This window comes from Mya arenaria, chromosome 4, assembly GCF_026914265.1.
Source record: "Mya arenaria isolate MELC-2E11 chromosome 4, ASM2691426v1".
In the NCBI taxonomy this organism is placed as follows: domain Eukaryota; kingdom Metazoa; phylum Mollusca; class Bivalvia; order Myida; family Myidae; genus Mya; species Mya arenaria.
Window position 1 is genome coordinate 11,214,371 of NC_069125.1, and position 72,089 is coordinate 11,286,459.

A 72,089-nucleotide genomic window follows, 5' to 3' on the forward strand; every position below is an offset into this window, starting at 1 on the left:
GACTTTAGACCCAAAATTGCAACTTTGTAACTTTCTCTTTAGCGTTAACGGCTGAAGTTATTAGCACAAGAAATATAACAGTATCATATAAGCTAATGACAATGGTGACTATTGGCCAGGTTAATGACATGTTTATTTTGCCTTCTTCAATCGGTCAAAAAATTCAAAACAAAGTGTGATCAATATTCATCACATTTTCCAAATTTTAATATAGTTATTTATTTCAAAAACTTATATCGTCCAGGTTATATGTTAAAAGCTCTCAACAGGCTCGCGCAATAATATATTTCGTGAACTCATTGAACTGAACTACCTTTTTGGTAGGTTAATACAGAAAAATCACGGACCTCAAATCCTTTTGTATTCACAGTTTAGCATGTGTATAACAACAAATCTATTAATATTTTGTTTTATTATCATATGTAGAACAGAAAATTAATGTGGGTGACCACTGGTTGCTTTTTACGAACAGAGGGAAGCCTCACCCTTAACTCTGCAATAAATATATGAGTAATTAGTGATTATTCAGTTCCGTTCTGTAATGTAAAACAAGACAAGTTTGCATCAAATGTAGGAAAAGAAGCTGCGCTGTTGACGTTGCAAATTCTAACACTCATTAACACAACATGTGTACGACAACGACAGGTTTGTTTCCAAAACTTTAGGAAAACATAATATTTATCCAACTCAATGTGAATATAAACAGTAATCTCACACGATCTAGGTGCACAAACATGGAGTATACATGATCGTATTGTTTTTATTTTGTGCGTGTCATGACCCTTAAACAACATGTAACAGGGAATGTTGTTAATAAAAGTTTATAAATATTAGCTCAGTGAGAGACTAGGTTTAAATAAAATCATGTGACTTACTCAGCACATGCCCAAGGACAAAAGTAAGTCATCCCAGGGAGGGTGCTGGTCACAATGCTCACATGCCCACAAGCCTCTTCACATGTCATCACCCCACCGTCCAGAACACTCTTGATCTGCTCAAGAATTCCGCTTGTGCATAAACGATGGACTATGTCAGCCCCTGAAGCCGTTGGCAAAAAATTTAGAAATATACAAATCGTGAAGGCAATATTATAACAGCAAAATGTGTTCTACATACTATATGATTCTGACACTGTTTCACATCAGCTCCTTTCTACGACTTTAAATAAAATGGATTTTATCTCTACGCGTGCCCCATGAAGCACTTTTTTTTTTTACTTAAATAACTTGAAAGTCTTAACATTTTCGACGTTTTCAGTGCCGTGATTGGCTGTGTTATTATTCTATCGAAGCCTATGAATGCCACATTGTACTGAGTTGGATAGGTCAGGACGTTTACCTTCATTCATAAAGCTTCCTTCAACGTAGAAGGCCAGAGACAACAGGACGAGAAGGCACAGCACGAACTTCATGGTGACTGCAAAAAAGTTATTGTTTTTGCAGTGTGAGCAGAAAAGATGTTCGTGAGCAGAAAAGATGTTCGAAGGAAAATCAAGAGCACAAATGAGAAATAAATGTATATTAAGTTTATTGCAAATAATCATTGCAAAATCTATCCAATTCTTGTCTAAATTCTTATAGCATTTCCCTATTTTCATTTTTATATTAGTTAGTTAATCAATTTATGCGAAGCCCTATAAATTATTGGTTCTTTTTTCATTGAAGGGTTTCTATTGGTTTACCATTGAATGATATGAATGTGTCAGCGGCATATTTAAGTCTTAAACTAAATTTTGGATGGAATTTGTCCTATTTTAATGGTTTATTAAACTTCATGAACGTTATTTTGTTTTTACCATTTTACGATTTCCTTTTTCCAAAACTGTGATCGATAGTCATCCACAGTTTCTGATTTGTATGTTATTTATTTATAAAAAAAACATTCATTTGTCAACAGTTAAGTTATATTTTTGCTGAATGTTTGGTACAAGCGCATAATTGAATTTCTATAAAAACCCTAAAAAGCTGTTAAGCACAAATCATCATATAAACATAATAAAATACAAATAAGTAAAAAACTTTTAACATGACAACAATAAAAAACATTTTCAAAAGTTTAAATCCATATGAAATTACCAGTTCCTGTTTAAGGGTGGAAATACTACATCAACTGTATGCACTAGTACCAAATATATCTAAAACTATATAAATTCGATTTAAGCCATAAAAGGAAAACCTCCATATATTGACTTGTTATATGGTTAAAGTTTTGCATTTGGAATTTGATGTTTATATTTTGTTCATACTATATAAATCCCGTCGTATCCGTATATTTTTTAACATTTTTTACAGCTAACGTGTATGCGTTTAAATTATAAATAATACAACTATTATCATTTTATCTTCTTCTGATTATTATTAAAATATTATTTCCCTGGAGTTATTCAACAAAGAACAACTCCTTTTCCTAACTTCTCTTCACTAAAATCCTTTATTTAATTTTTTTATTTAACTCTTCATTTGTGGGAAACAAAGGAGGAATATTTTTTCACTTACATGATCTGGGTCGGTCGCAGTTGATTAATCCTCTTGAGAACAATGATGCCTTTAACAACGACTGTACGTTGTGATAGTGCTATTAAAAGAAGGTCAGTATGGACACGATCTGTAGATATCTTCAGTCAAGAAATGAGACCATATTCATGAACTTATATATCTTGATAAGATTTTACACGTTAAGTTTCCCAGGTTGTACGAGTTAACATATAAGATATACACACTTTGTATAAAACAAAAATATAAGTGTGTTAATCATGCATGATCATTGCACAGATATAATAATCATACTAAAATCATCCTTTGAAATTTATGAAAACATTTAAGTTTCAGTGACACTTAAATTAAATAATTAAAGAAAGAAGTATATGTGAGTATATAACTATGCTAGAGTCGCATTTACTTCTCCAGGTCCACACGATGCTTAAGTAAAAAGAAATGTATGGGAAATATCAATGAAATTTCAAACTGGATAACTGACTCTCTATATGTTAATGTGGTAGATGAGTGGACGGAGCGCTTTGCAATAAGAACCTGATTAGTTGCCGGAATAGAAGTCAGAAATGACTTGAGCAACACTGAACATTTTCTAATTTTCTTTATTTTCAACTTGAGGGTCCATTCCGACATTTGTTCATTTCGTGTTTTTGAGAGTATCTTCCCTACCCAAGGAATACCGTTAAATATTTGGACCGGTTTGCGGAAAACCAATTAGTTTTGAACTGGAGCTATTGTGGTTTCTCTAGTCATTTCTTACAATTAACAGTTATAACACACAGGTGCCAGACTAACATTAATGTATAGGCCCGTAATAGCAGAGGTGATGCATGAAGGGGTGCATTTAGAGCTTTTTATGGAAAATTAATGCAAGAAGAAACATATTTTCTGGTATTGTACGCCAACGTGGTATTACGCCTTCAAAAGACGTCTGTGAAGTCAAGTTGCCGAAAGCTTTAACATAAACCTCGTTGGGCGTTTGTTTTTATTGTAATATTGTTGCTGAGGATATATATCATTTTGTTATCAAATTGTTTTCTATGAATAGTTATAAAAATAAAGAAGTTTTTGAAAAAGAGTGTACGAGTGTTTTCATTATGCAGACAAAATTAAAAAAACATTTTATCAATAGTTGATTAAAATTTATGATGCCACAATAACAACTCATATTTTGTGTTTTCTATGCTTGGTCAACTCCACGTTGTCTATATGATTTTATGTGTTCATATACGTATATGGGTCGGAGGCCTTCATACAATAAATATTTAAACTTAAATACTGTATTTTTATCTAATATTTGGGATACCAATTGTGCCAAGACATGTACAAGGATGCCAAAGAATAAACTAATGCGTTAGAATTTGTTTAAATTAAGGGGTCCAATTGTTTTATTAATAGATATAACATTATGTTTTTGAAAACATAAAATTGGGAAATTTATTTTCATATTAAGGCTAAGTACATGTTTTAAGATGTGAATGAAGCCAAAGTCTAGCACAAAATAAGTAAAAAAGAAACACACTGTAATTTCTGAAAAAAATGAATTGGTTTCACATTAACAGGAAAATTAGTTTGTGGCTTTAAGCTACGCGCATAAGAACGAAAGGTGATAAAGGAAGCTATTTGTAGTGCCAAAAACAATTTGTTCAAGGTACAAACTGACCGTCTCGTTGATGAATAATGACAATGCGAACGAGCTTTGATTTACTGCTTAAAGCGCATATTTGCTAGGTTTGTTTGCGAACAGTAGTACATTTAAAAGTAAGAATCAGCTTAGCGCCTACTAAATGTGTTCATAGCCTTTTGTTGGTCGGAATAAATTGTCCTATTTTTTGGCTTATTCACACGATTTGAATTGAGGCCTAGCTATTTCTGGTCCTTTGTTGTAGGTTGTTGGTCAGAGGTGGTCGAAGTAATTCATTGAATTAAACTTTATTGACGAAATGGTGTACATTCTTTATTCAAGTTAGCAAAACAATATGGTTTATTACATCAAAGCAGCAGCTAATTGTCCTAAGCAATTTTTCATGCGTGAATTCGTCTGCTTGTAGCGCGCCATATACGTATGATCATTCAAACAATATATCACGTTTCATATATTCATTGCTCTAAATTTTGTCCAATGAGATGGCAGCATTTTTCAAAACATTTATTTCGGTAAACCAGGAGTTAGTTGTTATTGAGCAAATCAGGCGAAACGGTACTGAGTCAGTAAAGCAATAAATTATCGCTTACCGAGCTAGTTCAAGGGCGATTGTTAATATGCACTTACCAAAATAATCAACATGCTACTACCATTACATGAATTTTTAATGTATTTTAATTATACATGTCCAAATGCTTCTCGACAGTTTTATTTTCGGTATCCTAACTGTTGTAACTTTACTCTTGGACTAAATTTTGTCACAGTCTGTATGAAATAAAGCTATGCTCTGACTTGATAGCATTTATTATATTTCCACTTTAATTTTCTGTCTTCTATTTTTTATACTTAGTTGACCCTGTCATGTTACATGTATTTAACTAACGCACTTGTTTTAGAACTTTATTTGTTATTATGTTATGCAAAACAGAACGAGATATAATTATCAAAATAAAAATAAAATATATAAAATGTTTTCTATTTAAAACACGTTTAAAATCAATAGTAGGAAAAAGTAAAAACAAAACCGCTCGATGAATTACCCCCCCCCCCACACACACACCAAAAAAACTGTAGTTTTGACGTTGCAAATTATTGTATATAAAAATGCATACGACTATCACATGTCTGTTTAAAACAGTTAAAATTGCAATATACTTTTCCAACCTATGAAATCGCATATCAGCCTTCAAAGAATATCACGCTTCATTAAAGTTTAACATATTAGTTGGCTTGACGTCAAACTCTGGTTCCCTGCCTGATAAAATGTCATAATTACTTAATTAATTAACTATAACTTAGAAACATTTTCATTTTTCTACCATATCCTAAATTATGTTTTAATGTGTAATACCAAATGCACATATTAATCTTTCCTCCACTATGTCGTCGTTTCCAAAACCATTTGAGATTTTTTTTACACTGTTTATGGAAAGAATGATCCACGAACATTAAAGTAAAACAAGACAGCATATAATAAAAAGTAAGCTTCTGACGATAGTATTCTTTCATCTGTATTTCATTTTGATACTATTTGCTATAATTAAGTGTAAGATTACCCTTTTAAAATGCTTATTGTGACTCTCATATCAAATTTTACCGGGTAATGCTGGTTGCATGGTGTTTTAATTTATTTATTTGTATAAGTTTTACAACCCTGATGAACATACAAACTTGTAGTAACAATAGAACGATTAAATGTTTGAGCTCACAAAATATCACGCGACTTACTCTCTACATGCCAAAGGACATACGATAGAAGCCCCAGTGATGGTGGCCACGGCCTTATTGCAGACTTCCTCACAGGTCAGACTCCCACTGGCCTGTTCACTACTGATCAACTGAAGAAGTCCGCTTGAGCACAGCATCTCGAAAGGGTCGTACACTGAAGCCGTGCGCGAAGGACACATTATCAGTATAATATGTGGTGTACAAAGCTGATTCAGACACAGTTGTGCACTATTTGCATATAAACAAAACCGTTTTACAAAATGAAGAAGACATTTTAACTCCTTTAGATTTAAATTTAACAAACTTTTTTCTACCCTTTATATTAAACTGGACTTTTCTTTGACGTAACCTCGTGACTTATAACAGAATATTTCCTTTAACTTTGCTATCGTTGAGCCGTTTCGGGCGTTTCGAGTTCCATAACTGATCTGTATTTGATTCTATGGAAGCCTACAATTGCTATAATGTACGAGGTTGAATGCATCGAGAAGACGCGTACCTTCATGCATAAAGCTTCCTTCCACACAGAATGCCAGGGGCAACAGAACGAGGAGGTACAGCACGAACTTCATGGTGACTACAAGAAAGTGAAAGCAATGCAGTTAATGATAGATATAACAGTCGTAGGTAAAAAAGGACACAAATTAAAAACAAATGGATATTTATTTTAAAAAAAGAAATCATATTTATTGTAAAAAAAGAAAAGCTAGACTGAGAAATAGATGGACAACTTTTATTTATTATATAAGTTCAGTGTTTATATGTAATCTACAATTGTGAGATATGATAATTAAAATCCTCAAAAATGATGCCGTAGCTATGAATGTGCTTTTTTTTTTATATCAGCGTCATGTTAATATTGCCAGTGCCGTTAAGCATTCTATGCCTGCACTGTAACTGTTAAATATGTATTTGCTTGGTATTTTCTAATGTCTTAGTCGAACTACGTATGCTATTAACGCTTAAGGACGGAAAGTAATGTGAAGGCATGTGTGTCCGCTTAGGCTTGACACCACTGCCAATATATCAAAAACACATGACACTCATAATACATACCACATATGAAAACATGATTTAAGTATGCTTTTCAGCACTTTCTGTTCAATTAAGCGTGGTCCAATGGCTAACGAGGACTATTAAACTATTCAGTTCATTAATTTTACGTATTTTGATTCTGACGAATTATTAAACTTCGAGAATGTTTTTTTGGGCAGTGTGTGTTGATAACAAATTTTTAATCGAATTATTTGTGGTTAAGTCATTCATATTCACTTTGTCTTAAATGTTATGCTATTTTGTTTAAATAGTTTGCATTTTGAACTTTATAGTTATACATTTGTGTTGATTTTATGGTATAAGCTTATGCTATCACACAAGTACATTCTAATATAACACACGCTCAAATGCTTCTAATAAACCACAAATTGGTGATACACTTCTTATAATGTAATATGCTAACACACTCAGTGCTAATGTTCAAAGGATATAGTGAAATACAGAGGCAAAAATGAAACACATATTTTTTATTGAGAAGTTATATTCTATATAAAATGCCCACTTTCATATTAAGGATTGTTTAAATGAATATATCAAAAATATATAATTTTGAACTAAGCCAGAAAAGAAAATAAAAAACCATCTTTACTTGTTATATTGTTGAAATTTGTCTGATTTTGAATTTCATAAATATTATTATTATTTGTATTATTAAAATGTATATCCTTTCTTTTTTCCCTCTTTCATTATAATTAAAATTATGTAATAGTTTACTCACATGATCTTGAGCGGTCGCAGTTGTACTGTCCGATTAAATACATTCAGGTCTTTTATAGCCGATTGTAACGGTAGTGGTCTAACAATGAGGTCAGCATTATTACCATCGGTAGAGATGTCTTTGGTCTTCAAATGAGAATAAAAGTTGTTTAGTCGGAGGCCAAGATTTGACCTAATTCACAATGTTTAAAGATATCAGTATCTTTCACATGTATGTGGAACGGATGGAAAACATCTACCTGCATCTGGACATGTTTCATACATCTAAATTTAATTGTTATATCTGTCAATATGCTTAACAGTAGTTTTATATCCGGTATATTTACCGTTATAACTCTACACGTGGATTAAAGGCGCACAATATTGGATGATGAAAACAAAATACTTTTAATTTTAATGCTATATTATGTATAACTCATTTGGCTTTCATGATCAAAACAAATGAAATTCATATTATTTGGCTTTAATGATCTTAAAAAAGCATATAGTTTGTGTACAAATGAGATATAATAGAGATATAGTATCGCTTTTTAATTGGGTGTATGTTTGGCCATCTAGCCCTTAATGAATATAAACCATTTTTAAAGGTTAATATATTTTATATGTGCACAAAACATATGCTTTGATAAAAATCGACTTTTTTCTTTATACATACATTCAGCACAGATACAAAAAAAGTAATCGTTATTTCTGATTCCTGTCAAAAAAGAGCATTATTTCGGAGTCCAGGTTTAAGTGCGTGACACCCTCACAACGACGAAATCCCTCCCTCCTTAAGCTGAAAACAAACTATGAGAGTAACAGTGTGTGTATACCACGTCATAAATTACGTCATATATGCTACGTCGGAAGGCAACATTGTGCTTAAAATGAAGATTTAAAACAAAGATAACTTTTCCTTTACTACACCATTTCAAAATTTAAAAACAAAAGACAGTCTATGCCGCTTTAGGAGCCCACCTTCGTTTTATTACCGGGGTTTGATATGATGATTAGTTTTATCAAACACTCCGACAAGCCTGTTTCAAAAACAATGTTTTGACAGTGCTCCGTCAGATGGTCGTATTGAGAAAATGTTTATCGAAGTATTTTAAGAAACTAAACTCCAAATCAAACTCTGGAAAAGGACCGAAGGCGACTCATTTAAAATGGTGAAGAAATAGTGAATTTATCATTGTTAAAAATCTTCATTCGAAACATTTACCATTTATGACGCAATTTATCACGTGGTATACACACACTGAGTAAGCCATGCCGAAAAATAAAAACAAAACAAATAACAGTTCCTTACAATTTCGCGTAAATAGCACTGTTACTGTAAGCATGTATGGAGGCTATTCGTTGCCAAAAGTCTAGACGTGTAATTCCCACACTGTGCTTTTTAATCGTACTAAATATCTCTTACATTTGTCAATGTCGACGTGCTATTTGTTGTTTCTATTCGTCAGTTTTTCCGTATTGATTTGTCATTTGTCATTATAGTTGTCAAAATGTATATTTGTCAGATCGACCCTGTATAAACTCACTAAAACATAGATCGTATAACTTGCCTTTAACAATATGATGATGTAATTTAGAAAGCCGAATCATGCCTATGTAAAACTGCAATCCTACAGTCGACACTCGCATTCGTAAAATGAACATTTGCAGTCCAACAAGTCCAGGTTTACAAAAGTCAATAGACAAGTTCAGAATTACAAGGATAGACGATTTCGCCTTTACCTTATATGGTAAATGTCACCGGAAGAAACGAAGGTGAATGGGCGGAGCTAACGAATCAGATTTTCTTTCGTTTATTTCCGTCGAATCAAGCAAGGGAGTTAACATCTTCGCCTACCGCCTGTAAATTCCCTGTTGTAAGTCCGAGTACTCTCTCTTTATTTCACAATAAAAACTAAAATTAACTTCATCTTTTATTTTATTTTGACGATCAATGTTCCTAAATGGGTTATAAATCACCATGCCCCAATTTCCCGAAACTTCTTAAGTCCCTTATAACAGGATTAAGCTTATCTCACTATTTTTGTTGTTCTATAAAATGTGTTATATCTACTTATTCAAGATTTTTTAGAAATTATTTAGTAATAACCTGTATGATTATCAGAATAAATCATTTTTCATTTGTCAAAATCCATTTTCAGTATGTATTTTGGCTGATTGAAATAAGCGACTTAAGCCTGTTAAGCTTAAGAAGTTTCGAGAAATTGGGGCCATATTATTAAGTCAATTGCAGTTGGGTGTATCTGAGCTGGGCTCACGGACCTAGATTTATAATGCCACTGTCAGTTGTTTTTTTTTACTTATATACCCAAGCAAGCAAAAATTGTCCATTTATTTTATTTACAAGTGGACCATGGGCGTGTCGTTCAGTGTGTGTGTGGGGGAGCTGTAGGGCCTGTGTCCCCCCCCCCCCAGCTGGCCCGCAAGTAAACTTAAACGGTAATTTTTTTGTCAATATTTCTCAGAAAAAATACTTAATTACGCCATAATGCACCAATTCAGACTAAAAATATTTAAAATATTCTAGGGGGAGTACCCCTAAACCCCACTTCCCACATTTTAAACATATTAATGTCATGCCCACTCGAGGGATCATGTCCAAAAAGTTGTGCCCCTAAGGAATGACCCTCTAACGCAAGTCCCTGTTCAAAACCTGCTCCAGCAAACCCACAACACTTTTGAAGGACATCATAATGATATCTACCTAGTTTTGTCTGATGTTATACATTTACTATCTTAATAAGCATGTTTGGTGTAAACGTGTAATTTCAATACATCATTAAACAAAATATCCATGTGGATGGAAGAACAGCCCTCCAACCCACTTGTGTCCCCCAGTTATGAATTACGGGATCTGCCACTGTGAACCATAACAATCAAGTGGGGGATTTCAAGAACATGAAAGAATAGATATCGTGAGTCTTAGATTAGAAAAACAAACGCGCGATTTTTCCCCTCCAAAAGGGCTAGGTCCGCTTCACCTAAATGTGAAAAAAAGCCCTGACTGTTGAGTGTGGGTGGGGTATAAAAGGTAGCAGCAAGTAATAATTGTTTATTAGCAATAAATTGACTTCATCATTAAAATACTTTATTAATTACCTATAAAATAATATTCGTTACAGTATAATGTACGAGTTATATGAAGTTGTAATCTAAGTGTATTTCATCCATACAGTTCCAGCTACCAGGTAAAAAACCTCTGGGGCATCTTTGTGAATAATTTCAACTTAATGAAAATTTGGATTTTTTTCTTCGTAAATTTTAAGTTATCTAATATTGCTTGCAATCCTAAACATTGCAAAAAGGCAAGAAAGTGTCCTCTAATGGTAGAATTTAAAATAGTGTTTATAGTAATTTAAAGCTGCACTTTCACAGATTGACAGTTTTGACAACCTTTTTTTGTCCCAGACTCGGCTGATTTTGGCAGCAATGCTTTCTATACAAATAATAAGATTACTCACACTAAAACAGATTTAAATTGTTTGGAAAACTGCCGACATTTTTCATTTTTCTTCAAACGTTACTGTAGTATCACTTTTAGCCATAAAACATCAATTTGCGAACGTAAAACTGAAAAACTGTATCTGATGTTTTGTCAGCAGTCTTATACCACTGGTATTCAGACATTTACGCAAAAATTGGCTAATTCCAAAACAAAAAATAAAAATAGTTGTCAACACGGTCAATCTGTGAGTGTGCAGCTTTAAAAGAAAAATAAAACAATGGGACTTTTCATTCTTGAAATATAATTTAATGCTAATGACTTACATTTTGTTGTGTTTGAGTCAAGTATCATTTTGCATACATCTCATTTCATGTCATATGTGCGTATTAATTACTATTATATAGACAAAAACATGTTGTTATATCATATATTATTTTATTCGACATGATATAATTTATAATCCATCCTGTTTCCAAATCATAGTCCATAATGTCATAATATAGATGATTCGTAATGTCCATAATAAGGTTCGCAATGTCCATGGTCCAAAGTATCCATAATTGGTTTAAATAGAGCCGAGTGATAGCGGAAATTTCCGAAAGACGTAAGGAGGAGTTAAGACATGGTTAAGGCGGAGTTAAGACATGGTTAAGGCGGAGCTATCTATAAATAAAATTAAATTCATCTGGTAAACATGTTCAACTGCGAATGAAAAGTCACCACCATACAATGTACTTTGTAGAACTACGAACTGAAATCTGTCTTCTACACTCCGCAATGTAAAACTCGGGATGTGACTTTCACAGAATGACGTCTGTTGAATAGATGCAACGAGAATAAAACTCCAATTGGTACAATGAAAAATGAAAATGTTCAGTGTAAAATGTAAACATACAACCGATGAGTTGGCGGTTGTAAAATGTAAATTGGTAAATCATCAATGTTACACACCTAAAATACACACATACACGGGTGGACTTTTGGCAACGAATAGCCTCCATACAACATAGGCTCATATTTGTGTCTTTTTCGCACCCAGGCCAGATAAACCAGGTTATAAAAAATGCCTTTAAGTTGAAGGGTTCAAAAGTGAGCTTGAATAGCGACTACCCTAGGGAAATTCAGGAGGCGAGAAAAGCCCTTAGGCACGAATTTAAGGCAAACAGGGATAGATTTGGAGCCAAAAACGTAAGAATCAAATTCCCAGCTGCCCTTGTGGTAAATGGCCAAACAATACGGGACCTGTTCCCGAACTGGAACACTGTACTAGCCGAAAGCCGCATCACAAACCTACAAAGACGTGTGATGTCTGCATACGAAACAAGACGCTCCGACCTATACGAGACGCCAGCTCCCGCCAGTTCCAATTCACATGCCACCAGGGAGCCCCAGACAGAAAAGAGGGTTCAAAACTCACCCCCAAGCGTACCACCAAGACCCAATGAAGCAGTTCCGGCTTCAGAACCGACTTCCGGTCAAGCGGCTGCACCGGGCGCCTCTCACTCAATACAACAACAACACGACGGGGTCGTAACTCCCCTCACCAGAGAGCCAGTTATCATGGCGCCCCTGCCATTTAACAGTGCAGAAACGCCCCCTCATGGCCAAACAGCTCCAGAACCGCCGGCCCAGCCCTCCGGAAATGGTCCCGCTTAGGACAGACAGGGTTCAGTGACCAATGAAAGAAACTATGAAACATTGTCAATAGGATCTTTAAATGTGTGTGGAATTAAATCAAGATTGAATTACACAGAAATTACAAATTTAATCAATATCCATGATATATTTTGCTGTACTGAAACTATGTTATCAGATTAAGATATTATTAGCATTGAGAATTATGAATTTTTATCACAACCTAGAACCAGAATGTTTTAAAGAAATCAGGAGGTTTTGGATTGTTTATAAAAGACAAACTTGTCAAGCACTTTGAAATTATAGAAACTCAGTCTGATTGTAATGTCTGTGAAGTTAGCCTATGTAGCCGATGTAGCCTATGTAGCCTGTGTAGTAAACAGGCTGCAAAGTGCAGCCTATGTAGCCGATTTAGCCTGTGTAGTAAACAGGCTGCAGCGTGCAGCCTGTGCAGCCTATGTAGCCTGATTAGCCTGTAGCCAGTGGCCTATGTGAGGTTGAAGTGTTGCCAAATGCCTACCACCCTGTCATAGTGGCGATACCCATGATTGTTTCACGTGCACGTGCCAATGCCTCGAACATGACCCTTAGCAGCCTATTTAGCGATGCATAAGGCAATGTTCACGTGCTTAATGCGCCCAAACCAGAGTTTTCCCAGCACAGTGGCCTATGTGAGGTTGAAGTGTTGCCAAATGCCTACCACCCTGGCATAGTGGCGATACCCATGATTGTTTCACGTGCACGTGCCAATGCCTCGAACATGACCCATAGCAGCCTATTTAGCGATGCATAAGGCAATGTTCACGCGCCTAATGCGCCCAAACCAATTCGCGACACCCATGATTGTTTCACGTGTACCTGTCACGACAGGCTAGATAGACTGCACGTTGCACGCTGTTTACTACACAGGCTAAATCGGCTACATAGGCTGCACGTTGCAGCCTGTTTACTACACAGGCTACATTGGCTACAACTTCACAGACATCTGATTATATCATGTGGGTAAAGGCTAATGAGGGATCTCTGTCCATAGATAAAGATGTAATATTGGGTATTATTTACATACCTCCTGAATCTTCTAGATTCTTTAGCCATGATGAAATGCTTATTTTTGAAAATGAAATAATTGATATGTGTAATAACCATGACAATGTTATACTATGTGGTGACACTAATGGTCACACTTCAAATGCAAAGGATTTTGTTGAAAGCGATGATTTTATCGCAGATTTATTCAATTTTGATAACGAAATCTTAGATTATTTTAATCAAGTTCGAACACTTGATTTAAATAAGTTAACGCTGAATCGCTCATCTGTTGATACCAAAATAAACACAATCGGTACAACTATTTTGCAAATATGCAAAAATAATAATTTATTCATCTTAAATGGTAGGTGTGGAAGGGATAAGGGCATAGGCAAAAGTACCTATAAGCAAAATTCCGTTATAGATTACTTCATAAGCTCGCCTCTTTTTTTGAAAAAAATATACTACAATTTGAAATACATGATTTAGACCCACTTTACTCCGATGGTCATGCACTATTATCTTTAACTGTGACTCTATATACTGCTGTAAATAACCTGCCTGGTGATAAAATTATATCCTCTAGTCAAAAACATAAGTGGAACGAAGAAAAATCTTCATTTCACGATAATATTGGCAGCATCCAAATATGATAAAGTATAGCGAGCTCCTAAATACAAGTAATAAAAAAATCTCGTTAATTTGTCAAAGTTCGCCAGATATTTGATGAATCACGTGAAATTTTAACAATTATTAATTACTCTACTTCTTCTTACCTCAAGGCTTATATTCCAAATCACGCAGCGATCATTATCTCTACAAAGTCCATTATTCATAACTTGTTAAATCAAAATAATCTCATATTAAATTTGTAACAAGTCCAAGACCACTTACACCATTCATAAATTTCTGCACGTGCTTTTTGTACCGTTAGCCAACGAAACGAGGCGAATTTCCATTCATAAAATATCCCGAGTTTAAGGGACTTGTTTTTACTACAGATCTGTTAGCAGATCAACGAGCAGTATACATGCCAAACTCTTAAGCTGTACAACTTTGTATTACATTGATTTCCTTAATCATGCCTGTTAGCGATTTGTCACTGTACCCGGTGGTAAAATTGCCTCAATTGTTATTTTCCGTCATGTTGTTTACCCAATAGCCTGTATATGTTATTACATGTCTGTTGTAACGATATGTTACCGTGACAAAATAAAAAGTGAATGTGTGTGTGTGTGTGTGTGTGTCATAAAAGTCAAATAAAAAGCACCATTACAAATAAGCGTGCTTCAGGGTCACGTCAGGTTATAATAACAAACCCTGCAGGTGATGGGACACTTGCGGTCGGTAATCATTTCTAAAAAATCATGGGCTAAACTCAGAGTGACTATCATTATGTTATCTTCCTACCAGAGCCTCCATTATCTTGACCCTCGTTAATCTGGTAAATATAACGATCTAAAAAAAGTTGTATTCTGCTAAAATAAAACGCCGGGATACATAAGTACAGAGCGGAAATAGCCGAACAAGCAAAAATTCATACTCGGACTGCAACACATCCAATCAATTTTTATAGTTTCAACGTCATTCTGCTAAACATAGAGCCCATTGAGACAAAAAAAAATGAGTTAAAACGCCATGAATAGAAGTAGTTCTTTGGAGTTTGTGGTCTTAAGACTAACGCATGCGCAGATAGTCTAAAAATGATATCTGAGTGTGTTATTAGTTAATTGTCACCTATTCATTTCAAGACAGAACTGATAAACATAAGTACAAATAGCATAGGATGTTGCTACTGCCAAGACGTATTTGCCATTCAAAGAAAAGCTGTGAAACAATATCATGTCATAATTGATTAAGTAAGAACATTATAGAGTCGTTCATTATTTTTGAAGGCTTGGATGTATGCCAAAACTGTGTACTTAATTAGAGAAATACATGTTTGCCAAATACAATAACAGGCGAGTGATTGACAGCATTTTTACGACATAAATTACTAAGTATATATTTTGGCACCAATGTGTCACTGACTCCGTTGGTTGGCAATATGTTATTTATACTAGGAATACAGGTAATATAAAACTGATTTAGTACATTACAAGAGTCGTATTCAATTTGGAATATAGGAGTTGGTAACCAGACCATCCGAGTACGAGTCTGTACGAGTTTTGCGGCCGTTTTGTCTTCGTGCCCCTGTATATAGATTACAATGTGCAATTTAGAACATAGGCGTGTCTTTTGAAAATTTCGGATGAAAAAACATTTTTATCACATTTGTTTATTTTTTTTAAATATTTAGATCTGAATTTTTTTTTAACTTAAAAAAACACTAAAATTATTAACACCAGTTTCCGCAGTATTTAGACTACTTGAAAAGCAAAGAATCATTCGTTCACTTATTGCTAAATGAATTTAGCATTCAAATCGAACATCCAATATACGTGTTTGTGCTATACAGCTCTTGAATATGAACTCAAGCAAGTATGATTTGAGTGAGGACATTATTTACCTTCAAAAATCTGCTATAATCGTGTAAATACACAGTGTCACCCGTTTTTATCATTCAAATTTTATCAGTTTAACATTATAGGCGTTCTTTGGCAAGATTATAAGTATCTTCCATGGCCGACAGTGTAAGATAGGTTCATTCCGACCCGAGCGTAGGGTGTTTTGCGGAAACGAGGTTTACCGAGTTTCCGAAAAACACCCTGCGCGAGGGTCGGGGTGAACCTATCTTACACGAGCGGCTATGGTAGATGCTTTTACTCCCACCTCAGTTAAACAAAATTAAGTAAAAATGTTTTTTATTGCTGGAACTCTTTTGTGCTTAGTGAAAATAATTGCGTATGGATATGCGATAGCACGTGGTTGTCATGGATATGCGCGCAGTGATCCAGTTAATGTTAATAGTCAAATCGGTCTTTTTAAATAGTTCTAAGGAGAATGAAGCATTATTTATTGAATGGTGCTTGAAAACTGTTTTCTAGTGACATTTGAAGCGAGCAGTAATTAATTAGAGTTCTAAATATTACCATAAGACAAGATTTCCTTGATGCTTCTGACGACATTTCTTTAACAAGGGAGGTAATTACAATGACGTGACCATTGAAAAGGAGTTCCATACGGGCATTTTATCTTCGCCCGTGGGCAAGATAAGAATATCTAGCATGGTTAAATTATTGGATCTACTTATCTGAGATGGGAGAAACTATTATCTCACTCTATACCAAGCATGTGGCGCGATTGTCACATTGAAACATTACGACAATACTCAACTCATGAATAATCACGTTGTTTTGCAGCAGCAACAATAACGAATGACTTGTCCAATTGTTGAAGCGTATCTTTGCAATATCAGTGAAATCAGTTACAACGGAACTTTAAAGCTTCACCCTCACAGATCGAACGTTTTGACCTTTTTTTTTTATTTTTTGTCTTGGAGCGAGCCAATTTTTACGAAAATCAGTGATAAAAGACTGCTGACAAAAGATTAGATCGCAGATTTTTATTTTTAAGTTCAAAAAATAATGTTTTGTGTATTTTTCTTAAACCGTTAGTAACGGTTTATGCAATAAAACATGAATTTTCGAACGTAAATATGCAATTCTGCGATCTGATCATTTTGTCAGCAATCTTTTATCATTGGTTTGCAGATATGTACGCAATAATTTGCTCTTTTCAAGACAAAAAAATAATAAAGTTGTAAAAACGGTAAATCTGTGAGAGTGCAGCTTTAACAATACTTTAATGACACACTTTGAGGCAACGCACTGATTATCAAATTGTTCAAAGGAATAGAAATCAAACACTTTAGTAAAATACAAAGTTGTCGGGGAAACTTTGTCGCATAAGTTCCCTATCTCTTATAATGATATATCGTGTGTAAGTATAAAACACAGAAAGGTAGCAATTAAACATACTATCAAATTAGTCAATGAATGAAAGGTAATTGTAGCATCTTATTTGCACAAAGCATGTATTAACTTTTCTGTCTTTGTGGGCGTTAACATTTTATTGTATTAAAAAACAACATTTTTTTTTTAGTTTGTCTCAAAAATAGCAGTCAGGCTGTTTACCCCATAATAAGTTAGTTATAGTCACTCTATTTGAAATATTGTAACCAATTATTTTTGAAGATAATCATTTAATACATTCACAACTAACTCTTTCTATCAGGAAATGAGATATTCTCAAAAACAAACAAAAAAACAAACAATCATTATGATCAAAATTGTAAAACCCATCCACATATTAAATGAATACTCAGAGTCATCTTGGTCGGTCTGTAAGGGACATATTAGGGGAAACATGTACCTGTTGGCGAGGTAGATCTCAGACAGCTATTTTTGCCTTATTTCGGAACTAATAATAATAATAATAATAATAATAATAATAATAATAATAATAATAATAATAATAATCATAATAATAATCATAATAATCATAATAATAATAATAATAATAATAATAATAATAATAATAATAGTCGTGGGATTAACTCCAGAAGGTACAAAAACGTTATATATTTTTATTTTGCTGGGTACATTTCGCCAATAACCCCTTAAAAGTATCTAACGCCTTGTTATTATCAATCAGGTTCTTGAAACACTTTTGTAGGTAGCAAATCTTCCCAACAGGTTCGTATTAGATTAAATATCTTAAGTTGATCGTTTTACAAAATCACATTTTACTCCAGCCAAGGGTAGTGCTAATGCGCAAAAAATCTAGTTAAATGCGGTTGATTGTTTTCCATTAAAAGAAAGATAATATTGTAGTACACATTTTTAGCATAAATGCGTTTGTTACTTCCCCTTGTACTTTTATAGACGTACAAGGTACGTCACAATTGTAATGACATGTGTATAGTATAGATTTGTATGCTCGCGTTCACGTGTTGGTAGTCCTAGGCTTCCATTGTATTTAACATGAACAGTTCTTTAGCGGTAACTTTTTCAGAAATCTGAAGCATTTTCCAGAGACGCGCATAAATTAACGATGCATTACCCAGAGACGCGCATGAATCAAAGACGCGCATTAATAAGAGACAAGCGCAATATCCAGAGACGCATTATCCAGAGACGCGCATTATCCAGAGACGAGCATTATCCAGAGACGCATTAACCAGAGACGAGCATTATCCAGAGACGAGCATTATCCAGAGACGCATTATCCAAAGACGCATTATCCAGAGACGAGCATTATCCAGAGACGCATTAACCAGAGACGCGCATTATCCAGAGACGCATTAACCAGAGACGCGCATTATCCAGAGACGCATTAACCAGAGACGAGCATTTAACAGGGACGCATTGACCAGAGACGAGCAATATCCAGAGACGCATTAACCAGAGACGAGCATTATCCAGAGACGCATTAACCAGAGACGCGCATTATCAAAAGACGCGCATTAGCCAGAGACGCATTAACCAGAGACGCGCATTATCCAGAGACGCATTAATCAGAGACGAGCAGTATCCAGAGACGCTTTAACCAGAGACGCGCATTATCCAGAGACGCATTAATCAGAGACGAGCAGTATCCAGGGACGCTTTAACCAGAGACGAGCATTATCCAGAGACGCATTAACCAGAGACGCGCATTATCAAGAGACGCGCATTATCCAGAGACGCATTAACCAGAGACAAGCATTATCCAGAGACGCATTAACGAGAGACGCGCATTATCCAGAGACGCATTAACCAGAGACGCGCATTAACCAGAGACGAGCATTATCCAGAGACGCATTAATCAGAGACGAGCATTATCCAGAGACGCATTAACCAGAGACGCGCATTATCCAGAGACGCATTAACGAGAGACGCGCATAATCCAGAGACGCATTAACGAGAGACGCGCATTATCCAGAGACGCATTAACCAGAGACGAGCATTATCCAGAGACGCGTTAACCAGAGACGAGCATTATCCAGAGACGCATTAACGAGAGACGCGCATTATCCAGAGACACATTAACCAGAGACAAGCATTATCCAGAGACGCATTAATCAGAGACGAGCATTATCCAGAGACGCATTAACCAGAGACGAGCATTATCCAGAGACGCATTAACGAGAGACGCGCATTATCCAGAGACGCATTAACCAGAGACGAGCATTATCCAGAGACGCATTAACGAGAGACGCGCATTATCCAGAGACGCTTTAACCAGAGACGCGCATTATCCAGAGACGCATTAATCAGAGACGAGCATTATCCAGAGACGCATTAATCAGAGACGAGCATTATCCAGAGACGCATTAACCAGAGACGCGCATTATCCAGAGACGCATTAACGAGAGACGGGCATTATCCAGAGACGCATTAACCAGAGACGAGCGTTATCCAGAGACGCATTAACCAGAGACGCGCTTTATCCAGAGACGCATTAACCAGAGACGCACATTATCCAGAGACGCATTAACGAGAGACGCGCATTATCAAGAGACGCATTAACGAGAGACGCGCATTATCCAGAGACGCATTAACGAGAGACGAGCATTATCCAGAGACGCATTAACGAGAGACGCGCATTATCCAGAGACGCATTAACGAGAGACGCGCATTATCCATAGACGCATTAACGAGAGACGCGCATTATCCAGAGACGCATTAACGAGAGACGCGCATTATCAATGGACGCATTAACGAGAGACGCGCATTATCCAGAGACGCATTAACGAGAGACGCGCGCTATCCAGAGACGCATTAACCAGAGACGAGCATTATCCAGAGACGCATTAACCAGAGACGAGCATTATCCAGAGACGCATTAACCAGAGACGAGCATTATCCAGAGACGCATTAACGAGAGACGCGCATTATCCAGAGACGCATTAACCAGAGACGAGCATTATCCAGAGACGCTTTAACCAGAGACGCGCATTATCCAGAGACGCATTAACCAGAGACGAGCATTATCCAGAGACGCGCGCTATCCAGAGACGCATTAACCAGAGACGAGCATTATCCAGAGACGCTTTAACGAGAGACGCGCATTATCCAGAGACGCATTAACCAGAGACGAGCATTATCCAGAGGTGTTTTAACCAGAGACGCGCATTATCCAGAGACGCGCATTAATTTTTAGCATATATGCTTTTGTTACTTCCCCTTGTACTAATACTTTTTAGACGTACGGAGGACGTCACAATTGTAATGACATGTGTATAGTATAGATTTGTATGCTTACGTTCACGTGTTTGTAGTCCTAGGCTTCTATTGTATTAAACATGAACATTAAGCGTTAACTTTTTTCAGAAATCTGAGGCATTTACCAGAGACGCGCATTAATTAACGATGCATTACCCAGAGACGCGCATGAATCAAAGACGCGCGCATTAATCAGAGACGCATTATCCAGAGACGTGCATTATCCAGAGACGAGCATAATCCAGAGACGAGCATTATCCAGAGACGAGCATAATCAGAGACGAGCATTATCCAGAGACAAGCATTATCCAGAGACGCGCATTAATCAGAGACAAGCATTAATCAGAGACGCGCATTAATCAGAGACGCGCATTATCCAGAGACGCGCATTATCCAAAGACGAGCATTATCCAGAGACGAGCATAATCCAGAGACGCATTAACTAGAGACACGCAATAATCAGAGACGCGCATTATCCAGAGACGGGCATTAATCAGAGACGGGCATTTATCAGAGACGAGCATTAATCAGAGACGAGCATTATCCAGAGACGACCATTATCCAGAGACGCGCATTAATCAGAGACGCGCATTATCCAGAGACGAGAATTATCCAGAGACGCGCATTAATCAGATACACGCATTACTCAGAGACGCGCATTAATCAGAGGCGTGCATTAACCAGAGACGCGCATTATCCAGAGACGCATTAACCAGAGATGCGCATTAATCAGAGATGCGCATTAACCAGTGACGCGCATTTATCAGAGACGAGCATTATCCAGAGACGAGCATTATCCAGAGACGCATTAACCAGAGACGCGCATTAATCAGAGATGCGCATTATCCAGAGACGCGCATAATCAGAGACGCGCATTAATCAGAGACGCATTAACCAGAGACGCGCATTTATCAGAGACGCGCATTAAAGACAGACAGACAGACATACATTTTTATTAAGACTTTTACAATGTACATCATCTACATAAAAATATATTTTTTCATATAACATGTCAACGTGTATATACAACATGTAATGGTAAATACGTTTTTGTTTTATATAACACAACATACTATGTGTATCAAAAGCAACATAAGTTGTGTAACAAAAAAATGGAGGCTGAACTTAATATTTATCTTTCAACATTCAACAAATTATTTCGAATAACAAGAGCTTCTTTAATATACAAAGCTAATTTAATTAATTCATTTCTATCATTTGATTTCAATAATCGTAGAAATTTGTATACAGAAGAGTGCATGTAGTTACAACGTTTTAGATATTTCTTTCTAACATCGGAATAACATGGACATATGCATATAAAATGAAATTCATCTTCATTATCATTAGTATTGCAAGTTAAACAATAACGTTCCTCTCTAGGTTTTTGGTTTCTGGCATATCTACCAGTCTGAATTCTCAGAGGAAATACAGATAACCTTAGTCTGGAGAAATACAAGCGTAAATTTGTTGGTAAAATATCGAGGTATTTTTCGTATTCTAATGAAGATTTAATCACTTATATTATGTATAGAAACTGTACTGTTGTTAAGTGTTCCGTGTCAATTTTGCTGAAAAATATCTAACAGTCTACTTTTAAATTAATTCAAAAAACAGAGACGCGCATTAACCAGAGACGCGCATTAACCAGAGACGCCCATTTACCAGAGACGCCCATTAACCAGAGACGCGCATTTACCAGAGACGCCCATTAACCAGAGAAGCCCATTAACCAGAGACGCCCATTTACCAGGGACGCCCATTAAGACGCGCATTAACCAGAGACACCTATAAAACCAGAAACGCCCATTTATCAGAGACGCGCATTTACCAGAGACGCGCATTAACCAGAGACGCCCATTACCAGAGACGCCCATTAACCAGAGACGCCCATTAACCAGAGACGCCCATTAACCAGAGACGCGCATTAACCAGAGACGCGCATTAACCAGAGACGCGCATTAACCAGAGACGCGCATTAACCAGAGACGCCCATTACCAGAGACGCCCATTAACCAGAGACGCCCATTAACCAGAGACGCCCATTAACCAGAGACGCGCATTAACCAGAGACGCGCATTAACCAGAGACGCACATTAACCAGAGACGCCCATTAACGCCCATTAACCAGAGACGCGCATTAACCAGAGACGCCCATTAAACAGAGACGCCCATTATCCAGAGACGCATTAACCAGAGACGCGCATTATCCAGAGACGCATTAACCAGAGACGAGCATTTAACAGGGACGCATTGACCAGAGACGAGCAATATCCAGAGACGCATTAACCATAGACGAGCATTATCCAGAGACGCATTAACCAGAGACGCGCATTATCAAGAGACGCGCATTATCCAGAGACGCATTAACCAGAGACGCGCATTATCCAGGGACGCATTAATCAGAGACGAGCAGTATCCAGAGACGCTTTAACCAGAGACGCGCATTATCCAGAGACGAATTAATCAGAGACGAGCAGTATCCAGGGACGCTTTAATCAGAGACGAGCATTATCCATCGACGCATTAACCAGAGACGCGCATTATCCAGAGACGCATTAACCAGAGACGAGCATTATCCAGAGACGCATTAACCAGAGACGCGCATTATCCAGAGACGCATTAACGAGAGACGCGCATTATCCAGAGACGCATTAACCAGAGACGAGCATTATCCAGAGACGCTTTAACCAGAGACGCGCATTATCCAGAGACGGGCATTATCCAGAGACGCTTTAACCAGAGACGCGCATTATCCAGAGACGGGCATTATCCAGAGACGCATAAATCAGAGACGCGCGCTATCCAGAGACGCATTAACCAGAGACGAGCATTATCCAGAGACGCTTTAACGAGAGACGCGCATTATCCAGAGACGCATTAACCAGAGACGAGCATTATCCAGAGGTGTTTTAACCAGAGACGCGCATTATCCAGAGACGCGCATTAATTTTTAGCATATATGCTTTTGTTACTTCCCCTTGTACTAATACTTTTTTCCTTGAATACATGAGTTGTCGTTCTTACCATAATGATTGACTCGTCATTAAATAAACGATGTTACTTTTGTCATTAAAAATGTAGACACAATCTATTTTTTTACAGAGTTGTCTTTCGTACGTTTGTTTTCGGAACGTTTCTGGGCACGTACTAAAGTGCTGTCGAGTTAGCTGACGATATAGAAATAGAGTAGAGTTGCTGACCAATTGCTGACCATATAGACAAAGAAGGAAAAAAAATAAGTTTTGGAAATAAAGATTTTTTTAAGACATATTTTGTTTAATTTATTTTATATACTCCTTAAAGTGTACGTAAAGACGAATGTTTGTGTATTTTTATTAAAAATGGCAGTTCATTGAAATTCATTGAGTATTTTTTTTTGCTGGTTTGGTGGAAAGATGAGAAGATATCGCGGATTAAATTTCTTTTTTAGGTGTTTCATTAACAAATTGTTTGAACCAATTATTTTAATTGTAAATGTAGCTTTAAATGTTAGCCTCACAACTTGTGAAAAACTATCTGCACTACATCAAAGAACGATCAAAAGAATGTTGTTTGCCAATCCATTATTGATAATTTTAAATGAAATAGATTTCTCTTTAATCTGTTTTATTTTCGAAGTTGTTTTGTGGAAAACAAGATAAACTGTTGCTAATGAAATGTTTATATGATGTAAAAAATAAAGCATGAATCATTAATCATGGCGAAATAAATGTAATCTTTTCATTTTTATTTATTATTTGTTCATTAACTTGTATAGTCCATTAAGCCTCAAGGCATGTTATCACATTTCGCACAAAGCCCCTCGGAGTGTTGTATGGTCATTACATTTCATGGTCCAGTGCATATAGATGACCAATCACTGCCTCATTACGAATTTAATGACCAATTTTTTAGCTGGCCAATGTATGCTTTAGGGAACTCGATACTGCCGTATTGATAAAGTACTGACCAATTTCTCAGCTGACCAATGTAACATATATGAAAACTCTGATGCATTGTAAAGTTAGTGTCAATTTACATAGTGATTTAACTAAGATGTTTTTGAAACTTATTTTCAATATAAGTAACTAAATGTCCCGATAATTGTTACTGAATATAAAAATGGGTACCAAAATAAAAAAAAATATTGTTACAGCTGTGCTTGTGCAGGAACTTTAACTTTGGTTGCCTTATTTATGTCTTTTCCCGAGTAAGCAAGAGACATATTGATTTAGTGCTGTCTGTCTGTCACAAAACTTTGTCCCCTGTAAAACTTATAGTTGTACTGAAACCTGGAAGAAGTGTTTAATATAAACTGTAATTGTGCAAAAAAGACCTGTTTTACCCAAATAGGTCATTTTTAATTCCTTCATAGCCTTGACTCGACATCGGCCATCACCAACTTATAAAAAGTTATTCAAAATATTTACATGGTAGATCTGTTTGTGGGCCCGCTATGATACTTTGTATCACAGTTTTTCTTGTACTTTACTTAAGAAGAGCAGTCACATTGGCACCTCGATCCACCAGATGTTCACGTTTGTAGTTCGATCTAGCTTCGTTAAAAGCAAAAATTGTTAGGAATAAATTCTGAGCAATACACCACAAGCATTCTTATAATCGATTGTGATGAATGACCCCAGGGTCAATTGTGCAGAAGAAGAAGGTTTATTCAAAGTAATTTATCACACAATACATATTTGAAATAGGTCAACATGGCCCGTGATCAAATCAATGTAATACAATTACTTATATATACATGTATGGCGGAACAGGTTGATTAACTCTATATCACAGATTTAACAACTATATTCATATATAAATTTAATATAATTGTCTTTATCGATTATGAATTATAACTTAACTGTATATCTATCAACCGTATGACTTATGCACAACACTACAATGATATCATGAATTTTGATTAGCAATACACGTTATTACTATACTCATTATGTACAAATGACTTCAATAATGTTTTGCTATTTGGGACTAAGGTTTTTAACAGAAAGATAGTCTATGTAATACAAAAATCAGGCTTGTACGTACAAATATTCATGGTTGTCATCGATACTATCCAGTTAATGTGTGTCAACTTATTCCGAACAATTTATTGATCTTTTGTATTTCATATGTACACTGTACGTCTAGCATAAAGAGTACCGTAATTCAAATACAATGTTACCGTACACTAAGTCGTGTTTACACTCAAACTTAATTTTCTTATTTCAAAAGCATGATATATGTATACTGATAAGCGTGTAGCTTACTATTTACCCTAATACGAGTAGATGAACATACCTATCAAGTAAACTTGAATAAAATGTTATTCAAATCTTTTCGTTACCGACATACGAGTTCGATATATAACAGCTTCTGAAATCAATGATATACTTGTATGGAAACGAGCGTGTACGAACAGGTCTGTTAGTTGCTAATGCGATACAGAAAATATGAGGCCTCGTTCGGACTTCGTTCTATTTTAGAAAGCATGTTAAAGTATACACTATGAAATACTAAATGAATTCAGTATCTAGGCCGGTATTCATAACACATCTCAAGTTAATTTCTAACGAAGTCATTTTCGTGATGACTACACTATCTGTTTTTATGGCTTTAGTTTGACAAGCTCTTTGCCGAGCAAATAAAAAGTAAGTGACAGGCGCTGAAGTAAACAGATAAAATAATGCATATTTGATGCGACAAGTAGATATGATATTGGGTTAATCATATTCTCATTAAATGGTAAGTTTTTAGAAGCCTGTCAAATATGGTCTATATTAAAATGGTCAATGTCCTAAAATGTAAATCTGACCTTCTAACCGTATCACCCCATAATCTATGCCAATTTATTTACAATAGCCGCTACCTATGTATTTTTATTGCCCGTTTTCGTTATATGTAGGCCAATGACACGTTTCATTTGTGATACGTTTGTACAGATGGTAATGTTCCAACTACAGGGCCAATTGTAACTAACGTAGTGAGCATGAATTTGCGCCCGATGCTCAGAAAGCCGATTTCTTAATTTTTCTTACATCAATGGTATAATTATTTTGGCAAGAAATGTGCGACTGATTGTACACTAGTTAAAATGTAAAAAATACAGCTTGTTTTGCCTCTTCGCTCTTGTTAAAGCATTTCTGAGTCTGGGGCTCAATACATTTGTGAATATAATCTCATGGTCCCGCACAGCTGGGAAACAGGTTATGCGATCTTATTTAACGGCATAAGGACCAAACATACAAACAGCAATAATTCAAAGAGAACTACAGGGGCAAGCATTCAACTGTTACATTGTTAAGATGCACAGTGATGATATATAACGAGATACACACAACACTGGTCGATTGAAGCACAAACCTGGATGCCTTTCAATGGAAACTTCTTCAAATTTTTTTTTCTGAATTTGGACATTTTGAACACGTGTGCCAATCTGTAGTTGAGCAATTTTGGCTATTCATTTCGATGACTCCGCATAACGCCACAGAACAAGAGAAAAACTTCTATTAATAGAATGTCTTTATTGATAAATATTGAGGCTTTTGCCTCGGGACGTTAAGCGAAACAAACAATACACATTTTACATATTTTAGTACATGCATAAAGAGGAATCAACCCCCCCCCCCAAAAAAAAAAAAAGTTTTGGATAGAATGTTCGTGCACCTATTTGTTTGGATAGCGTACTATTTTGCGGCAAAATAATATGTTTTAAATAACATTTGTCTAACATCTTAATCTGCAAGTACTTAATGTTGATAAGATCTTGTTTTACTGATGAAAACGTGGCAATGACACGCTGACACACTGTTACGGTTAAAGACGGTATGGGGTTATTTCACTTCAGAGTTGCTTGCGTCAAGCGCAGAAGGTCGAGTACGAAGTTTCTTTACGCGAGCAACGAGACGAGATACTAGCAGAAAGATCAACCAATTTACGTAGCATTTATTTAAAATCGTACCTTTAAAGTATTTAAAGGCTAATGTATGATTCGAATTTTTTATATTCGATGTGTACTTTCTTCTAAATATCCAAGTCAGCATCTAACACAGTCGGACACATTTCCATAAACAACTGGAAGAACATGGTGACTTTATCCCAGCCCGGGATTATCCAACCAAAATGGACGAACGGAAAGTACAAGATAAGCCCAGAAAGAATAAATCCTGCACCGTAGAGGAATTCAATTTTGGGGCTTGAAACAAACGGAGATACAACCATAAATATACAAACAAGCAACGCAATAACTGCCAAAACCATTGGAATCCGAAAATCATCCTTATTAACGGGCTTGTTCCTTCGATGGTATCTTAACTTCATAAACGCAACGATAGATAGTCCCTGTGTGAGAAATCCTATGAAACTGACGAGGTTGATCAGTTCCGAAACATCGGCGGGAATAAGCATAATGATTGAAACACCTGTATTGAAGATAAGCGCACCGAGCGGGATCCTTGTCTTATGGTGTAGGTAGCACAATATCTCCGGTAAATGACCCGCTCTTGCGGCCGCAAACCTCACTCGCACGTCCGTGAAGAAACCGCCGTTTGATGCCCCGTAGACGGAACACATGACGCTGAGAGGAATAAAGATAGCACCAGCTTGAAGCACTCGCTCGCCCCAGCTGAAGGCTACGGCATTTACAGACAGGAACTCGTCTTTTGACAATAGTGTGAAATACGAAACATTCGTTGATATATAAATAAGGGTGATGAGCGTCAGGGATATAATGATCGATTTTGGAATATTTTTCTTTGGATTAATCATTTCTTCAGCTATTTCATTCAGATTGTTATATCCACCGTACGCCCACATGCAACTATAAACTGCCAGCGTGATCGACGTTACGTCGTTTGTTGTACCCTCAAAAGCATTTTCAAAGTTTTCTGTTTTGCCTTCGAACAAGTAAACGAACCCTCCAACAGTTATAACAACGAGAGCGGCTACCTTAAGAAACGTGAACAATCCTTGCACTGAGGCAACAATATTGACACTGATTGTATTTGTAATAGCCAGAAGTAACAGTTGGGCTGCGGCTATCATTTTACGGATGCTATCAGGCGCTTTACAGGCACCAAATATAGGTGCACAAAGGTAGTCTGCGAACACCAGGGCCAGCACTGCACGGCTTCCTGCGTGGGTTACAGTTGTTGTTGTCCATGAGATAAGGAAGGCGGGAATGTTGCCGATGCCCGTCCTGATAATCGTATAATCGCCACCAGACTTTGGCAATATGACTCCTAGCTCGGCGTACACTAGTCCTATGATGATAGAAAGTATACCACATGCGACCCATATCAACAGACTCGCTCCTACCGATCCACTGTTCTTTAAGGCGCCAAGAGGAGAAATGAATATTCCCGATCCAATCACTGCTCCAATTATAAACACTATACCCGCAGATAGATCTAATCTTTCTTTGACTCGAATACGGCCAACCTGCACATCCACTTTAGCATGTTTGGAGTGTTTACTTTCACGTTCATTTCTGTTATTCGATATATCAATATCATCTGCGTATTTTGCTTTTCCATCCATCTTTGTCAGAATTATAAAACGCCGTTAAACTGTTAAATATTAAACTTATGAAGATTCGTTAGATGAAATATTGCATAGAAGATGTGAAGTCTTCCATCCTAAAATTGCTTTTAAATCACCGTTCATATGACGGCACATATAAATCCGATCTAGTGTGCTTCAATGGAGATTCACTTCTTACTTCTCTAAATTACCATAAAAAGTAATTAAAAATGAGAGTTACTTATATACCTTCAGACTTAATGCGTTGTTTAAATAGATGTTGAAGTAAAAAATGCAATGCACGGAGCGTCTTGTCACGATTTAATACTCTACGCTGTGGGCGAATTGGTGGTATTAAAGTGTAATATATGCGTATAAATAAATTCGTAAGAGTGTAACTATCCATCGTAGGCAATTGTTGTTATAAATCATCACTTGTGATGTCTAGAACGAACATTTTATTGTAATTAATATGCTCGAAGTCCCATTCTGTATTGTAATTGTGTTGGGTTTGTTTGTTTCTTTTCGTCTTTTAACTGTTACAATTCTAGGTAGCACATGTATGTAAAGGAGTTAATTGTACGTAGTTTTCTATTCATTTCAATGCAATAAAGATGGATGCAACATATTTTTATTATACACGATTAATGCCATGGGAGGTATTCGGCATATAATTTTAAGGGGGCACACGCAGGAAAAAAGTAATTCCAATTATCCAAACAAAGAAAAATATCAAATCAAACCGCAGGTTGAGATGGACACGTTTTTACTCACCGAACGAGATGTATTATATACCTAACTATGTATTTATTTCTTAATTTTCGGTTTCAATTTGATTTAAATTTACCGCTATCTGGCTATTGTTAAAATATGGAATGGCTTGCGCGTATGAATGTGTTACGTTCATTTTTGTTTTGAAGTAAATGGAGCTTCTCCAGCAAAACAAGTCAGAAGATCACTTTATTGGGCAAATAGAAAGACAATTATTTATATTCGAAACAAATACTAAATGTCATAGCACAAAAACATAATAAACTTAAAACCTACTTATATTACGAGTATAAACAAATCGTCATTTTCTGAATACGTAACGCGGACATTTTAATAAAGGTGAATGATTGCAGATTTATTTGACGATCTTTATAAAAAATATACATAAATTAACGGAAGTTCGTGAGTAAATCGCTATTACCTTCGATGACGTGAATTCACCTTCTTTTTCTTGTAATGGCGAACAGTCATGTTTATGAGGATATTACAACTTGTGATTTTCAAATTGGCAAACAAGTTGTCTACATAGATATTGGAAATGATCTCTACTTTCTGCTTATCTTCTTGTTTCTTTGAATGCCATGTTCCTCAATATATTTACATGCTACTGGTGGCGTGAGTTGAATTAGGTAAATGCAATGTACTTACATTTGACAGGTTTCACCAGTTATTTTTTCACGCTATTTTTATTGACTTGAAAGTAGTTCATTGACTACACACCGTACTAGCATAATATGGAATCAGAAAACGACAGTATTGTGATACGGATTTTTCAAACGGCGTGATGTATTTCCACTTTTGAATATGGAAAATGATAGTCATATAATAAATGGATGTATCAGTTACTGTTATGAAACTAGAAAATTGTATTACACTATCATCAATTACATCATTGTTGTTCGTTAACGATGTGTATTTGTGGATAAAAAGCATTAATATTTTATTGTTTTCGAAGAAAACCCATCAAAATAGGCTTCGAAATAAAAACAAATTTAGACACAGAGAATTTTTGAATTTTCAGACTTAGTGGATATAAAGGCAATATTTTGATGACAACAACAACAACAACAACAACAACAACAACAACAACAAAATGGCTGACTTCCTATTTTCCTTTAAAAAAACATCTTCTCTGAAACTACTGCTCCAAATTGAATGAAACTTTACAGGAAGCTTCTTTTAGTGACCCACTACAATAATACAACAAGTTGTCACGATTGATCAACAATAACAACAACAACATCAACAACAACAAAATGACAAGCTTCCTATTTTGCTTAAAAAAACAACATATCCCCTAAAACTACCAGTTCAAATTCAATTAAACGACATTTACTAGTTGATTGATAGTCCAGTCTAGCTCAATGCAAATGCTAGCCAGTAGCTAGGCTGGTTGGTTCGGAATGGGTCCTCAAAGTTCGCCGAAATAATGTATTTTGAAATAGCATCCTCATATGAAAACCAATTCTTAAGACATAAATATCGTACAATATACCCTAAATCGTTGTCATATTTTTCATCGACCTGTTATAGCCCATATCAAACATCTTTGCTCACAGTTTGTTTCGGTACAAAAGCAAGAGCCTGTTCCAGAAGCGTAGCATGTTGATATATCGGCAATAACCAGTTGGGACCAATCCAATTTGGCCAGTTAACACGGGAAATAAGGCGAATCGTAGTATATTATTGCACGGATTTGGACAATGTATGAGTGTTGAAACTGATTGAATCCCATTTCTGAGCTACATAAGTCCATGACAGACCCGGCTGTGCAACAAAATGTTGGACAACTTGTCATTTGGTTAATAAAAAGTTTTTTCAGGTAATGCACTTTGCTGAGCTCAACAGGCACCTTAAGATAGGTACTCGGGCGTAAATACTAACGTGCCTTTGTAAATTTATCTTTTGAGGCTGAAACTTATATGTTCGTTACACCACATTCAGGGGCTTTTTATAGGGTATTCGTCACTCAAGAGTGTGGTACGCAGCCAGGTACTCTTAAGTTTGCAGCCCTACCTTTCTTAAAATAGCAAAACAGAACAACAACAACACTCATCTTAACGACGTTAAGCAATTCACATATGGCAAGAGGAAATATAACTCTTGACAAAACTGTAGTTGCTTTGCATATTTTTTCAAATAATCGGTTGAATTGCAAAATAATCAAGCTTAGATAAATAAAAACGCGCTTAAAGATAATGATTAAAGTAACTGACAAGGATTTTATTTTGTTTGTGTTTTTATAAAATAGATACAAATATGTTTTACTCGAAACACTGTTAATAAAGCAATGCGATGGTTTCAAATTCTGCTAACCATTGTACAGTACAACTACGATCAGGGTTATGGATTAGTCGATAGTTGACAAGTAAGAACAGTTTAGAAGGAACATTTGCCTAGTTTTTATAAACAATATTTACTTTGTTCTCATTTCCCATTTTCCCATTACAGAATCTACCTTATAGTTCAAAATTGTAATTGCCCAATTTTAAAACTGATCTTTTTTCCAACGGGATTTTTCCCATTTACCAATTTACCGTTTGGAACTTTTTAATGTTCAAATTTTTCTGACCTTCTATGTGGAATTCCACATCTTCGAAAATGCACAAACGGGAAGGTTTGTATAAAAATGACAGATTAATCGATCGGTTGTTACTTTTTAATTAATTCATTTTTTTACAAGTAGTTTGAGAGAGTGTAATATATTTTTAAAGGAAATACGATTTTTATTATTTTCTATTTCTCTAAAACAATATATACTGGTTGACGGTACATTTCCGAACAGGACACAAATCCCGAACATCGGCTAAAACACGCGTTTGTTTACCGTGATAGATTATTCGATGATCTAGATCAATTCAAAGGCTTGCCTTGGTCACACTTTGTTAAGTATTTTTCTAAAAAATGCCATTCAATGTTTATACGCTTAAAGATCAAAATGTAGCGTCAGAGGGCGCATGCGCATTTTTAGGTTTTGCAGTTTAATATGTTGTCCTACATTCAAGATATCTATAAATAGAAATCACGCTTTACACTTAAATTGCATGTTTTAAAAAAAACTCGGAAACAATAAATAACTTTACGGCTCAGTGTTTATTTAATATAGCATACTTATTAATTATAATTGTATGACCATGTATTTTCGCTTTACAAGTGTTCGGTATTTGTGCCCTCCATATCATAAATTTAAGTGATTAACTGTCCATAAAATGAACGATTTTCGACATAAAATTGAAGAAATCGTGAATCTGTAATTTGACAAATATGATCACATTAACCAAAGATGTTTCATACGCAATTTTAACTAACTACAACATAAACTCTCCAAGAAAATTGTGAAAAACCTCAAAAGTGTTCGAATTTGTGACCTTAGCCAGTATGGTGACATATTGTCAATTGGAAAAGCCATTTTATAATATTTCCCATTGGATTTCCATTGGAAAAGGTGATTTTAAATACAAAATTATTATATTTCTAAATCAATTATCAGGAATCCAAAAAGAGTTTTAATTGTTTTACCGAACCAATATCAAAAATACAAAAAGACACACAAAAAAAGCGTTGTGTAGAAAATTTGCAGGCATGCCGTTTCAATTCGAATTCACTGATTGCGTTGCGGTTTAAAGCCTTGTGTATACCATTTAATGAAGACAAAGCGTAATTGTTTGATTTACTTAACATATATATGGTCTTTAAGAACACGTCAAATGGAATTGCAAGTAGAGTCCTAAAATGTTTCAAATAAATGTGTAATCCTTAAAGAGAGAAATTTAATGTTGCATTCAAACAACTGTGTTTGAAAAAGGTGTGTTTCATATTTGAGAACAATATAGGATACCACTATCGTCCGACCTCAGTTAAAAGCAGAAAGACCTACAAACATGTTTTTTTCTCATTTCGTTACCATGTCAAATTATTACTTTTATTTACAGTTAAATTACGAAAATTAATTGTTTAATATTACCGCTTATGAAAATAACATGTATATTATATTTCAAGAGCTTGACTAGTTAATCATGGCAATATGTATACAAGGACGGATCTTCGATGTATACAATACGATTATTATTCCTGCAAGGCAGTTAAATATATAATTGTTTGTTTTGAAGTATTTTATGTCGAGGTACAGCATTTTGATGATTTGCTTCAAACATATCATTTATCACGTGCATATCATCGAATATGAAATGTTTTGTGTTGCATTTGGACCAGGGCTGTAAGCTTTTTCTTTTATATTATATAATTCAAGAGTATGGATGGACAGGCTTTTCGCTTCTAGTTTTGGTGTTTAAGGTTTTAGTGGTTACTCCTCGTTTACGCGTTATCGCTTTGCAGACATTTCTATGTGCATGTGCACTAAATTAACCTAACTCAGGTCAAGTTTTTTTTCCTTACTCTATCTGCAAACCATGTTCGCACTGATAATGCTTAAGGGATCACCACGGAGCTCCCAGTGGTAATTTGCAAGAATATTGAAAATTGAAAAATGAACATTTTGGCCAAAATTATTATATGTAAATGTTATCTGTAAAGCAGATATGGGCAATAACATTAAATAGGAATATTAATTATAATATGATACTGAGTATGTTGAAATATCAAATATTTTTAAGTAAAATATATAACATTCTATTTACATTTTTCCCAATTCCCAGATAGTTGATTATCCTAAAATTGTCAATAAACATAAAGTTGGCACATTAAACTGGAATGTCCTGCGAGATTGAATATATAACTAACGTGTTTCCAAAGAACACGCATGTAGTTATATATTTCGACCGACATTTTGTTCATTCATAAAATAATGTAAACAAATAAGGTAAACAATATACATTTAACATGTTTTATCTGATATAAGGAGGTGATTGCGAATAAATTTATCGCAATCTGAAACTGAACACTATTTGTGTAGTGACTGTTATAACAGAGTAAGTCAAACGTCTTTATATACCATGTTATGTGTGTTTGAAGTTGAACTTGAATTTTATCACATTCATTCATCTTTTTCGCGACAGTCGAATCACTAAGATATCAATACGCGTATAAAATGGTATGCGTACATTCGACAGTATTATTCATTGTCTGAAACTCCAAATGTAAACCAGTCAAATAATAATATTTTTTTTCAAAACGTTAAATAATCAGTTAATAATGATAAAATACCGTAAGTTATTATGTTTAATGCCAACAAATTTGATCAGAAATAAAAACAAAACAGCGTCGTTTTATTCTGAATATGTTATTTTGGTTTTATTTGCATCGCATACGTTCTTCCTTCCGGTTGGCATTCGGTGCGAAGAGAAAACATGAAATTGAAAAACATTCAATTTATAACTGAATTAAGACAGGTAAGTTATGCTAATCAGCATTTTTGTTGGTATTTTCGTTCATAAATATCTCATTGTATAACGATACAGTGAAAAATCAGTAATACAATCGTGTAGTAAACACTCAAACTCAATACTATACATTTCCTGCAAAAGTGTTGTTTGTAAACATGGTAAACAAACGGTTGTAAAAGGTAAGAAGTCATGGGTAATGACGTGTCGACAGGAAAAAGTATGGTGAACCAAAGGAAACAGTCTACAAAACTAATCTAAACATTCATCAATTTCATTGTCTAAGCCTGTTTTAGTGTTGAAAGTGTTGCAGGTTTTTGTTTAACACTTTAACATTTAATTTATTTGGATATTTACCATGGCTATAAACAAGAAAGAAAGGTATAAAAGTAGGCGAAAAAAATTTGGTCAACCCAGTGAACATCAAAAAGAGACGTGAACGCTTGAAACAAAAAGCACTAAAATACTAAAAAAAATATCGACACATATAAAACCCTATTAATTGTCAGAAAATAAGTTTCTTCCAATGGAAAATACTTAACTAAACTTGTGGTAAAACGTTTACCTGTTTTGAACTTGAATAAATCAAAATTATGTAGAATATTCGGGTTGAAATCATCAATGCAGAGTTCAAACTTGACTGGGAATAGAATAATGACCTTGGAACTATTGGAGACAGAAACTAAAAAATTTGGCCTTTTTAGTATCATAGTTGCACAGTGTCAGGGTTGTCAACTTCTGTTCAATGTTTCAAATAAAATAAATAAATTTTCAAGACAATGGTTTGTAAGTAATTAATGTTCGAGCTGTCTGGGTCATTATAACATCAGGTAGAGGCCCTGCCCAGTTGAATGAACTGCTAAGTACAAAGGACATTCCTTAAATGCATGAAGCTATGTTTTCTAGTGTTGAAAATACAAGGAAAGTGGTGGTATAATGTTTTTCAAAATGAAATGAAAAAAGTTGGAAATGAGGAAAGAGAGAAAGCCATCATGCGAAATGACATGCACGAGGGTGTACATGCATTAACTGTAGTATGTGATGGTGGATGGTCCAAGCGTACCCAGAAACACACCTATAATGCACTCGGAGGGGTTGATGTCATATTTGGGGCAGATAGTAAAAAACTTTTACATATAGGTATAAGAAATAAACAATGTATTATATGCTCAGCAGCAGCAAATAATAATGTAGACTCCAAAAACATGATTGTTACAGAAACTGGTGAAGCACATCCCAGAGTATGGAGTATGACATTATTTTAGAGGGCTTTCTGCAGGCAGAGAAAGTATATGGGGTTAGGTACATAAGAATTATTGCTGATTGTGATAGCTCAGTGTAATCAAAAATTGTGGAATGTGTCCCAGTATGGGGTGGGCATGTAAAAATATGGAATGTGCCAATCACACATGCAAATGTGTAAGAACAAACTTAGAAAAACTAGCCACGGAACGCGGTACTGGCGACTGACGAACGGTAGATCACGTGCGAGGTGGCCTGCTGCATCGTGGCTAGCGCCATCCCAGGGGATGGTATTTTGTGTTTCACAGCATGCCATATCCTAATAATGAAGTCACATTAAGTTTCATTAAAGGAACTCACAAAAACATTTCTTATTCTGACTATGTTTCTAAATTCGTTTAAATTGAGTTGATCTGAATAAACACGATACAGCAATACTCACATTTGTTTATATTCATTTGAATACATTAAAACACATAACCCTAAACCATTAAAATTTCTAACCCTATAAAACGTGTCCCGATCGATTGAGCCGGAATTCAAAATGTCATTTTTAAACTATCTACTGCCACGTTACCAGCCATTTCTATTTAACTCATCATGTATAAAATTGCGAAAGTGAACCTAACACTCGCTCATAAGTGATTACTCACATATTTATTCTAGAATCCATAGTGGGCGTTACTACTGCGCATGAAATCTCCCAGTTTGCATTGATAAGCATTTTATTTTTTACATAACACAATAATAAAAATAAACTTATACTTTTGTGTGTGATTTTCCCCTACAAATGTAACAATCAACAGGGATTTTCTCACAGGTCGAATGCCAAATTATGGCTACTCATAGAAGATACAGTCGATTCGTACCGATTCAACAGCAACATTGTGCATTTATTTTATTTTGAGAGCGAAATTTGATGTGCCGGTAAATGACACCAGTGCAAACGGAATATGTATGTTTGCCAACGGGGGGCAGTCGGTTTATCTTAGATCTGTTATGACGTTTTGAACTCATCATTGTTTTGTTAGGAATTCAATGCTTAAAAATCTTGAAAATCTTGAAGTATATTTGCAAACAGTAGTAACAACGTTGTTAAAGTCACCATCGTTAACTTTCAATTATTACCGCTCTGGGAGAAGTTTCATGGATACACTTCATGTCTGCATTATCGCCAACATGAGTTGAGTCAAATGTTTGTGCTGTACTTGTTTTATTGATAATTATGTAGTTGTATAAGTATTTAGTGTATTTGAGTCTCATTCACTTTATACATTTAACCGTTTGATTTTAGAATTGGGCATGTGCATGTGAATTCAATTGTTTCGGATCTATATAGGGTTAAGGTCAAGGTTTTTTCCCTCACTATCTGCAGATCGAGTTCAAACATACCAAGTACTGACAGAAAAATCCACTATCATTTGGGACCCTAGCTATATAAGACTCCATTGTCCTCAGTCAGACAGTGCCACTGATATACGATAAACATGTAAGTACAAATTGTTTGCATATGTCTTTATCGTGAATTGAATTAAAGGATCAAAAGTGTTTCGCATAACTGAATGAAATTTATACTGAAAATTAATGAAATAACTCAGTGATGGTATGATATAAAAAATAAATCGGAATTCAAATATAAAAAAGTATTGTAAAGCTGTTATTACTCAAGCAGGTGATTTTCGCAAACTGCAGATTGGTCTAGGTCGGGATTAAGTCGCGACCTTTACTACACCTCTTTCTTCATATGAAACTTACTTTTTATCTTTTATTTGTCAAAACTCACTCAACTCATGTCACTCCTGTGCGTAAAATCAGTTGGCGTTTTTAAGAATGTTATGTTTTATATAACAAAATAAAAATATGAAATCTTTATCTTTTTAGTGTGCTTTTTTCCATTCATGTAACAATGTTCTGCGATTTTGTAACAATCTTATGACAACCTGGCGTAAAAATGTCCAGCTTGTTCATAAGCCATATGCATAATACCTCGCATGGGTATAAGTGCAGTCTCTTAGCCGAGAATCAAGGACGGATCCGAACACCCTTGAAAAAATATCATATGTCAAAATATGAATGTTTTATTACAATGTTTTCATTTCAAAGTTTACTATTTAATATTAAATCAAATAAAAATGCTTACTTGAATATAAATTTAATTATACGTATACTATAAGGGAATGTAATGTTGTCGAGTCTAACAAACGTAACATATGACATGTAATTCTGACAAAAAGAAATGGTAATGTTTAATTCTTTTATGTCAGACGAAAGAGCAAATGTACCAAATATCACTTCACTCAATGCCATCGAATTTCAACAATATCTCGTTATAGAATACGTAAGTTTGATGCCCACTACGGGACATTTTTTTGGCGTGATTCAATAGCCAATCAGGTTTCGCCAAAATCAATCTAAACGAAATCGGTATATATATGTAAACGTATTGTTTAATGTCTTTTTCATAGTGCAAACCATACATGGGTATCGGCGAGGTAGCATATTTAAGAGCCATGAAGTAAATATTAGTGAAAAACAGGGCCATTACGGAAAACTGTGCCTATGACACTACTGAAAATAAACGTTTTGATTGGTTAAAAACAGAGCCAATACGAACATGAAGTGTTTTGAATGGTTTAAAAAGCTATGCAGATACGATAACATTTGGATGTTCGTTTAAAAGAGGTTGATTTTTTTAAAGACATAAACTGAATAAATTAATAACATCATTACGACTTAGGTGATCTTAAACTTGTAATGTTTTCTGTTACCCCACAGTTGAAGCAAAACTAAAATCTTTGAAATACGACATGTTTTATCTACAAATCATTTTCATATACTGTTATATTATATCTGCTAAATCGACTTTGGAACAAAAAACGACAAGAAACACGCGTGCATATTAAGATAAAACCTATTTTTGACTATTCTGAATACAATTAATAAAAAGACAATGTTATATGTATGTTTAAAGGGTTGTTATCGTTATAATATCCATACGGCGCTCAACAAGCTCGCTCTGACAAAACAGTGCAGTTTCGCTGGGATGGATTTTAAAGTAACTGTTATGGACTGATGGTAAGTTGCATATAGCGTGTTATGGATCATAAAAAGAAAAAAAAAACGTCTTGTTTTTTTTTCTTTTTAACGCCTTATGCCCAATCCTTAAGGTCATATTAAGCACGCCTGTTTGTTTCCATACATATCAAAAAGCGAAATAACAATTTTACTTTTAAAATATAAAAATGTGGAACAAAATAATCATAGAAAAATAAACTTTTAGATGTAGTAAATTGAAAACCATGTCTTTTAGGGGAATGTTGCTGTACAAAATAGTAAAAATGTAGAATTCTAATAAAATAAAATAATTCTGTCGAAAATATTCTGTACTTCTCAGTGTTTAGATAATTAAAACTACTTGTAATCCACAATATTTTATAACTTTCATACAACCATATTTTTAGCTATTGATGGTTCTTATATGTTGGGAGATAATTTTGGCTTTAGCAGACTTGTGTCCCTTCAGTTGCAATTCACATATTAGAGTATGCTCACTAACGTCGCTTATTTACACTTGTATGGTATTTTAAAACAGATTAATTGCATTTTACTTGTAGTTTCATCATTAGTGATGAATTTAAAAAGAACAAACACTATCAAAGTGGATAAACTCTAACGAAATCTGCTTGTATGTGTATATTTACGCAGAATAATTCACCTCCCAGTGTTTGTGCCATGCATCAATTCTCAATAAATGAGCTTTACATTAAAATATGACAAGTGTACGAACAATCCGCCTGGGGGGGGGGGGGCGTAACACTGAACGCCAGTTTATTAGGTAGGAGCTGTACCAACTCAGCTAACTGGTGAACTTGTTAATCTTACTGCAAACTACAATCTGCCATCAAAGCGAAACATAATCAATACAGATATGCAAAGATCTGAAATAAAGAGCGATTTGCATGTTTGTGTGTTAACAAGCCAAAAGCTAATGATGCTCAAGGCTGGCGTATCCCAACAGTTTACATCGAGCACTTCAACGATGGTGGACAAGCAAAGGTAACACCGACCAAATGTTTCTTAATGAGTCCAAACCCCGAGTGAGATGTAACTGAGCGTTCATCGACCGTGCTGAGGCGGTTACCGCAAAGGTTAGCCAATGACGATAGTTTGAGAGTTATGTGATGTTTGTTTTTTTGTAAGTAGTTGCCTTGTGTCTATTGTCTGGTGAGTATTTGGTATTGATCCTTGTTCCTTTAAACAGGATATATCCTTTATGTAAGGCGAATGGGCCCTTCCCTGTAGTTTCCATGTTTCCTTTATCTAAATCACCATTTCAGATGGACATGCAAGAATGTCTTCGATTTCTAATCATGGAAACAACAAATCTACAGCAGACATTATTGGAGAGAATACATGCTTGCTACTGAACGTTTACTTAATTTACCAATGATGTCACTACTGATTAATATCCATATGAAAAACGAAACAAACAAGTCCGGTAGTCGATAGTTTAAACATAAATCCGGTTTAATAATACAGGGTCAACACCAATGACATATAACACAAAAACAAACAATCACAGACGAGAAATATGGGGCTACAAGACAAAACCCAACAAACAATACACTACATATTTTTAAACAAGGTGTATTTATCATAATTGGTTGATCAGACATAAAATTATAATGAAGTATTTATTTACAAAAAGCCCCCTTTTCGTTTGTTGAATTTTCTAACCCGTAGTGTTATAAGTGTTCTTACTTTATACTTTAACGGTGCACTTTTACGCCTGTTTAAGCTCTCAAAGCAATCCAGTAGTCTGAGACTCATTTAATATGTTCTGACTACCCGAGTTTGAGTCGAGAAGACTGTCTTCTACATGAACATAACAATCATATCCTCAAGCCTTGTCAATTTGTATATTCTAGTATTCCGTTCAAATAAACATTCATAAATTATGTAAAAATGCGCATGCACAACACAGTGGTACTTAAGATTGTTCTTTTTGATGATTAATTAAAACTTAAGACATCGATTTATTGAATTAAATCAAATTTAATTGAAACTCATTCATTGCGTTGCGTTGTAAGGACTTATATAGATCTTCTATAAGTGAGCACGCTCCCCGTTCATCAAAACCTGTGTATTACTCTGGTTGTTGCTTTCATTCTTCTATGATGGCCCTTATCAATGAAATCAATACCAAGTGTAAATACCCTTTAGTCTATACAAATCTCTAACTGGACATTATCTAATAAACAATACAATACAAATAGTTTTGCGTCCTGTTGTGACACCACAATAAACAGGGGAATCATAGACTTGTACCTACATGACAGATATCACACTCTAAAATGTCATGTACCTGGGTTAAGCATGTTGTGGCATTAAAAGGGTGTCAGAATGTCTGATCAGATCAATGTTTGAAGGAAGGTTTGACACAGACTACCCAATGGGCTTGGGAAATTAACTTATGGTTTTGTCTTGCTGCACTAAAACACATGTGTTATACTACTCACCCCAACGTATTCGTCGGTGTCGGCGTCGGCGTCCGGTTAAAGTGTAAGGGCAAGTTGGGATTTTAACAAAAAAATTCTTTACTCCTCATTCAATTGAATTAGTACTCAGCACAATTATTGAAGATGATCTAACAATAAGGTTACAAAACTCCATTTTTACCATGAATACAAATTATGGCCCTTGATTGACTGAAATTTTATTGTTATTCCTTATACATGCACAATTCAGAGGAAAAACTAGCTATAAGAATGACTTGATTCATTGTTCGGGCGGCCTGGTGGGACGACAGCGTCAAAGTCACCTTATGTATCGAATAATTTTTATCTAGGTTTGACATATAGTAACCAAACTTGGTATATAGGAAAAGTTTATGTAGACACTGGTCACTGTTGCTAAGAAAGTAACAATGGTTAGTTCTAAATGACTGTAGTAAAGGTTGACATAGTGTGACCGTACTTGGTATATAGACGAGTTTATGGAAACCTTTCATTGGATTGCCTTTTGTCCTCCCCCCCCCCGAGTCAAGGTCACTGATACTAAAAGAAGATTACCGTTTGGTACTGAATAACATTAGTTATGGTTGGCAGACTGTGACCAATTTTGATATGTAGGATGAGGTTATAGGGGACTTCCACGTGATTGTGTTTGGGGCCCCTTGGAGCAAGGTCACTGTTACAAAAAGAAGAAGAAAGCAGTTGAAACTGAATCTCTTTTGCCAATCATTAATACTCGGTTTTGTCACATCGCGGTTATTTTTACATTTATGAATTTTTATTGCTTTTTACAGGCACATGTTTGACTAATATTTTACTCATTTCTAAGACAAAGCTGTGCAGCTTTGAACATGTTCAGTTGTACTTGGACATTTTCAAAGATGATTAGGCATAACAAACAAAGGATGTTAGCTTTAGGATTTCTGTTTCCACCATTTGAGCTCACCTAAGATAATATGACCGCCTATTATCAGTCTTTACAAAGAAAGTCTGTCTTATAAATAAAATAAAGAATCTGACTTAAAACAATGTTTACAATATTATATTCTTTTTGATCCATTTTGTAACCTATTACTGTATATCTGGTATTTATATTGCCCTTTGTGTTCACATCTTTCAAAATTATTTTGTACAACATACAAAAGAATTGCCAAAGCTGAACAATTAATAAAAACAAATGTTTGTATGCTTCTTTCATTGTAGTTTATAAAGGACAATTCATCAAGTTTGAGGTAAACAAATAATAAACATACACTAATTTATACGATATACACGATATTTAAACTATTTCAGTTAAGTTGATTATCTGGAAACACTGTATACTGTTAACAAGTTCAAGAAGCCAAATTTTAAAACATAAACCCTGATCAACGTCACTTGGTAAACGCTTAAGACATGGATCACAAAACCAAAAAAAAAATCAACATGGAACAACATCACAAAATTCCACAAAAACACAGTGCATATAAACTATGTTAAAAAAAGACAATGAGTTTTTTTTATCAAGGTACCTCCTTGATGCGGTCAGTAAAATGTAAATTTACGGGGCTTGCGTAATAACCTTAGCAACACTTATTTGTCAAGGCAAAGCCGAATTGTTTGATTTACCTAAAATGTGATTCAAGACATTGACGTACTCTTTAAGAACACTTAAGAACACCATAATTGCTAGTCAAGCCCTTTAATGTTTCAAATGAGGATTTAATTCTTAAAGTTCGATTTAAAAACTGTATTTGAAAAGTTTGTTTCTTAAAGAGAGCAATATAAAATAACACTATCGTCCGAACTGAGTTAGAGCTGATATTTACAGCTATGTTACAAAAAGAATTTGTTCAACATCACCTCTTATGAAAATTATATTATCTTCGAGAACTTGTAAAATAAATCACTGTAATATGCATTCAAGGAAGGATCTTGGATGTATCGTTAGAGGGGGCTTAACTTAGGGCCGTTATAACTGATTTTTTACAACAACGAGGGTTATATTAGGTAAAATATATCATACTATTCCTGCACAGCAAATGGATATAGGTGCCTGATTTTAAGGATTTCATGTCGACTGTTTTAACATTTTGAAGATTTGCTTTATACATATCACGTGCAAATCATTGTCATCAGCTATCATTGTAAACAAATTGTTTTGTGTTGCAATCATTTGTTCCGGGATTATAGCCTTTGTCTTTTTAATAATTCAAGAGTATAGTGGGACATGTGTGAGTCAAACTTCGCATTCACTACTCATTTCAGGGGATACGATCTTTACTTTTCCAGATGATCACGACTTAAGGAAGCTTCGTCTTGCGTCCATTTTCACTAGAAGTATAGAACTTGGCTATTTTGGTCTACATATGGAGCAAAAAGAAATACATATTCTGTCGACCTTTGTATATGATAATACAAACATGCAAGTAATCGTAAAAGAGTGTTTTATTTCTTTTGAGCAAAGCTCATGAACAAATTTTATGTCTAAAACTATGTTTACCACGAGGAGGATTGCTTCCACTTTCGCTCATCTGATCTTATTTGTCCGTATATTGTACGTCTGCCGTCGTTTGACGGCAAAATATTAAACCTCTGGAACCGCTTGGATAATTTGACTTTAGGAATCCATGCACTGCCGGCTTATCTAGTTGGCTTGGGTTTAGTTGCGTGGCGAGGTTTCATGTTTTCGCGCAGCGGGTTTCGCGCCCAAAGGCAAAATCATGGAAAAGGTGCTACTTTCGTTTTTGCCTGTTTACTTTGCAGAAATTTCTATGTGCATGTGCATGCAATTAATTGACCGAATCTAATATAGGTCAACTTGTTTATCCATACTTTATCTGCATATCGTGTTCGTACTGTTAGAAAAAAAGCACAAAATGACCGCTATCATCTGGGACACTAGCTGTATAAGACTGCCTTGAACTCAATCAGACATTACAAATCCGACGCTTAACATGTGAGAACAAACATTTTTTTTGTCTTTATAAAAATAAATTAAGCATAAAAAGCGATTCGCATAATAAAATGTGCGATTTATACTAAGAAATAAAAATACGAAGAGATGGTATGTTTCAAAACCAAGCAAGGTACTGAATTCAAAATATAGTAAAGTAAATTTATATATTGGCAACCCTGCCCCAACTCATTTTGTTTTGGATTTCAACGGAAAAATGTCACTTGTGTTTGCCTTTCAGCCACCATGAAATTCGTATTCTGTCTCCTCGTCCTGTTACCCCTGACCTTCTGCGTGGAGGACAGGTTCGTCGGATTCTCAGGTACATGTAGAACTTGTAAGTCTTCGTTTTCATACGTGGCCTTTGAAAATATTAAACATGTGAAATTCTTGAGCGTTAAATAATTCAGAGAACGGAGGTCGTCAGTAACTTTTTTCTCCGATATTGAAATAAAAAGTTAACTATGACGATTGGGCGGGGAGCATAGAGTTTTGTTTTCCATTTTTTCAAAGGCTATACAGCTACCGACATTGCTCACACGTTAATCAAAACGGTATCAAGTTTTACATCAGGCTTCTCAGGGTTTTTTTTTGTTTATAAAATGGGCATCTATGGTATTAAAATTAAATTGCATTATTTTCCCTCATTTTAGCAATGGTAAAAACACTGTTTAATTGATTAAAAAAAGAGATAAAATGATTCTATATTTAAAGTAATCCTTGTCAAGCTGTAAGTCAACCTTATTGTAATACCCCATGCGCTATTCCTTCAGTACAAGACCTTGCTGTCATGTTATGTAAGATTCTGGGGTCAGACAGTTTAGAGATGACGTGTGAGGTGCTTTGCTTAATCGTGGCTGTCGAATATGGTCCCCTGTGTCCCGCGGCATGCCATTTGTAAGTCACGTGATCTTTGTATTATTATCGCATTGTTGCATTTGTTGGAATATATGAAAATGAAAACTCAAGCAGAAAATTACCTTTCAGTTTACTTACGGATTTCGCAAAATTACATTCTTCTATATTTTAGAAGCAGAAGATATATCATTTAAAATTCAACTCACGAAATTCCTTCTTTACAACGTTTTTGTCCATATAAAGCACAAAAAGATAAATATCATAGTTGTTTGTTTAAGTGTAAGATCGCCATATATTTAACAGAGTCACGAAAAAATATTTCACGAATTTGTTTTTAACAGATTTACTCGAAATAAAAGTATTTATTACTTTCGAGAATAAAACTTAATATAAAAGAATGGTACTATAATAGTGCCTTATATTCACGCGCTCAACAACGATTCAAACAGTATTTACAATTGATAAAACCCAAAAATTTGATTTGACTTCTCTTTGAAATGACACAAATGATCGATGTCGGGCTGATATTGGCAAACACTGGCCGATATGCCGATATTCAGCCGACATCGGCCCGATATCGTCATGTTTGCTGGGCTTACGCGTATTTTATTGTAATAGTCACTAACCGGTAATTATGTACTCAATTTTTATTCCAGAATCCAGACAGGGGCACTCTCGTGTCCATAAAAGCGCCGAGTTGAATTGTTTATAATGTAATGTTTTGCATTACAAAATAAAATCCAGTTGTGTTTTTTTCTTTCTTCATATATGTAGCAAATTTGGCACGAAAGTGTCCAGCTTGTCCAAATGCCACATGCATTATAACTCGTTCGGTAAGATGTATATTTTCATAGTCAAGCACGTTGCTTATAACACAAAGGTCGTATCTGGAACGGGTTCAATTACAGTTTCTGAAATCAATTATCGTATGTCAACATGTTTTCTCGCAACAGGCAACAACGCCGATCCTTTGTCTAAATCATATAATTAATCATTATTTAGCTTTAAATACTTCCGTGTGTTCCTAATGAATATAACAACGTTTTATTTTCTAAGCGTACTGCTCCGAAATGATAAAATTAAAAGTCTAACTTGAATAGAAAATTTAAGTATATACTAAAAGTTAATTTAATGTTGTCGAGTCAGAAAAACATCACATATGACCTGTACTTCTGACAATAAGGTAGGACATTGTTTAACTATTTTATGTCAGACGAAACAGCAAATATCACTTCACAAAATGCTATCATATAAAACATTATCTCGTAATAGAAGTCCTTCAATCCTCACTAGGGGAATTTTTTCTTGGCGTGATTTAATAAGCAATCAGGTTTCGTCAACATCGAGCTGAAAAAAAAATCGGTATAAAAAAAACCCATGTTGTTATGAACAGGACATTTAACAATACGTATATACTGCATGGAATAACAGTATATGTGAATCTTTTAATGTCCTGTTCATAGTGAAAACCATATATGGGTATCTGCGAAGTTGCATATTCTTAGCGCCATAAGGCCCCCCCCCAAAAAAAAAAAAAAATACCTGTGTTTCCGGTAACCCGACCGACCCTATTTGTTCCTCACCGACCTTATCTTTTTTAAGACGTAAAAGTATTTTTTTTATCGTAAACAAATATATTTCTTTAAATATATTGTTATTATTTTCGTTGTTTGTCTTTCAATGTCCCCGGAGAATATACTTTTATTCCTGATTATGTATTACCGAGACGGAAACGAAATTGCGGAGGGCGGCGAACCCTGTCCGATATCTTCAAATTGGCAAACGTTTACGGTCCAAACACGTGGTTGATCACCGTAGACATATATTGCTGTCTTTTTAATGAAAATATTTTGAATTATAGTTCGCGGTGTTATTTATCCATATCCATGTCCAAAATAAAACTTACTTTTTTACGATTAGCTTTGCGTATATCATGCAGACTTCTTACGATTAGGCTTTGCGAATTGATGCAGGCTAACAGCCAGGTTCCAATACACTCTTCAATAATCGTTATATTAATTTATCCGCAATTATCAATGGTTATTTATTTCGCCTTATTTAAGGCCCATCAACAGAAATCCAAATCAAACACTGCAGAGTTAACAACACATTTATTGGAATGTGTCGGCTGCAGATCAAACGGTACAATTTCAGCCGTACTTCACTAGCAACGTGTTCATTGTCAGTTTGTCCATTTTTGTGACGTCAGAGCACGAGCGGTGATAAGATCATAGGCCAGTGGCTATGGTTTGTATCTAATTCGGTCAGTCGGATACCGTATGATCCCATTTGATTGCCAGGATTTCGCCTAGGCTGGTACGAAAAAACCATACAATCGAAAAAATAATAATCAATAATCGTCGTCTGGGAATCTTAAAACAATGACCAAAATGTTTAAATTCATTATAAATATGAATGAAACTTTGATTGTAGTAATGTGCGAAAATATGATACGTAAAATAAATCCATATCCGCGTTTACTTACTCTTTCATTAATCAACCTCCACTTGAAGGCCTAGTTTAAGGAGCTCACAGTTGACAAGAAAATCGGCGAATTTCCTCAAGCAAATTAAAAATTTAGTTGATAATTGACAGTTTGGCTAGAACATTATCACAGATTTGTTGAAATTGAAGTGCTGGTTTTTTCCTAGAAACTGATCATGACTTATAAACTAGTATTGTATACAAAAACCCCCACCAGATTTCATGGGCAAAATTGGCGGGAAAATACGGTAGTCGAAGGTAAGGAAATGATTTCAGGCATTAAACAAAGCTGTTTTATCATACTTTTGGTAAATAAGGAAACGCGTAGATATAACATAATTGATTTGATGCAACAGAAAATTGCATGATATGAAAATGTGTAATAAAAAATCCCGACCTACCGACCCTATTTTTTTCGCTATGTTACCGGAAACACAGGTTGTTGTTTTTTTGGCCTAACGTAAATATTAGTGAAAAACAGGGCCATTACGGAACACTGTGCCTATGACACTACTGGAAATAAACGTTTGATTACGAAAATGAAATGTTTTGATTGGTTTGAAACCTATGCTGATACGATAACATTTGGATGTGTGAAAGAGCCTGATAGTTATTTTAAAGACATATTAAGATAGATAGATAGATTTATTTCGGCATAGGAAGCATATACATAGTTAACAACATAACATAGGATAAAATAATGAGCATTATTAAATACTATATCACATACGAGAAAATTATGACATACACACCAACACCAAGGATAACACAAAAAAGGGCAAGCCCTTATTTCCATTGTGGTCCTTTGTATTGGCGGCATGACACAGAGAGGCGGACCTAAATATAATCATGTGTAAAAGTACTATTGAGTCATAAAAATGTATATCACAGTCAAATCTTGATTTAGTGACACTCCTGTTTGCAGCTAGGATTTAAAACACATTTCTAAAATTGTAAAAAGATATTAGCAAACAATTTAAAATCCTGAGCCGAAATAGATAAAAACAATTTTAAATACTGTTCATAAGATGCCTTTTGATGGCAACCTTAAAACTTTGTAACCTGTTGATCTCCGTTAACTCTACAGGTAAATCATTCCATAGTTTAATTCCAGAGAAAGCAAAGGACTTAGAACCATGACTTTTGACTTTAGGTAGACAATACCCACCCTTTTGACTAAGTCTTGTACTATAATTATGTACGGAATCTTGCGAAATAAAGTGTTCACCCATGTAATCCGGAGACAGGCCATTTTTTATCTTAAAAACATGACACAACATTATCTGTTCAACTCTTCTGTGGACCGGTAACCAGCTAAGGGACTTAAAGTGGGATGGGTCAATATGGGCTCTGGAATCTAAGTCAAGTACAAATCTCATTATTTTATTTTGACAAGTTTGTAACTTATTTTTTAAAGACTGTGTCAAGCTATTATACCAAACAGAGCATGCGTAGTCATAGTGACACTGAATTAGAGACATAACCAGAAGTTTCTTGGTATGCTGAGTAAGAAACTCTTTCTTGCGGTAAAGAAATTTTAACCGAGAGTTGGCCTTCTTAAGAACAGACTCGGCCATGGAGCAAAATGACAGATTTTGGTCTATAGTAATCCCAAGATACTTGATAGATGAAGTTGATTCAATGGATGTACCAGAACAGGTTATATGCAGGTTAGATTGTGACCTAAGCTTTTGCTTGGACCCAAATAAAATTGACTCGGTTTTACCCAAGTGCAGTGACAACTTATTGTCCACTAACCATTGGCTGACCAAATCCATATCATCTGTCAGCGCCTTTTCAACAACAGATAAACTTTTACCAGATACCAGGATACCAGAATCATCAGCATATAAAAGCAATTTATTTTTGACCACAGCTGACATATCATTTACATAAATTAAAAAGAGAAGGGGTCCAAGGATTGAGCCCTGAGGAACCCCACATGTTATTTTGGAATTGGAAGAATAAGTACCAGAGACATCTACAAGCTGCTGTCTATCTGATAAATATGATTTGAACCAATTTAGGACGTCAATACTAAGACCTGATGCTTGTAGTTTCATTAAAAGAATGGAATGGTCGACTGTGTCAAACGCTTTCTGCAAATCCAGCAGCACCATACCAACAACATTACCTTTATCGCTTTCATACCTGATAAAGTCTGTAAGGTGAACTAGACAAGTATCAGTAGAGAAACCACTCCTGAAACCTGATTGTAATTTATATAACAGATCTTTATCCTTAAAATAAGCTTCAACCTGGTCATAAACCACCTTTTCAAGCAGTTTAGATACAACATTTAAAATGGACACAGGCCGGTAATTACCAACAGACAATTTGTCGTTCTTTTTATAGAGGGGAACAACTCTTGCAGATTTAAGATCATCAGGGACTTGACCTTGGATAAGGGATAAGTTTATGATATGAGCTAATGGTCCAGCAATAACTGGGGATCCATCTCTGATAAAACGAGAAGGTATACCATCTAAACCAGTAGCTTTTTTGACACCTAATGAAGTTAAGTATTTAAGAACTTTACTTTCAGAAACAATGGAAAAAGAAAAACTGTTTGCAAAAGCACCCTTATTTGCATAATAAGTATTAACAAAATTCTTACTAAATTTATGCACACTTTCTGGCAACTTTTCAACAAGTTTACATGCAGCTGTTGTATAAAATTTGTTGAATGATTCAGCAATAAGTTTCTTTTCAAAACACACATTATCATCGATATTTAAACAAATATTTGAACCAGTTGAAGATGAACCCTTCTTGGAAGGCAAACCAAGATTTTTAACAGTTTTCCATAAAGAGGTTGAGTCATTTTTGTTCTCCTCGAGTGTATTAGTAAAATATTCCTTTTTTGATTTGACAATAAGATTCTGAACTTTGTTTCTGAGAGTCTTAAATGATTCATAATTATCACAGTTTCTATCACATTTATATTTATTAAAAGCTTTATCCCTATCATTAATCGCACTAAGAATGTCTGAGTCAATCCATGGTTCTGTTCTCTGTTTAATTCTAGTCTGTTTCACAGGAGTTATATTGTCTATCACAGATAAAAGTAACTGTTTAAATATATTCCAGGCATCATTTACACTATCACTCAGCAAAACAGGAGACCAGTCAGTAGCTAGAAGACTAGCCTGAAAGTCATCTTTGTTATAATTTTTCAAAGATCTTAAAGTGACATTGTTATGAGAACAAATAGGAATTTTACTGACTTTTCTTGTACAAAATATTAAGCTATGATCACTAAATGAAGTATGAATTACACCTGACTGAGTAATTTTATCATTATCAGACACCAATATCAAGTCAATAATAGTTGCACTTGTAGTACTAACTCTAGTAGGTTCTGAGATCAATTGTTTGTAATGAAACATATTAATAAATGACTTAAAACATTGCAAAAGAGGATAAGACTTAACTTTAGACACATCTGTATTAAAATCTCCTAATATTATAGATTCACATTGTAAAAAGTCACTACTTGACGAACATAAAGAGTCTAAAATTGTATAAAAGTTGTGTTGCACAGGAGGTCTATAAATAACACCACATAAGATAGGTTTTGATTTTGGCAAAAGTATATCAATCCAAGTAGCTTCTAATTCTTCATGATTGAGATCATCGCGTGTGTTGAATGATAAATCCTTCCTGATATATATACAAACGCCACCGCCTTGTCTGTTTCGATCCCTGCGCTGAATACAATAGTTGTTGATGTTAACCTCTGAATCTGGAACTGAGTCATCTAACCAGGTTTCGGAAACACAAATACATGCGGCTCTAGATGTACGAGCTACATAATTAATTTCATGTAGTTTTGGTAAAAGACTTCTAGTGTTGACATGAATAAAGTGAAGACCACGTTTATTGAAAACTTTAAAATCACTTGTGGTGGAACTAGAAGTGTCAGCTGAGGGTCCGGGGCACGGATGGATATCTCCACACAACAACAAGCATATAGGAAGTAAATCGTTTCTGCTCTATATTAAGTACAAATACAGAATAAATAAATAACATCATTTTGAATAAGGTGATCTCAAACTGGCTTTGTTATAAGTTCGCCCACAGTTAAAGCGAAAATGAAATCATACGAAATACTTCATATACAAAACATTTTCATATACTGTTATAAACTATCTGCTAAATAGAGTTTTGAAACATAAACGAGAAGAAAAACGCCTGCATTATACATGATATATTAATATAAAAATCTATTTTTAATATTTCTGAATACAATTAATAAACAAACAATGTATTATATATGTTCAAAGGGTTGTAATGAGTATTATATCCATACGGCGCCCAACAAGCTGGCGATGACTAAAAAAAGTGAAGTGTGGCTGGGATGCCTTTTACAGTAATGAACTGATGGTAAGGTGTTTATCTCGTTTTATGGATCATAGAAAGTAATATTCACCGAGACGAAGTGTCTTATACTCAATCCATAAGGCCATGTTACGCACGCCTGTTTGTTTCTAAACATATCAAAAAGCTAAATAACAATTTTACTTTTAGAGTATATAAATATGAAACAAAATAATTATTACAAATAAACTTTTAGATATAGTTAATTGTAAAGCATGCCTGTTAGGGGGTGTTGCTGTACAAAATAGTAAAAATGTAGAATTCTAATAAAATAATTTCTTTCGAAAATATTCTGTACTTCTCAGTGTTTAGATAATATAAACTGCTTGTAATCCACAATATTGTATACTATTCATAAAGCCATATGTTAAGCTTTTGATGGTTCTGATATGTTGGGAGATAATTTTGGCTTTGACTTGTCTCCCTTAAGTTGCAATTCATAGATTGGAATATGCTCTCTAATATCGTATATTTACACTTGTATGGTATTTAAAATAGAGTGATTGAATTTTAGTTATAGTTTCATCATCAGTAATGCTTTTAAAAAATAGAAAAGCAATCAAATTGGAGTTCTTGGTATGGGAATGCTTTTAAAGAACCTGTACTGGGATATCTTTTCGAAGAAAAACATTCGAAAAGTAGTTATCAAAAAAGTATCGGAAGACTTTAAAAGAGTACTTGACACAAATAATAAACTCTAAAACAATCTGCTTGTATATGTGTATTTACGCAGAACAATCCACCTATCAATGTTTGTTCCATGCATCAATTCTTGTTACAACTGATAAGAATTTAATTGAGCATAAAAAAATCAGGGGGGCGTGGGCGTATCACTGTACGCGGGTTTATTAGGTAGGAGCTGTACTAGCTTAGCTAACTTGTCAACTTGTTTTACTTGACACAAACTAAAATCTGCAATTTAAACGAAGCATAATCAATCCAGATATATAATGATCTAAATAAATAGCGATTTGCATGTTTGAGTGTCCACATGCCAAATGCTAATGACAATCAAGCATAACATATCACAAAAGCTTACCAGAAACACTTAAACGATGGCGGACAAGAAACAGTGCCGTTGACCAAGCGTTTATTATTGTGTCCAAATCCCGACTGAATTGTAATTGAGTTTCACCGACAGTTCTTAGTCGGTTACCCAAATATTAGCCAATGACGATAGTTTGAAAGTTGTCTGACGTTTGTTGTTTTGTAAGTTGTTGCGTAATGTCTCTAGTCTGGTGAGTATTTGAACTTGATCCTTGTTCCTTTTAAACAGGATAAATCCTTTATGTAAGGCGACTGGGTCCGACTCTGTAGTATCCATGTTTCATTTATCTAAATAACATTTCAGATGTATATGCAAGTAGGTCTTCTATTTCTAGACATAGAAACAATCAAAATCTAGAAGAGACTTGACCTCCCTGCTAATACAGAGCAACCACATTCTATACCATGGCGTTTTAAATATCATAATCCGGAATCAAATTGAAATTTCAAATATATTTGTTTCAATTATCTCTCTCACTCTCTCTCTTCTCTCTCTCTCTCTCTCATACAAATGTCCAGTAACAAAATAACATTTAATTTTTTGATAGTTAGTATTCGTTCAAAATTTATTCTGAATGCTATGCGTGAATTACAATACCATTTACATCTATAACATTGTCAGTACTTTATCTTCAAATTCTTGGTTTTACATTTCTAATGCCAAACAGACATTCCTTTTCAATTACAGAATCACGATCCACAATCAATTCATACAATAGACACTCAATAATATCATTAAATGGCCTTTATGTATATATTTATTTTGGTTCAGATTAAAACGTATTTACGATTATTACTATATATGGTGGTCATGGTCAAGGTCGTTCTGACTATTTCCATATATGGTAATGGTCAATGAGCTTACTTAAGTAAACAGCTAGTATAAAAGCCGTGTATACACATGCATTCGTCATACGAAGTTATACCGGGCAGTAGACAAGAGTAGTTCGACTATTTCAAGCGCGAAGAAAGTGGAGGTGCACGTGCTCAGTGTAAGTCCTCGTGGGACCCAGCAAACGAAGCGTTCAGTTTATATAAAACTTATTTGGACTGCCAGTTGAAGGACTTAAAGTTATTCCGCAAACCGAAATGATATAATTCCTGAATAGTATAAAGATCTTAAATGAAAGGATGTAATCCAAATTTGTTATCTTTTATAAAAGAACTATATCTATGAATTAAAATGCAATATTTTGCATTTGAAATAAAAGTATTATAAAGACATATTTTGAGATGAAAGTGTCATTTTTTGGTCGAAACATATCCTATCTAAGGTTGTTTTTTTTTTAAATGGAACAGACACTGCTTTTGAAATATAATAATCTTACAGTAAGATAATTAGTGTAGAGTAAAGGGACCTTAAATTTCTGAACAAATGTGAAAATTCTCCAGTCTGCACCAAAACACATGACATTATGTTCAACATGTGTCAGCCATTTTAGATTTTGGCAAAATTTCTCGATTGTGCTACGTTTAATGTAATAGTATGTCTTAATTGCATTATGATCGCGTTCAAAAACAATTTTACAATACAATTACGATATATTAATACACTTGAAGGCAGAACAAACGGGTGAAAAGTACTTATTATGAACGAAATTGCTTCATAAATAACTGGTTTGCTATATGTTAACATACTTCGTCAATTCTCCGACCGATTCACGCTTGAAAATTATTGCGCTACTTCCGTTGAAAAAATTTCTTTGAAACACTCAATTTTAATTTTATAAACAAATTTGTATGCAAAATATTTTTTTTATTTTCGCAAATATATTTACATACTTGGAGAACTACTTTATATCCGGTTAAAAATAGCTGGAAGTAATCGTTTTCAAGCAAATCCTACTGTACGCTCATGTACGAACGGAAACCAAATTTTCCAGCATTGCTGACAATTGAGGCCGTCTGATTGCAACAAAATATTTTGTAACCGATAATGACTCTATTTGGAAATATCAAGCATAATCATAAAGGTAAAATAGTTTCTGTTCTTTATGAAAGTTTCTCTTTATTTTTTTCCATAGTTACCGATGTATGTTGAATTTGATGTATAATTAAAAAAACATGATATTCGTGACTTACATTGTGATGGTTTTTCAATTTGATGTTTTGATTATGGCCTTTAAATTATATATATCATAGTTTAAATATGAAAAATATTTCAAATGCTTATTGTGTATGTTATTTTTTACATTTATATACCATTTTATAACAAAATTACATAATTAACATTAAAGAAAAATGTAATTGAAATCATAATTTAGCTATCATATGACAGATACATGCATGTATAACATGAAGTATGATGGAACAATGTTGCATGACATGTGTTTCAAAATCTGTTTTAGTTATAATATTTAGTGATTCATCTTAGTGAGGGTCATTTTGGGGGATATTTCATAGAATTGCACTATTAATTCTAGAAATGAGCCACTTTGTATGGTGATAGTATGAGGTCTTGCGGATATTTTGCAAGCCAGACCCCAAGCGTCAGATCGAGGGTTCTCCCATAATCCAAGATGGCCGCCAAGATGGCCGCCGATTATTTGCCATTTGGGTGACTTGGATTATTTATGAAATTAGTGCCGTCATTATACTTTATTCAAACAAAATTTTATTAAATCCTATTTGTAATAAGTTAGTTATTAAAATGTGATAGTTTTCTAAATAATCATTAGTCGAGGTCAAGGTCAAAATCAAGGTCAAATTAAAAAAAGTAAAAAAAAACATGATTTCACCACGAATAAGCACTGGTATTGAAGCAATGTGATGAAAAAAGGTGAACAATGTTTATATATTGAAAGCCCAATTCATGTTGTTTCATTGTATGATACTTATGATATTCTAGTTGGTAACCATGACAACCAAATATGGTTTCTAAGGTGACTATCATTTTCCCTGTGGAGACAAAATTTCGGTTTATTCTAGTTTTGTCCTCTTTACTGGTCCTTGATATTAACATTAATCTGAAAATTCAAATAATAAATAAAGATAAAGTATTAAGATCAATTTACATGACAGATTAATATTTGTTTAATTGTCTATTTAAGCTAAGATAATGGGTAAGAATGGCCGACTGTAAGTATGTAAGTATGCGAATATATCTAAAATCAATCAATAAAACACAAATATATGATTTGTTTTAGAAATATGGAACATAAAGCATGTTTTTCTTAATATATGCATTAAAATATCAAACTATTTTATAGTATACAATAGTAAAGAAGACAGTGTCTTACTTAAATCCCGGCCAGATACCAGTAATGGCGGCAGATCAACCATTATTTGCCCTTGCTAAACAAATATAGTGGACATGGCCAAATGATTTTGATGAGGAAAAGTTTGTTGTAATGTTTGGTGGTCTCCATATTGAATTAGCAGCCTTGAAAACAATCGGGGATTTACTTCAAGACAGTGGATGGAGTTCTGTACTCACACAAGCAAATATTGCTACACCTGGCACTGCAGATTCATTTTTAAAGGCAACAAACATTTCTAGGACCAGACATGCACACCAAGTGACAGCAGCTGCCCTGTATGTACTCATGAAGCAACAGTATGATGAATATGTTGAAGCTACAAAAGATGAAATAGGCCCTGAAATGAGTCTTGAAATGTGGGTTGATGTACGACAGAATGAAAGTCCCATGTTTTTGTTCTGGGCATTGATCTTAACTCTAGAACTTACAAGTTTCACCTTCATTCGCTCGCTTAGAGAAGGAAACTTTCAATTATATGTGAACTCTCTGATAGAACTAGTGCCATGGTTATTTGCACTTGATCGCAATAATTATGCCCGCTGGATTCCAGTTCATATCAAGGACATGTTACTTCTCAAGAAGAATGTTCCTGTGGTTGCAACTGAATTTGAAAAGGGACATTTTTGTTTGAAGAAGACAGCTAGGAGATTTTCTGCACTTCCACTGGATCAGGCACATGAACAAAACAATAAATTGATTAAAGATGATGGTGGGGCAGTTGGTTTAACAGAAAACCCGGCACAGTTATTACGTTGGATGTTATGTGGTCCTTTTAGCCAGGCTTATTCATAAATATGAAGATTCCAACAGTATTTCTGCAGCTCAGATGAGCAATAAACATCATGAACAAACAAGAAGTATTCAAGTCACGTTTCAGCAACAAGTGAGTGAGCTGGTATCTGTAATACATGACCTCGGGAACCCATTTGCTGAAAAATCAAATGATTTGTTAGTTCTTGACACAAGAGATATCGTTGATCAATCTGTGGCTGAAAGCATCAAAACTGTAACAGAATTAGGCAAAGCTCAATACAATACATACGTACGTGAGAGACTTGAATCACAAGTAAAATCAGTGACTGATACAATTAAACAAAACAAGATGCCCTTGTTCAGTAGACGTTCTGTACGAAAAGCAACAAAACAGAAGCTTGAGGTTTCATCGCTGAAAGAGAACTGTGCCCTCTTTTCGCGGCTGTATGTGTCATGTCAGGTTCGGAAAGGTGATCTTAGTGAGTTTTTTGCACATGAAAACAGTAGCCACCCTCCTTCGCTGTCACAGTTTGGTGAATTACGCACTGGAAAAAAGTCTGATCTGATGCCATGTCTAGAAAACTACTGTCCTGAACCAACTTCTGATAAGCCAACAGTTGATGCTGTGTTGATTGATGGAGCTGCCATTATCAATATGTTAAAACCACAGAAATGCAACACATTTCAGGAATATGCTGCTAATGTGTTCTTGCCTTACATTTAAAGGCAATTAACAAATACATGTAGAGTTGATATTATCTGGGACAGATACATTTCAAACAGTTTGAAAGAAGGGGCAAGACAAAAACGAGGACTTGGTGCTCGTAGAAGGGTATTGGCCGAAACAATGATTCCAACAAATTGGGAAGCATTCCTAAGAAATGACGATAACAAGAATGAGTTATTCGAATTTCTTGCAACTGAATGCAGCCACATGCCTGTTTTGTGTGAAAAATGTGTCCTTTCCACACATAGAGATGACGTTGTCGGAACAACAATACCAAATAAACATCTCATAGCACCAGGCACACATGAAGAGGCAGACACCAGGCTGCTACTTCATGCTGCTCATGTTGGCAAGTCTGAAATGAGCAAGGCAATGATTAAAACAGTTGACACTGATGTTGTCGTCATAGCTGCAGGAATGTTCAGCAAATGTGAATTGGATGAGTTATTGGTTGAATTTGGTGTTGGAAAAGCCCTGAGATATATACCAATTCATACTATGGTATTAAATATTGGAGAAGAAATGGCCCAAGCTCTTCCAGCATTCCATGCTTTTACTGGTTGTGACCAGGTGTCTGCATTTGGTGGCAAAGGGAAGCGGACAGCATGGAACACATTATTGTCAATTCCTGATGCAATTGAGGCATTTAAAGTGTTAAGCAACACCCCCGATGATGAGCAAATCAATGTGTGTATGCCGATAATTGAACGATTTGTAGTTCTCATGTATGACAGATCAAGTATATGTGAAACAACTAATAGTGCCCGTCAATAACTCTTCACACAGAAAGCTCGCTCCATCGATTTGATACCACCCACATCTGATGCCCTGTACCAACATACACAACGGGCGGTATACCAGGCCGGCTTCTGTTGGGGACAATCCCTAAGTCCATCGCCAACACTACCTTACCCAGCTTCGCATGGTTGGACAAAGGAAGAAGACCCCAATTCAACATGGCAACCAGTGTGGTTAACACTCTTACCAGCAGCAAAGTCATGTATGGAGCTTCTGAAGTGTGGATGTGACAGGGACAAGGGCTGTCGTGGGCGATGCAAATGTGTGAAGGCTAATCTTCCATGTACAGCCTTGTGTAAATGCACTGGGCTTTGTGATAGACTGTAAATTTATTTTAAATGTGTAATTTCACAAGTAGAGTTTTACAGTAAACTATATTGTAGCTATTGCATAACTTTGTGTATCATATTATGTCTTTATTATGTAAGCTTGGTTTACCATACCCATAATTTATAAAAACTTGTCCTCTTGTCCCCAGTGTGGCTGCTTTACACGATCTACTTATGGTATTGCTTATGTTATTTCCCTGAATAATAAAGTTATATAAGTATATATATATATATCAATTATATACATTGTTTACAACAGAAACATAGTTTGTAATATATTATGCAAAACAAACTTATAGTACAACATTATGACATTAACATACTTCGATTTATTATGTTATATCGTATATTTTTCGAATTGTTTATTGATTGACCTTAATATGACCTTGACCCTGACCTTGAATTGTCCTTAAGTGTTTTATTCTAAAGCCTACTTCTACTAACAACATATTACTGTTTATTGGATTTGTGTATAGCTGATACTTACCTAGAAATAAGCTTATCTATCTAATTAACTATAAATGGCGGCCATCTTGGCGGCCATCTTGGATTTTTGGGGACCCCTTGATCTGTCGCTTGGGGTCTGGCTTGAAAAATATTCGCAATACCTCATACCATCACCATGCAAAGCAGCTAAATTCTAGAATTAATAGTGCAATTATTTCCAAAAAGACCCTCACTATCTTGGGTGTAGGTGACAAACATTGGGCTTAGTTTTGATTAATCAACACCTATATGCTAACATTTCGTTTCTTTGTGGGCAAGCGGAACATATTTCTGACAATATTTTGGTGGATTTTTTTTTTAATAATTATTCAACATGACAAATAAAAAATAAAGAACACGACAGAATAAATTTAATAAAGTAGGTGGAATGCATAGTGCAGATTGTAAAAGGAGTTATATGGAAAAAGATGGATGTACTTAAATCACTTGATAAAAATGTGACAACATCATTCAAAATCAAATAGCATAAACCAGGGTTGAATATGATTTTAAGCAGAATGTGTGTTAACAGAGCAAAGAAATAACAGTGTATTAAACACCAGCAAGCAAACAAGATAATTTTAATCAAAAAGGAAGAACAACTAAATGGAAATATATTTTTTTATTTAGAAAAAAAAAAAACAACATATTATGATATTAAGTGCTTACAGTGCAGATTGTGAAATGGGAAAAATGAGAGCTGTTGCAGGGGAGGATGTTTTGACAATTGCGAGAAAAAAGAAAAGTGGCATGTACACCCTGTCAGCAATTAAATGTAATGGTTGTGGACATGTGTTTCATTTAGAAAACAGTGATCAATAAGGAAATACCAACCTTCAGGAAATTAGTGTTAAGGGCATTTGGGGCAGTATGGTATCTGGTTGGGGATCATCATCATTCAATGAATGCTTGGGAACTATGGGCATACCATATGTTAATGACAGGCAATACAGTACTTTAGAACAGGAAATTGGGGGACTTTGGAAAGATATATTGGAAAAAAATGTTTGAGGCAGCTAAGGGAAGAAATAAGCAGAAGAAGATGAAGACTTTTTTGAAGGTGTGCCTGCCATAACAGTTATTTGTGATGGTGGTTGGAGTAAATGGACTAATAAGCATTCGTATAATGCTATAGGTGGTGTTAGTGTTATATTTGGTGCAACAACAAAACAGCTTTTACACATTGGTGTTGGGAACAAATTGTGTTATATTTGTAATTAGGCCAAAACATATGCAAAAGAACCTCCAAATCATGACTGCTTCAAAAACTGGAGTGCTTCTTCGCAGTCAATGGAATCAGACATTATTCTTGACGGATTTTTATCATGTGAATTCAAGTATGGAGTTTGTTACATGAGAATTGTTGGAGATAGTGATAGCTCCGTGTACATGAACTTATTGAACTTTGTTCCAGTTTAGGGGTGTCATGTTCAAAAATATGAATGTGCCAATCATGCAACAAAATGTTTGAGAAAGTTTAGAAAAATTAGTCGATGAAAAAAACATTACAAAGCCAAAGGTGTATTTAGTAAACAAAAATTCAAAAAATAACCTCTCGAGTGCGTCGCGCAATAATCATGAGCAGGAAAGAAATGAGAGAAAATAAAAAAGAATCTGTTAAAAAACTAAGACAATATATCAGAAATGCTGTGAGACATATTGTAGACCTGCATGATTTGTGTTCCTCTGACTTTTGTAAGCATAAGATTGTAAAAGAAAGTGTTGGTAATGTAGACCATGTTGATGATGAAGAGGAAGAGGACAATGTTGCGGATGATGAAGAAGAGGAGGATGTCATTATCAATCAGTGTTAGTATTGGCAGACAGCGATGCATGAATACGGTGAGGAGTAAATCGAGAGTTTGCGAGCTCGTGGTGAAAGTAAAACGAAAGTAGATGAACAAATGCTGAAGGATATTTTTCTTTTTCTTAACAGAATGGCTGACAAAGCAGATAGGCTAATTGGCAATTTCACCAACAATCTTGCGGAATCCTGGATGAACATAAGATGTAAATTTGATGGAAGGTAAAATGAGAAACAGATGTTTTCGTGACCATGTTTTTGTCAGATGTTACGGCAGTGCCCTCAGACAATCTTTGGGGCCAGCATGGTCTCCCCAAGTGTATAGTAAAATATCAGGCAGGGTAGCAGACAAAGTATTCACTTCCACATACAATCAAAGAAGTACAACATATTACAATACAAAGAAATAATCAAATACAAAATAATTTAAATTAAGAAAAGGTAACTCCAATTAAATAAAGGAAATCAGAACAACAAAGCAAAATTAGACTATGGATAACATGTTTTAATTGTCTCCTCTGACATTTCAACCGAAAGATTCAAAAAAGAATGTCAGGCATTTCTTGACCAGAATGTGATGAAAGGTTATCAAAAAGTTATAGAACAATCTACTAAAGGACAATCAAATAACAATTGTTGGTATGCTGAAAGAAAGATGAGACTGACCAGTTCACATTTTGGTGAAGTGATGTGTAGGTCCATCAACAATAAAAATACAAATTTAATAAAAAGGATGCTTTACTCCAATTTCAAAGGAAATGTGTTCACTTTCAGAGACTTAAATGAAGAGGAAAATGCCAGTACATAATTACATGTACAAAGAACTACTTTTTGGACAGTTTAAAATGGAGGATACTTTACAGTGACAATGAGTGTACAATTCAGGTTGTAGTTTTTAATGCAATAAATCAACACGAAAATAACATCCCTTGGCACTTAACTACATATATATCTAAAACTTTTCATTCGTGACTTCCTGTATATTTCAATAATTACTTTGTATTTCAAAACCTCATTTTACCAATCTTTAATAATGGTAATTAATCAATTTAAAATTTAGTGTTTGCATTATCTGACATATATTCGAACACTTCATAATCATTTTTTGATTGTCGGAATAGTTCACGACGAGACATGAATTAACTTTAATTTTGGTTTAGTAGAGTGCTCATACTATTAGCTCTCAGCCAACTCCTCTATCCTTATGATGATATATGCATAGAATGTTGCTTCAATATATTTGAATGAAAATGAGATAGTTAATATAATATAATACACATGTTACTATAAAAAGTAACATTTTACTATAGAAATTCGTTCCCGCAATAATGATTATCGTCTCCGCCTGTGAGATTATCACGGCACGTCAGGGCGATTATGGCATAATTGCCTGACGAAGACGAAAACGTGCACAACGACGTCATTTTCACGAAAATAAAAATGGCCGCCGTATACTTGGTAGACAAACATTTAAACATTATCAAAAGCTTAAAGGGATTAAAACTGGAACTATCGGTGCAATAATAGTGAATTAGTTTTACCAATAATGACACATTCCGTGTTTCGGTAACGAGTACTACCTTAAACCGTACCGGATGTTTACATTCGATAAAGGTCATAAAGCAGTGAGACAAGGAAATGTTTTGTTGAAACGTTTTGTTTTACTTTATTCGCTGAGAAATGTTAATTATTCCAGCGAAATGGCTAGGATCATTCAAGCCAGGATTCTTATGATACTGCTCCTAGACTTGATCGACCCTAGCTGTGCTCACCTATTGGTTCAAGACCACAGTTATCTGCCCCCTGTTGACCAAGATCCGGATATGAATACAGAAACAAAGAGTGCTTGTGTTCAAGTATCAATATTTTATTAAAATTGAATGAAAAAGAAGCAAAAAATGTTCTTTTTGCAGAGAACTTGACTGAATTTGACACTCTATTGCAGAAATTGATAGTTTTCAATGTAAATATTGGAAAAATCATAGCTTGTGGAAGTCTGAAAATTAGTTGTTTGTAGCCTATTGACTCCCTGGCGGAAGGGTTATGTATTTGAACTCAATTTTGACAGTCGGGTCAATGGTCAACATGGTGTTTTCTTGTGATTATATTTTGTGTCTTGAATTGTTCTAGAGATGCCATGTCCTTGTTTTTCAATTGGGGTGTGTATAAAGTCAAAAGCCAGGTTAGTGTCTATATGAAACATATAGTAAAAATAACTGTGGTCTCACGCCTATTGGAATGAACATCACAATCAACCAATGTAAAACAGGAAATATTTGAAGAATGGAAAAATTGCATGCTTATTCTAAAAACACGTACGAAAAGGTTTGCTATTTTGATTTCCAATCACTCGTTATTTTTCGCAGCTAATGCCATTCAAAACCATTTTGTAATATCTTATTTTTACGACTTTCAGACTACATGCTATTAATAGTATGACATCCCTCACTATTCCACAAAATCACGTTTTTATATTCATTTGAAATCATTGGCAAATGACAAAACATATGTATTATACAGGATAATACATGGTTGACCATGGCTTCTGGTTATTAATTGCCCCAGTAAAAATAATTCCTTCCACTGGGGCAATTATCAACCAAAAGCCATGGTCATCCATGCATTATTCTATAAATAATATAAGATTTCTATCTCCTAAAACCTCATGATGATATAATATATCTTATCTCAAAGAACTTTCAACAAAAAAAATGCTTAAACTTAATTAATGATTTTTACGCCTATACTTACAACTAGCGGTTACTCGAACATCTCACAAGTAACAATTAGATGATGAATAAATCAAATAATCGAGTCCACACATTTAAGTGATATACCATCTATGTAGAATATCATATTATTTCATGCATATCAGTGAAAGAATGAAAAATAATGGTGAATGATAACTTAATAATTTCATTCTGGCTCGAGTGAAATGATAACATTTGATCATTTCACTCAGCAGACAACTCCGGACTACTTTTTCCATCTTTTATAAAATTTGCTTTCCTTGACTTGAAAAAGTACATGTATCTAACAAGTAGAATACATGTTTGTTGTCGTATGTAGTATATCGGGTATGCCGCAGTTACTTCCCTTTGCAAAGAGGCCACAGGAAGGGACTGTCGACAAACAAAAGTTACTCCAGGCGGGAAATATATTGAACAACACGATAAATGCCTGAAATAAAAAGAAAACTTGTTGAATTCAGTGCAAGATCGTATTTTATTTCACTGGTGGTCACAGAAAAATAATATTTCCACATGTGGCTACGCCACTCGTAAAAATATTTTTTCTGTGACCACTCGTGAAATAAAATACGATCTTACACTGAATTCAACAAATATCCCTATGTGTTTACCTCTTATCAAGTCAAGTCAAATAAATATTTTACTGGCAAATACATTGCCATAACACTGCATAAACAAGCATGGTGGTGAAAGTTACAATAAATCAGCATAATTTTAGTATAATATTATGAAGAAAAGTATGCAAACTATATGGGTTGATAAGATTATCTTCATAATTAAGCATATCATTAATTAAAGTGACACTCTTATTCAAAATCATTACATACACATGTATAACAAACATAATTTTTGAGTGATAAACCTTAAACTTCTTACTAAATAATGCATATATGGAATATACTAATTACTATTAACACTATTTTTACTGTGAATTTAATAGGTGAAAACGCAAAAATACTAAATGGTTGGTGAATGCTATCAGATTTAACATATGAATCAAAGCAAAATGTCAGGCAGGCTTTTTGTTACGAAATACATTGTATTACTCCAGTGGCGATATGCAGTATACATTGATGAACGGGTAGGAAGCTGTTTATTATTATTCTGTCATTTGTTGGCTTTAACATTTTATTGTATTACAAAACAACATTTATTTTAAGTTTGTCTCAGAAATAGCAGTCAGGCTGTTAACGCCATAATAAGTTAGTTAAAGTCATATTTTTTACGTTAACATTTTATAGTATTAAAAACAACATTTATTTTTTTAATTTGTCTCAAAATAGCAGTCAGGCTGTTTACCCCACAATTGTAATGACATGTGTACAGTATAGATTTGTATGCTCAAGTTCACATGTTGGTAGTCGTAGGCTTCCATTGTATTAAACATGAACAGTTCTTTAGCGGTAACTTTTTTAGAAATCTGAGGCATTTACCAGAGACGCGCAATAATTAAAGACGCGCATTAACCAGAGACGTGCATTAACAAGAGACGCGCATTAATAAGAGACGTGCATTATCTAGAGACGCATTAATCAGAGACGCGCATTATCCAGAGAGGCATTAACTAGAGACGCATTAACCAGAGACGCGCATTATCCAGAGACGTGCATTATCCAGAGACGCATTAACCAGAGACGCATTAACCAGAGACGCGCATTATCCAGAGACGCGCATTAACCAGACGCGCGCATTATCCAGAGACGCATTAACCAGAGACGCATTAACCAGAGACGCATTAACCAGAGACGCGCATTATCCAGAGACGCATTAACCAGAGACGCATTATCCAGAGACGCGCATTATCCAGAGACGCACATTATACAGAGACACGCATTATCCAGAGATGCATTATCCAGAGACGCATAAACCAGAGACGCATTATCCAGAGACGCTCATTAACCAGAGACGCATTATCCAGAGACGCATTAACCAGAGACGTGCATTATCCAGAGACGCATTAACCAGAGACGCATTATCCAGAGACGCGCTTTAGCCAGAGACGCATTAAACATAGAGGCATTATCCAGAGACGCGCATTATCCAGAGACGCGCATTATCCAGAGACACGCATTATCCAGAGACGCGCATTATCCAGAGACGCGCATTATCCAGAGACGCGCATTATCCAGAAACGCGCATTGTCCAGAAACGCAATAACCAGACACGCATTATCCAGAGAGGCGCATTATCCAGAGAGGCGCATTATCCAGAGACGCACATTATCCAGAGACGCGCATTAACCAGTGACGCGCATTATCCAGAGACGCATTAACCAGAGACGCGCATTAACCAGACACGCGTTAACCAGAGACGCGCAATAATCAGAGACGCGCATTAACCAGAGACGCGCATTAACCTGACGCGTTAACCAGAGACGCGCAATAATCAGAGACGCGCATTAAACAGAGACGCATTAACAAGGGACGCGCATTAGCAAGAGACGCGTTAACCCGAGACGCGCAATCATCAGAGACGCGCATTAAACAGAGACGCGCATTAACCAGAGACTCCAATTAACGAGAGACGCATGAACCAGAGACGCATTACCCAGAAACACGCGTTAACAAAGGAATACCATATACGTTTAAGGCGTCTCTTTTTCCATAAAAAATCAATTACTTTTGAGCTGAAAATGTAGACACAGTCAATTTTTCCCTTGAATACATGAGTTGCCGTTCTTACCATAATGATTGTCTCGTCATTAAATAAACGATGTTACTTTTGACATTAAAAATGTAGAGTTGTCTTTCGTACGTTTGTTTTCGGAACGTTTCTGGGCACGTACTAAAGTGCTGATGAGTTAGCTGACGATATAGAAATAGAGTAGAGTTGCTGACTAATTGCTGACCATATAGACAAAGAAGGGAAAAAAATAGGTTTTGAAAATAAATGTGTTTTTAAGACATATTTTGTTTAATTTAGTTTATATACTCCTTAAAGTGTACGTAAAGACGGATGTTTATGTATTTTTATTGAGAATGGCAGTTCATTGAAATTCATTGAGTATTTTTTTTTGCTGGTTTGGTGAAAAGATGAGAAGATATCGCGGGTTAAATTTCTTTTTTTGGTGATTCATTTACAATTGTTTGAACCAATTATTTTAATTGTAAATGTAGCTTTAAATGTTAGCCTCACAACTCGTGGAAAATATCTGCACTACATCAAAGAACGATGAAAAGAATGTTGTTTGCCAATCCCGTTTCTGGGCACGTACTAAATTGCTGACGAGTTAGCTGACGATATAGAAATAGAGTTGAGTTGCTGACTAATTGCTGACCATATAGACAAAGAAGGGAAAAAAATAGGTTTTGAAAATAAATGTGTTTTTAAGACATATTTTGTTTAATTTAGTTTATATACTCCTTAAAGTGTACGTAAAGACGGATGTTTATGTATTTTTATTGAGAATGGCAGTTCATTGAAATTCATTGAGTATTTTTTTTTGCTGGTTTGGTGAAAAGATGAGAAGATATCGCGGGTTAAATTTCTTTTTTTGGTGATTCATTTACAATTGTTTGAACCAATTATTTTAATTGTAAATGTAGCTTTAAATGTTAGCCTCACAACTCGTGGAAAATATCTGCACTACATCAAAGAACAATCAAAAGAATGTTGTTTGCCAATCCCGTTTCTGGGCACGTACTAAATTGCTGACGAGTTAGCTGACGATATAGAAATAGAGTTGAGTTGCTGACCAATTGCTGACTATATAGACAAAAAAGGAAAAAAATAAGTTTTGAAATTAAAGATTTTTTAAGACTTATTAAAAAATTGTTAAATTTATTTTATATACTCTTTAAAGTGTACGTAAAGACGAATGTTTGTGTATTTTTATTGACAATGGCAGTTCTTGAAATGAATTGAGTATTATTATTTTTTTTGCTGGTTTGGTGAAAAGATGAGAAGGTATCACGGATTAAATTACTTTTTTAGGTGTTTCATTTACAATTGTTTGAACCAATTATTTTAATTGTAAATGTAGCTTTAAATCTTAGCCTCACAACTTGTGAAAAACTATATGCACTACATCAAAGAACGATCAAAAGAATGTTGTTTGCCAATCCATCATTGATGATATTTAAATGAAATATATTTCTCTTTAATCTGTTTTATTTTCGAAGTTGTTTCGTGGAAAACAAGGCAAACTGTTGCTAATTAAATGTTCATATGATGTAAAAAATAAAGCATGAATCATTAATGGCGAAATAAGTGTAATCTTTTCATTTTTGTGTATTATTTGTTCATTAACTTGTATAGTCCATTAAGCCTCAAAGGCATGTTGTCACATTTCGCACAAAGCCCCTCGGGATGTTGAATGGTCATTACATTTCATGGTCCAGTGCATATATATGACCAATCACTGCCTCATTCAGAATTTAATGACCAATTTTTTAGCTGACCAATGTACGCTTTAGGGAAACTCGATACTGCCGTATTGATAAGTTACTGACCAATTCCTCAGCTGTCCAATGTAACATATATGAAAACTTGACTCTGATGCATTGTAAAGTTAGTGTCAATTTACATAGTGATTTAACTAAGATGTTTTTGAAACTTATTTTCAATACAAGTAACTAAATGTCCCGAGAATTGTTACTGAATATAAAAATGAGAACCAAAATAAAAAAGTATTGTTACAGTTGTGCAAGAACTGTAACTTTGGTTTGCCTTATTTATGTCTTTTCCCGAGTAAGCAAGAGACATATTGATTTAGTGCTGTCTGTCTGTCACAAAACTTTGTCCCCTGTAAAACTTATAGTTGTACTGAAACCTGGAAGAAGTGTTTAATACAAACTGTAGTTGTGCATAGACTAATGTTTTACCAAAATAGGTCTCTTTTAATTCCTTCATAGCCTTGACTCGACATCGACCATTATCAACTTCAAAATATTTACATGGTAGATCTGTTTGTGGGTCCGCTGTGATACTTTGTATCACAGTTTTTCTTGTACTTTACTTAAAAAGAGCAGTCACATTGGCACCTCGATCCACCAGATGTTCACGTTTGTAGTTCGATCTTGCTTCGTTAAAAGCAAAAATTGTTAGGAATAAATTCTGAGCAATACACCACAAGCATTCTTATAATCGATTGTGATGAATGACTCCAAGGTCAATTGTGCCGAAGAAGAAGGTTTATTCAAAGACATTTATCACACAATACATATTTGAAATAGGTCAACATGACCCGTGATCAAATCAATGTAATAAATTTACTTATATATACATATATGGCTTATGCACAACACTACAATGATATCATGAATTTTGATTAGCAATACACGTTACTACTATACTCATTATGTCTAAAGGACTTCAATAATGTTTTGCTATTTGGGACTAAGGTTTTTAACAGACAGATAGTCTATGTAATACAAAAATCAGGCTTGTACGTACAAATATTCATGGTTGTCATCGATACTATCCAGTTAATGTGTGTCAACTTATTCCGAACAATTTATTTATCTTTACACTCACACTTAATTTTTTTATTTCAAAAGCATGATATATGTATACTGATACTTGCTTACTATTTACACTAATACGAGTAGATGAACATACCTATCAAGTAAACTTCAATAAAATGTTTTTCGAATCTTTTCGTTACCGACATACGAATTCGAAATATAACAGCTTCTGAAATCAATGATATACTTGTATGGAAACGAGCTTGTACGAACAGGTCTGTTAGTTGCTAATGCGATACAGAAAATATGAGGCCTCGTTCGGACTGCGTTCTATTTTAGAAAGCATGTTAAAGTATACACTATGAAATACCAAATGAATTCAATATCTAGGCCGGTATTTATAAAACATCTCAAGTTAATTTCTAACGAAGTCATTTTCGTGATGACTACACTATCTGTTTTTATGGCTTTAGTTTGACAAGCTCTTTACCGAGCAAATAAAAAGTAAGTGACAGGCGCTGAAGTAAACAGATAACATAATGCATATTTGATGCGACAAGTAGATATGATATTGGGTTTATCATATTCTCATTAAATGGTAAGATTTTAGAAGCCTGTCTAATATGGTCTACATTAAAATGGTCAATGTCCTTAAAGGTAAATCTGACCTTCTAAACGTATCACCCCATAATATATGGCAATTTATTTACAATAGCCGCTACCTATGTATTTTTATTGCCCGTTTTCGTCAAATGTAGGCCAATGACACGTTTCCTTTGTAATACGTTTGTACAGATGGCAATGTTCCAACTACAGGGCCAATTGTAACTAACGTAGTGAGCATGAATTTGCGCCCGATGCTCAGAAAGCCGATTTCTTAATTTTTTTTACATCAATGGTATAATTATTTTGGTAAAAAAATGTGCGCCTGATTGTACACTAGTTTAAATGCAAAAATACAAGTTTGTTTTCCGAATTGGGACTTTTTGAACATTCGTGTGCCAATCTGTAGTTAAGGAATTTTGGCTATTCATTTCGATGACTCCGCATAACGCCACAGAACAAGAGAAAAACTTATATTAATAGAATGTCTTTATTGATAAATATTGAGGCTTCTGCCTCGGGACGTTCAGCGAAACAAACAATACACATTTTACATATTTTAGTACATGCATAAAGAGGAATCAACCCCCCCAAAAAGTTGTGGATGTTCGTGCACCTATTTGTTTGGAAAGCGTACTATTTTGCGGCAAAATAATATGTTTTAAATAACATTTGTCTAACAACTTGATCTGTAAGTACTTAATGTTGATAAGATCTTGTTTTACTGATGAAAACGTGGCAATGACACGCTGACACACTGTTACGGTAAAAGACAGTATGGGGTTATTTTACTTCGAGTTGCTTGCGTAAAGCGCAGAGGGTCGAGTACGAAGTTTCTTTACGCGAGCAACGAGACGAGATACTAGCAGAAAGATCAACCAATTTACGTAGTATTTATTTAAAATCGTACCTTTAAAGTATTTAAAGGCTAATGTATGATTCGATTTTTTTTATAACTGTGTGTAATTCGGACTTTGTCAGACGGAAATTTGACAGGTATAAAATATAAATTCATGTCGCTTAAAATTAAAATATTTCGATGTGTACTTTCCTCTAAATATCCAAGTCAGCATCTAACACAGTCGGGCACATTTCCATAAACAACTGGAAGAACGTGGTGACTTTATCCCAGCCCGGAATTATCCAACCAAAATGGACGAACGGAAAGTACAAGATAAGCCCAGAAAGAATAAATCCTGCACCGTAGA

The 72,089-nt window shown here is 34.9% G+C and overlaps 2 protein-coding genes and 2 long non-coding RNA genes across 4 annotated transcripts in view; all 4 read right to left on the reverse strand.

The window, feature by feature from the left end:
• Nucleotides 1-397: 397 nt before the first annotated feature.
• Nucleotides 398-935, reverse strand: LOC128232051 (uncharacterized). Its single transcript, XR_008260478.1, has 2 exons — nucleotides 876-935; nucleotides 398-493 (listed from the first exon to the last, which is right to left on the reverse strand). It is a non-coding gene; the product is annotated as an uncharacterized LOC128232051 (long non-coding RNA).
• Nucleotides 936-6,009: 5,074 nt separating this feature from the next.
• On the reverse strand, nucleotides 6,010-7,700 carry LOC128232052 (uncharacterized). Its single transcript, XR_008260479.1, has 3 exons — nucleotides 7,640-7,700; nucleotides 6,365-6,442; nucleotides 6,010-6,019 (listed from the first exon to the last, which is right to left on the reverse strand). It is a non-coding gene; the product is annotated as an uncharacterized LOC128232052 (long non-coding RNA).
• Nucleotides 7,701-25,556: 17,856 nt separating this feature from the next.
• Nucleotides 25,557-29,653, reverse strand: LOC128232046 (b(0,+)-type amino acid transporter 1-like). Its single transcript, XM_052945386.1, has one exon. It carries the CDS (start codon nucleotides 29,413-29,415, stop codon nucleotides 27,901-27,903), a length of 1,515 nt encoding a protein of 504 aa, XP_052801346.1. The 5' UTR covers nucleotides 29,416-29,653; the 3' UTR covers nucleotides 25,557-27,900.
• Nucleotides 29,654-71,330: 41,677 nt separating this feature from the next.
• Nucleotides 71,331-72,089, reverse strand: part of LOC128232047 (b(0,+)-type amino acid transporter 1-like) — a 2,358-nt gene continuing 1,599 nt past the window's right edge. The window contains exon 1 of the mRNA XM_052945387.1: nucleotides 71,331-72,089. This exon is cut by the window's right edge and continues 1,599 nt beyond it. Within this exon, the coding sequence (XP_052801347.1) occupies nucleotides 71,935-72,089 (155 nt within the window). The 3' untranslated portion in view covers nucleotides 71,331-71,934.

Coding starts and splice junctions, on each gene's coding strand:
- LOC128232046 (XM_052945386.1), bottom strand. CDS start 29,415: ATGGATGGAAAAGCAAAATACGCAGATGATATTGATATATCGAATAAC.